Genomic DNA, 72,089 nt, shown 5'->3' with positions numbered 1-72,089 from the left:
ATCTGAAGTGTTTCCTGAAGTGGACTATATTTTCCTTGAGAGACCTGCTCTCAAAACATGTTACCAGCCTAAAACCTTCCAGCACATTTCCACTGAGTCTACATAACAAACACTCTGTGCATGCCACTGTAGACAACAGTCATTCAAACAGACAATCACCCCTAAAGGGAAACAGAAAGTGAGCCGTCGAGAAATCGAGGCTGTTTAGGGGGCTCGCGGTATGTTATTGCACCGCATTGACTCAACATCTCGATGGTATTTAAGAGAGGTGATTTTCCCTCAGTTCTGCAGGCTAACATTGCAAGTATCTGACAGCTGTAGAGGGTGTGCGGTTACACAACTGAGCGTGTACACACACACAATCTCTGAGTAAATACTCCACAGGCACAACAAATACCCTAAAGATTCTCCAGGGAAGCATTCAGCAAGCACTTAGCAAAACAACACCATAAGGGGGAAAAACGATAACCAACAGACAGAAACCAGCTACACAGAAAAGGCGAAAGTATTTCATTAGAGTATAATAGGTTTGAAATAATGCCATCATCGTGTAATTCATGCTAACAAGAATTGAACGGATGAAGTCAAGGCGTAGCTTCGCACACAGCTGAAGTGTTTAATGAATAAGTGCGGTCAGTAATGTAAAATGCAGAGTTCTCAGCTGCTGGCCCATAGTTCCACTGCCTCGACAGCCAATAACGTGTGGTTTTCACTGTTACTTGTAGGTCCATAACATGGCATACACACAGCAAGCATAAGTGTTGAATGACTTAATGATCACTGTACTGATATCAGTTTTAAATGAGCTATTTTTCATTTAAATTAACTTTCAGCATCAAAGGTGTGCTCCTTGTTGATAGGTAACATAATTATGTTACCAAGATGTTACCAAAGAGTAGAGCATGGTGTTAGCAATCAATCATGGATTTGATTCTCATGGATTGTTTCCTTCATATGCTTCAAATGCAAATATACCTCAAAGAACAAGAAAATATGGTAACACTTTAGCTTAGGGACCAGTTCTCACCATTAACTAGTTGCATGCCTATATTATCATATTGGCTGTTTATTAGTACTTATAAGCAAATATTTTGCATGATCACATTCTACATCCCTACTCCTACCCAATACATAAACTTAACAACTACCTTACTAACTATTAATAAGCAGCAAATTAGGAGTTTACTGAGGCAAAAGTTGCAGTTAATGGTTTGTTAATAGCGAGATTTGGACCTTAAAATAAAGTGTGATTGAAATGTCATATTGACATCAGTTTTGTACATATTTTCAGTTCCTATTTGAACATCTAATAGTTAGCTTAGCTACATGCTAGTGTCTGTCATCAATGAATTAACTACGTGCATTAGTTGAGTATCTCATGCAGGTCATGTCAGGACATCGGTATTTGCATAGTGCACATGCACAGCTGCTAATACAGTTGTTACCCATGAATAGCATCTAAAATATGAGGTTACATTTCAGTTAGGATGCCGTTTATGTAGACAGCTGACCATGTGGTGACATTTCAGTGTGCTTTATTTCCCTCTTTCATCCTCCTGTGGAATTCCAGCATATCCAGGATATCCTCAGCATAGTGTGCATCAAAAGTTCAGAGCACAAGGAAAGTGTTGTAGGAGCCCCACATCCTAATAGGCCTTAAGTGGTCAACAAGGAGCCTGCTCTTGTTTCTTCAGTTGGCTCTATACAACCAAACTCCCCCGTGGAGATGCAAAAAAGGATGATGCGGCTAACTTCCTCAGTTCTACATAATCTCCCCCTACACTTGTTCTTCTATGTTATTCTTTAATTACACCATGTTTGTTTTAATGAGTAACCGCCAACCTCAACAGATGTGTACTCCTCACATTTTGAGAGCAAATGACTGCCTCTGTGATGTCTAATCACACACCAACATCCCAATCTGCGCACTTCAATTCCTCTAGAAGAAATTAGGGCTCAGTCAAAGAAGAAAAAAAGATTGGCAGTCATTGTAAGCCAAGAAAAAAACATCTTGGGATAAATCCAGTCCAGAATCTATGCTGCTTCAACTCCTGACAATGCTTAACCCTTTTAAAGACATTGTTGAGTGTAATGCTAGCCATGTCGGAATTATTGCATTTACAAATTGAGTGTGCATGATGCAATATGAATTACTTTCAATGGAGGAAATTTTCTGTGAACAAAGTCTTTGACTAAATGATGGAAAAATCTACTGCATATATGGACTATTCATATAGATAATTAACAGTAAACACGTTGTAATTGCCAGGAAAAAAACTAAATATTTAGGTATTTAGGTATATAATATTTAGACTGAAAAATCCATATGAACTTAAATAGAACAACTAATGAACATTCTCTGTTCTCCCTTTTGTTGCAATAGTGCTAAATAATTTAATGTCTTCATTTGTATGTGAATATAAAAAAATAAGATAAAATCACATCAAGTTGTAGTTATGACTTCCAAACTCATAAGTATAAAAGGATTGATTTGTATGTCTACACAATTCCCCAGTAAAATTTTAGTACCGGTTCCTTAAAGACTTAAGTCACTGTTTTCAACTGAAAATGAAAAAAAAGCCTGAAAATGCAGGTTTTTGAAAACGGGTTTCAAAGTGCAAGTTTTTAAAAACGATACCATTATCATATCCATGTTAACTACTTTGTAAAAACAGTGATGTCATATATATATATGTGTGTGTGTGTGTGTGTGTGTGTGTGTGTGTGTGTGTGTGTGTGTGTGTGTGTGTGTGTAATATAGCGGTTTTAGTCATTTTTCCTCTCATTCAGATATCGTAGCATAAACATTATTTTATTTGGGAAGTCGTGGCCTAATGGTTAGAGAGTCGGACTCGTAATCGAAAGGTTGCGGGTTCGAGTCCCTGGCCGGCAGGGATTGTAGGTGGGGGGAGTGAATGTACAGCGCTCTCTCCACCCTCAATACCACGACTGAGGTGCCCTTGAGCAAGGCACCGAACCCCCAATTGCTCCCCGGGCGCCACAGCATGGCTGCCCACTGCTCCGGGTGTGTGTTCACGGTGTGTGTGTGTGTGTGTGTGTGTGTGTGTGTGTGTGTGTGTGTGTGTGCATTTGTTCACTACTCACTGCTGTGTGTGTGCACTTGGATGGGTTAAACGCAGAGCACCAATTTCGAGTATGGGTCACCATACTTGACAATACGTCACGACTTTACATTACACAATGTTTAATATATATATATATATATATATATATATATATATATGCTTTGACTGCATTCTTTGTAAGCACTAGTGTGAGTTTAGACCTTCAGGACAAATACTGGGATCAACCTAGTCAAACCAATTTGAAACTCATCCAGAAGATGAGGAGACTTGTCACATGCTCACTATGATGTGAAAGCATTTCTCCACCATTGGGCAGGTTCTGAGCACAGTAATGGTAGCATTTCCATTACAACATGGTTTGGTGAGGTATCATTATCATCCAATCCACACATGTATTTTTCAGCAAGATAAGGCTAGCCCACACTAAAAGATTTGTGAACACAGGAAATCTTGCCAAATCTTTTGCGGTCAAATGTGACTTCAGAGTAAAGAAATAGTGGACAAAAATAGTGTTTGGACTGCTTTTTACAGAAAGCTTGTGGAAATGAAAGAAAAAGGTTTGGATGAAGTCATGGAGACGTCGTGAACATGTATTTTACGTGTTACATGTCATTATGTTTACTGATTGGGAATCATTTTGTTCCATAATCTATAGAGTGGACCCCATGTTTGTCCTCAGGGTTCCCCCCACACAATAGGATTTATCATCGTAAATATTCAACAATTTGGATATTTTACAATTTGAGATCAGTATGGCCCTGATGTTCTTCTGGGCAATTCCCCACACCACAGGAAAATCTGATCAGATCATCTGTAGAACCATTAAAATAAAGTCTTTACCGAGGATTATCAGAAGGGGAGAATTCGACACAAAATTGTGCCCCGCTTTAGCTGTAAAAAAGGAGAACTTGCTGGTTTAGCTGAAATGAAGTTATGACTGATCTCTGACAGTAGACAGATTAATTTTATTAATTTATTTATTTTCTGTGACAATGGACGGTATCAGTGTAGACCTGGTCCTGGTCCTGCACCTGCAGAGTTTAGCTTCAACCTGCCTCCTGAAGCCCTTGATTAACTGGTTTAGGTGAGTTTAAATGGATTGGAGCTAAACCCTGCAATATAGTGGCCCCCCAGGAGCGGAATTGGACACTCCTGTTCTAAATATTAAATAACCCAGTGGTACTCAACCTTGTTCCTGGAGTCCACAACACTGCACATTCTGAATGTTTCCTTTGTCTGATACACCAATTTTATGTTTCTACTAATGAGTGAAACACACCTGAATCAGGTGTATTTGTTTAGGGCAGGGGACTTCAAACCCCGTCCTGGAGGGCCAGTGTCCTGCAGAGTTTTGCTTCAACCCTAATTAACTACACCTGAACCAGCTAATCAAGGTCTTACTAGGCATGATAGAAACTTCCAGGCAGGTGTGTGGAAACAAGTTGGAGTTCAACTCTACAGGCCCTCCCTCCAGGACAGAGTTTGGAGACCCATGGTTTAGTGAGACATAAACTGTGCACTGTTGAGGTGCCTCAAGAACAGGGTTGATAAATACTAGTAGGGCTATTTCAATGGAAGTGCCTCTGTAATTGACAGGTCATTTAATGACAAATTCAGTTAAAACTCAAGTATCTTTTATATCCAGTAGATAACCATTTGCATCTACTATGTGGTGAAGGGTGGGTTGAATGTCTCAATATTTTGAGTTGAGGTGACCAAATTAGAATATAGGTGATCTCCATCCATCCATCCATTTTCCAAACCTCTTGTCCTATATAGGGCCATGGGCGTAGGTGATCTCATCCCAGCATGTTGCAGTGAGATCAGTTCTGGCTGGCATTGCCAGGCCTAGTCCGAATTGGCCCAGGAATAAGGTGTAAGGAAGGAGTGCTGCCCTGTTCCAAACAATGACAACATGAAGTTGGCAGAATAGGTGAGCAAGCAAATACCATATTGAGGTCGTGAGCATACGGCAGAGGGTGTTCTCACATGCATGCCTGCATAAATGCCCATAAATACAAGCACACATGCATTCATCTACCCATACAAGCATAAACACAGTGCTTTTGGAGTGGAATAATTCTCAGAAGGGGCCACGAAGAGCACCCTACTAGGATCTTGGAAATTAATAGCTCTTCCTCGTTTGAACTCTATATCCACACTTAACGATCGAATGGCTTCCAAGACGTTCTCAAACCGTCAAAGTGACCTCCCGCCACTCTTTTGAGACAGCTTTGTTTTGAGCTCTGTACTCCGAGTGAATTTTTGCCCTCTGGACTCCTGAACAGAAGCAGGTCCAAACATCTGGAGCTCATCAGCGTTCTGAAAACAAATCGCTGCTACTAGTCCCGGAACTACTGCCACCGAACTCGCTACATTAAACAAATCGTCCTCTGTCTCAGAGTGTGTAAAGGGGAAGTACATACAGAAAGATGAGAAATGCTGTTCTGAATCCAAACATATCAAAGAGTTTTAAGGCTGAGGATGTGTGTTAAAAGCATATGAAGGGATTAATTGGCACGCAGTGAAACTGAACAAAATCAACTACTGCTAAAACATCAACTTATGCTCCAAATCCAGTCCAAATGTGACTTTCAAGCACTGTTATGCGCTTGGGGCAGAAAGCAGGTTAATGCCAGCACAGGGCACCACAAGCCATAACACAATGCGCCATTGTGCCCACTTCAGCTGCGACCCACCCAGAGCATTTGAGAGATGATAAAGAGGGTTGGTAGTGAGGAGAACAATTGTTTGTGACTGAATAGAATGTCCTTTGACAAACAATATGTAAAAACTTCCACATGCATTCTCTCTCACACACTCACACATCTCTGAACCCCTGCTTGGGAAGTGTCCTTGGCTCGTTGTTGTTTTTCACGGTGAATCCCGAAGTCCGCCCACACTGCCCATCATGCAGAGACCTTCTGTTCCACCACAAGCTGCCCACTGCAATACAACACGCACACATAGACACAATCTGTTTCGTGCATATATACCCTTTAACATTCCCATGCATGTGTTGACCATTTTTCAAAGTATGCACATTTGCCCTGTGAACTAAATTTAGCCACTCCAGGCAAAATCATTAAATGCCACATAATTTTTTTTAGGATGCAGCTAGTTTAGTCCAGAGCAACCAGTCCATATGACCAGTAGTTGATGCAATTGAAACAGTCATCTGATATAATTGATTGTGTAATTTCCTCACTTACAGATTACTCTTGAAAAATGAGAGTGTGTGTGTGTGGGGGGTGGGGATGTATTGTGAGGTTAACTGGTGGTCTTACTGGTTTAAACATTTTGAATATCTACAAATGGAATTGAACTGGAAATTGTTTGTTAAATGGATTGTTTTGGAACTTTGATTATTGCCCTTTGCCAAGCTCAAACAAGCAATATAATTTAGCTGGGTCTGTTTTTAAATTTACAGCAACTACCCTTTGACTCAATACAATCTGTTGCCGTCAAACCACTGATTCCCCAATCTCGTTATCCTCCCCCCTTCTCGATTTTCTTCCTCCGTCTGCACGCAGACGGCGGCTGATATCCTGTTCTGACCGCAGTCAACACCGCTCCATAACTCCACCCTGCAGACGGACACATACATGCAGCATGACTGGAAGTGAAAGAAGGAACTTCCTGCCTCTTCCTCTGTGCAGCGGGTTTGGTCGCTCATGTGAGTGATGGGTATGTGTGCATTCTGAATTTATAGGACAGTACGTTATGGTTTCCATGGAATAAAGTCATCTACTCAAGTCTAGTTACAACCAGCTCTGGTCTGCCTTATATTTATCATGTGCTTCTGATCAGTACAATACAAGTTCTGTCCCTGCACCGTGTGCATTTTTATTGTCTTGAAATGTCCACTGCCCTAATACAACCATGTTGGGAAAATCTGAATGGTTTGTCCCTGACAGCAATGAGATTTATTGGAGAACAATTTGAGAATTTTGCTTAAATGCCTGCTTAAGCATTATTCTCCTGAAAACAGACTCTAGTCATTTCACTTGCAAGTTACTAGGGGCATATTTAAAGGAGACAGGGGATAACTCTATTATTACAAAAACATAAGAAGAAAATAATATAATAATTCTGACAAACCTGTCATTGTACCTTGTTTTGTGCAGCATGTAAACACATTAATCCGACTACAGTTGCCTTGCCATTGTGATCTTGTGCTGATGTGTATCGAATGCTTCAAATATTGGATTACGCATAGTGTAATTTATAGACAGATGAAGACGGTTGCTTGAATATGCAAAATTCCACAGTTGCTTGATAATTACATAACTTTTTGTCATCCCAACGTATGGCATCCTTGTTGCATGACCAAAAAACATTTCAGAGAAGTGGGTTCAGTTGTATTTTCAGAATTCAGAATGGAGTGATATATAGTTAGTACTATAATAAAATCAAATATTTTACATCAAATTGTTTTAAGAGTGAGTTATTTGAGCTCCCATTTGCATTCTTTTTTTAAAGGTCTATACTCTTACTATACCCCAATAATTGTCTCAATTTAAGTCAAGTCAAGTCACCTTTATTTATATAGCGCCTTTATTTATTCTCCTCTGGCCAGACGAACCAGCAGTTTAATTCCAACTGCAGCAAAGTCAGATTGTTTATAATATGAATTTAGTCTCATTGGCTTAGTTTTCCAGAGAATTAAGAAAACAAACCAGAAAAACATCTGAGACAAAGTTTATGCAGTACTTGAGAACACTATTAAACAGTATCAATTTAAAATACATCTGATACATCAGATTTTGCTTTGACTGGCGATTATTTGATCTTTTTCTCTTAATTTAATCTCTCCAACAAGCTCTCCAAAAATCTGCTATTCCTTCACTGGTGCCCTCACATGCTCGGCAGCAAAGGCACTTTCCATGGGCATAACCTTACACTGTCTGCAGGGGTATGGATACCTGCCCATTTAGCTGTATTCCTACCAGACACCACACACACATTGTCTAGGACTTCTTAACTGCAAGAAAACTAATGTAAAACTCCAAATGTGCACAGATTGAGATTTACCAATATGACCCTCTATCTTGACAAATCAAATGTCTGTTCCTCTGTGTCATGCTTTGCGGTCACTGTCATGACCCTCTGCTCTAAACCCATTCTCCATGTGTCATTTCTGCATCATCACTCTTTTCATTGTTTGAGATGGTGAAACACTCAAACACTCTCACCCTGAGTCGTGACAAAACTTCAGTCTGTTAAAACACAAAACTGCCGAGTTCTTTTTCCACAGAAACTATGAACAAGTCTCAGGATTTCGTAACTTTTCGTAACCATTTCTTCCATGTACATGTGAGTCAGCTGAAAAAAGGGAAGCAGCTATAAACAGATGAGAAGAAAGTAAGGAGGGAACCAAGTGACAAAAAAGATGTGTGAGAGTGTGTAGATAGAGACATCTCCTAGAAATTCAAGTCACCTTTATTTATATAGTGCATTATACAATACAGATTGTGTCGAAGCAGCTTTACAGTGTTAAACAGGAAAATAATATTTAAATTTTGCAAACAAAATGCTTTAAAGCAGCTCTAAAAGAAGCCATTAGGAAACAGTCAATTTTCCAGTCAAAGGCAATTCATCGTTGATGTCATCTTCCCGCTCAATTCACTTTTCTTCCAATAGTGTTTGTGCAATCAAGTCGATAATACTGCCAAAAAATGAAGTGTTTATAATTAAGTTGAATATTGCTAAAAATGAAGATGCTTAGCAGACTCTCACATATGCATATTAGTCACAAGTGTTTGATACATTGTTTTTTTTTTTACATTAATATTAACAAAGTCAAATCTTTCTGGACATTTTGTGCATCTCTGTATGTAGATCTTCACTGTGTTACTACAAAAACCTCCTTTATTTTGATGATCCTTGAGACAAGAATATAAAACTTTGAGTAACTGCATTGAGTATACTAGCCATGAAGACAAATATAGTAGTCATGGACCCTTAAGACAGGATTGTGTTGGAGATGGAGCTGATGGTGTAAGAAATGATTGTGCAATGGAGATGGAGTACATGCATATTGCATACGTTGAAAATAGCTGCCTGGAGGTATTAGCAAGATGGCCTTTGCTTGACTTGGGAATAGTTCACTTTAAAATGAATATTCTGTCATCGTTCATACCTTTGTTGTTCCAAACCTGTATGACTTCACAAGGGTGAGTTAACAATGACATAATTTTATTTTTTGGGAGAACTAGGACTATAAAAGAACTTTTAAGACATCTATGAGCTTCTTTGAACCGATGACACTAAAATGTAACATCTAGCCCAGGGATAGCAGCATCGGTCCTGGACTGCCGTTGTCCTGTAGGGTTTAGCTCCAACCCTAATCAAACACACCTGAAGAAGCAAATCAAGATCTTCAGAATTACTAGGGCTACAGGCAGTTGAGTTTTTTTCAGGGTTGGAGCTAAACTCTGCAGGACATCGGCACTCCAGGACCGACGTTGCATATCCTTGGTCTAGCCTGAAACTCAAGAATCTGGCTCATCAGCACTTGTCCAGTGTTGTATGTAACACAAGGCATGAATGTAACATTATATAATGTTTGATTCTCTAGGCTTAACCTGCAGAAATGTTCAAGACTGGTTTAAGCTAGTTAGTACTGGTTCGATTGCGGAGGTAGACCAGCATTACCATGATGTTCATCAACAATTTTTTTTGTCTTTTTGGTGAAATTGGTTGATCTAAAATAAATAAATGGAGACCTTTTGTCTCCTGCATTTTAGATTTTTCAACATTTTTCAGCTAGATCTCAATACAAACACTATCAAATCTCAGCTGCTATTCAATTCATTTTACATGTCTATACTTTACTGTAGGCCTGGGTATGCTTTGTTTTCCGCATTTCAGAAAACAAAGTATTTCAGAGCATGCAAGTCTTTCAAAGTATACTGCTTTGGCTGCAAGTGCAGATGGATGTCTTCGGCTAATGGACACTACCAAGTGGACCCTTCTATTTGAGCATCCGATCAGTCGTACATTCGCAGCTGTCCTTGCGAATGTTAGCCACATCAAGCGCCCTGTCCGTGAGACTGAGTGGGATGCCGACAAGGGAAGTATACTTCAAGCTTTGCTGTATGTTAGAGTCCGTTATTAACTATTCATTTGTGCCTGCTTTCAATGTTGGTTTTCTCAGCAGAATAGTGCTCCAGTTTTTCATTTATTTATCAGTTGGTTAGAACACGACTGTCATGATGTAGATTAGTTAGTAGCTCTAATTAAACAACTTCATTGCTAAGATTAATAAGTTATGACAGAACTAAGCTAATGTGATGACTTTTCCATCATAGGTGGCTTTTTGTTTTTTGGCACGCGCACAGTGACTCAGCTGTTTCCCAGTAGAAACCTGCTGATGTAAATTATTAGCAACGGAAATAATGGAAATCGCAGTCATGTTACCACTGTCTGCTCAATTTCAGTTTGTTTTATGTGCTTTCGTGTTACATCACAGTTGAGAGGAAGTGTATGTGGGGAAAAGGTACAACATTTCTGTGAAGTTCCACATAGCTGCCAGTATTATGCCATGAGAATTTCCAGTACTTCAGCACAATTATTTCCATTCATTGAAATGTATTGGAATCTGTGCACACAAATATATATTTTTTGAACATTTTTGCTTAAATGACTCAGAATGGATTACAAACATCCCGCTTTTTGTTGGGTTATAAATGGACGCGTTTGTGGTTGGCGTACTGTATTAAAGCTTTAATCAGGATAAAACCGTATAATAAAAGCTAATAGAAGCAGTAGCTTTTACCAATAACAGTGTATCTAAAAGTATGAGACAACAACAAACAAACAAAGAAAAAAACAACACATACCATTAAGAGCCGTGCTTGCACAGGTTCTGCGTGATCCTCTTCACTAATATCCTCTTTAACTCAATCGGACTCAAATTGATAAGCAATACAGACGACGCCATTGTTTACCACTCGCTTCGAATGAGATCAGTCGATTGAATGGCCGTTATCAGTGGTTATCAGGTCACAGATATGGACCAGAAGGGATCTGCTGAGCCTACTGGTAAGCTGAGAAGGCTGTTATCATCGATCCACATCCTTAATCACCGCACACATGTATGAAGGTGAAGTTACCACTGGAGTACCAGCAGAGACGATCATTTCCCCAGCGCCAACAACTGCACACGGACCAAAGACCAGTGAAATAGCGCATTAAAAGATGGATTTAGATGACTTCAGGACACATATACAGGTACCGTCTCATAAAATACTCCATTGTTCCGTGTTTATGAATGAAGTTATTCATTTCAAATTTGCCTATGGTGGGAAAGTGATCGTGTAAAAACTCCACACATTTACCATATGTTTACCATAGTAACTGTCACTCGACCATGTCATGTGTAGTCAATGCACAGTAACCACAAAATATACCATGCTTCTACCACCGTAGCCATAGTGTTCAACAAAACCTGTGAAGGGTTGAACCTTTGACGGACTTGTTCAGCCTCCTTTCAGCTTCTTCAAGATCAGCATTGGGAGCTTCGAGTTCAAGTTCCCTGTTAATTCCTGCAGCTTTCTGAAAGAACTGGTCAAAATTTGATTATGAGTTTTAAAAATAGGCCATGATGAATCACAGAAAGAGAGACCGCAAAATATGTGTAAATGTATTACGGATTACAGTTTGGAAAAGTAGGAAAGGAAAAGCTGAGAGAGAGAGAGAGAGAGAGAGAGAACCTTTACAAGAGATGGCATCTTAAAACAGCTGCTGGAGTATGTGATCTGACTTAACTACATTTATTCATTTATTCATTTACAAGACAGAAAAAAAATATTGAATTACAATTACTTCACAAAAACATATTAAAGGCGTAGAAAGCATTGTAGTTACTGTGCTTTAAAAATAGTATACAGTAAAAACAGTTACCATGGTAAAAATATGGTAAGTATCGTTGTTCCTGTGCTTTAACTACAAATACCACAGTAAAAACTAAAACTACGGTTACTGAGGTAAACTTATAGTAAATATCGAGGTTATTGTGCTTTAAATACAAATACCACAGTAAAACTATGGTTACGGTGGGAGAAACATGGTATATTTTGTGGTTACTGTGCATTGACTACACATGACATGGTCCAGTGATGGTTACTATGGTAAAAATATGGTAAACGTGTGGACTTTTTACACGATCCCTTTCCCACCATAGGCAAATTTTAAATGAATAACTTCATTCATAAACACGGAAGAATGGAGTATTTTATGAGACGGTACCTGTATATGTGTCCTGAAGTCATCTAAATCCATCTTTTAATACACTATTTCACTGGTCTTTGGTCCGTGTGCAGTTGTTGGCGCTGGGGAAATGATCGTGTCTGCTGGTACTCCAGTGGTAACTCACCTTCATACATGTGTGCGGTGATTAAGGATGTGGATCGATGATAACAGCCTTCTCAGCTTACCAGTAGGCTCAGCAGATCCCTTCTGGTCCATATCTGTGACCTGATAACCACTGATAACTTTACAGAGATAAAAGTTATAGTTAACAGTTAGTTAATTGTGAGAATAGGTCCCCAAACACAAAAATGTGAATGTATGGGATAGTATAGACTATATTCGTTATATTGTTACAAAAATGGTTATATTTCTAATAATTTAATTCAGCATAAAACAGGACAGCAAGCACTAATGTAATATATAAACTTTTTTTTTTCTTTTTTTTTTTTAATAAGTATTGTTAGGAGAGAATGTGCTTAGTGATCTTAAAAATAATGTCACAATGCAAAATTAACTTAACTGTGCAAAAGCTTATTTTTGTATTTTCTTTTTTGATTTTGAGGTGAAATATGACCTGGACATGTTCTTAATAGGCTTTGTGAGATAATTCAGTTCTAATATATTACTTGGTAACTAAGGTCACTTTTGTACAATATTTCACAATCAGTGTTGCTAACAGTATGGAAGGTCATATTGGGTTAAACCTACTGAAATATATATGCTAACTATGACGTAAACAGAGAATAAGAGGTCATAGATTCAACAGTCTCTCCCCCACCTCATTCTCCTGGTGAAGATGGTGTAATCAAGAGTGAGCTGTAATTAGGCCATGCTTGTTATTTTAAGTTTAGAGAACACAGTAATTACCCACAAAGTATCACTCCCAGAGAGAGAGAGAGAGAGAGAGAGAGAGAGAGAGAGAGAGAGACTGAGGAAAGCAGTCGAGATGGAGGGACATCACTGGATACTTGATGATATAAAGAGTCGCAATTTGGAGAATCTTTACTGAAGAAGTAAACTTTCACCCCCCACACACACGTACTGAGATCTGTGCAACAAACTAGAAAAGATAAGAAAAATACAATTAATTGCACCAAGTTTGGAGAAACTGGACAGAAAAAAAACCTCTCATTGCACATGTCTGTTTTATTCTCATTTCTAATTTGTTTTGGATACAAGGGAGTCAAGTTTTTTTTTGTATTCTGAAGTAGTCAATTGAATTTTTAGTACAACTTGAACAAGATTATTCCAAACATGTTGCTAACAAAAATGTAGTTGACCTTACTTAAACAGTCATGTATATGTCCAAACCTTTACCAATTTAACCACAATTTCTAAAACTTTTATCTGAACAAGCAAGTTTTAAGTTAAACGTTTTGGAAGTTCCCAGCATGCAAAAAAAAAAAAAAAAAATGGTTGTACTGTAAATGTTAATCTCATTGCCACAAGAAGTGCCTTTTATATTGTTTTGTACTGTTCATTGAGATCTTGTTACCAAGATTTTTACATAAAAAACACCATCATTTAGAATTAATAGCTATTTTCTCTCCTGTTTTTGACCTCCCTCATCACTAGACTCGGAAGTATACGCCCACTGAGGGCCGCTGCTGGCCAAATGGGTGTCCTTAACAGGATTGTATTGTTGTGCCCCCTCCCTTAAATATTGTGGAAGTAATAAACTAAACAAAAGCAAAAAAACACCTACTATAGGGGTCAAAATAGAACTTTAATAAAATATTAAAGTAAATAAATTGCAATTAAATTGTATTATTTACAAACTACAATTGTAGCTCTAGACAGTTACCTATGGCTATTATTATATTAATACAGTTGTCTGATTGATTTTATATTATAAGGTAGTATGTACTCACTGGCCATACCAATTAGGTACATCTGTTTATGCTCATTAAGGCAAATGTGTAATTAGCCAATCACATGACAACAACTCAATGCACTTAAGGCATTTAGACATGGTCAAGAGGATCTGTGGAGGCTCAACCTTGAAACAGATGAGCTGCAGCAGCAGAAGACCACACCAAATGTCAAGTTACAGTGTGCACGAGGGCACCAAAATTTGGCAATAGAAGATTGGAAAAGGTCTAATGAGTCTCAATTTCTGCTGCAACAATATGCAAGATACTCACCTTTAGTAGCTCTTTTGAAAGCATCTTGAGTAAAACAGCTCTGTATATTTAACAAAACACAAACTAAAGACCTGAACCGAAAGCGATGCAGCCGATTTTACAGAATACAGAAGTTTGTTGCGCATAACCCGCAGTGGGAACCCCTGTAATAGAGCACCTTTGGGATGTTCTGGAGGGTAGGTAGTAGAAATGCCATGTCAGCAGCTGAGGCTAATTTCATGGCAAGAGCTGTGTTATACATCGTGTATACCAGTTACACGGGAGTTTGACTGATACTATAAAATAAAACCAAACTAAATAAAAAAGGAGAAATACAATTGATTAACATTATACAATTTGTTTTAAATTTACATATGATATAAAGAAGGGGAAGTCGTGGCCTAATGGTTAGAGAGTCGGACTCGTAATCCAAAGGTTGTGGGTTCGAGTCTCGGGCCGGCAGGAATTGCAGGTGGGGGGAGTGAATGTCCAGCGCTCTCTCCACCCTCAATACCACGACTGAGGTGCCCTTGAGCAAGGCACCGAACCCCCAACTGCTCCCCGGGCGCCGCAGCATAAATGGCTGCCCACTGCTCCGGGTGTGTGTTCACGGTGTGTGTGTGTTCACGGTGTGTGTGTGCACGTTGGATGGGTTAAATGCAGAGCACGAATTCCGAGTATGGGTCACCATACTTGGCTGAATGTCACTTCACAAGTCTAAAACACTCTCTGGAAGGATCTTATTGAAAATTTCTTAAGAGGCCTTACTAAATAAAATTATTGTCTACTTATATTAAAAGCAGAGCAGTCTAATACAATATGTTTGAGATGTGGTGGAACAGGAGATTTGCTTCTGGTTTTAATGGACTTCGCAAATTATTTGCATATAATCCAGACTTCAAAAATAATAGTAAAAAATAAATAAATTAAAGTGCTAAAGAATCAACATGCGTTAATATTGTTAGAAACAGCAATATGTGTTAATTAGTTCAGTAATTTTTTTTTTTTGAGTGTAATACTGTAAGTTGCATTGAGTCAGAGCATCAGCGAGGTCAGGCACTAACACTGGGTGACCGAGCTTGGCTCACTGTCCACAGAGTGTTTCAACATAGTTGAAAGCCTATAATTCTAGAGTTGTATACAGATGTATTTAAGGTACGGAACTAAAAACATCCTGTTTAATGTAAGGGTCAGAGACAGGATGGAAAATGGGCATGAAGCTCTAAATTACAAGAACATTATAAATGGATGTCAGGAGGAAAATGCTACATATATTTACAATTTGTGCCATTTATGGGTGTAAATGATATTGGCATTAATCAGAACATTTCACAGAGGAATCATGGGTCTCTGATGTTTGATCTCTGTGTATTTGACTTTAGAGAGATGAGTAAGAGCTGTTTACATAGGGCTGACTGTTTGCAGTGTGAAAGGTTCCTCTGTATAGACTGAAGGGCACAGTGAGAGTACAGTAAATATGAGGGGCATGTTGACTTAACAGATCAAGTGAACAATCATTCACTTGCAATATCTAAATTATTGTATATGCAGCCTGGCGTGCATAAAGTCCCTGTGTGTATACTTCCATGGAAGACAAAATAAATATTTTTCAGAAAACCCTGGACACTTGTACCAATAAGTGGTAAGGTGGACGAACAGACTGCTGAAATATGACACTTCAAAATTATGTAACTGTGAAGGAAGCGGCTCGACAATGCCCAGCTAATCGAACAAAGGAGAGCAATGTGTTCCCCAACAACAGAAATACACCACTAATTTTCTTTGCCTTACACTTTCTCTCAAACATACATATTCATGCGCAATGCAGCTGCTACGGTCAAATAAGTGAAGAATTCATTCAAACAGCTACAATTGTTTATGCAAAAAAAAAAGTTTGAATTTACCAAATTGAACATTATTAATTACTCATTATAAATACTGATTGGAAATCATGTTTGATCGCAATTATTGTATCCTTGTCAGAGAGTCACCACAGTTACCGCAGTCTCCACCAGCGGCACTCACCAGATCCCAATCCCCTGATTTCTGATCACCGCCACCTGTCAGCACTAATCAGCAGCACTATATCCCTGCACTCCTCCCGTTCACTCCCTGCCTGGTCTCAAACTTTCCATGTTGACTAACCTGACCCACTTACCTTTTGTCTACTTACCAGTTGCTCCAGTGTTCCTATCCCTGTTCTCCACTGTCTCCACGCTCCACTGTTACCTCCGGATCCCCTGGAAAAGGAAAAAGGACATTCACCCTCAGATAAGGCCCTAGAGATATTCCCATTCCCCGCCTGCGTACCTGGACATTCTGCTCATCTCATTCCCCTCTGCTACTACTCAATAAACCTGTTGATTGTATTGCACTTACCTCTGAGTCCTGACAATTCTATTGACAGCCATATAGTTTTGTTATTTTATCTATCTATATATCTAACTCTTTATTTTATGTTTATTTTACACACAGTATAAACAGATCTAATATTTCAGGAAGTGGGTCCTATCCAAAGCGTTCAAGAAAAACTTAAAATAAATAAATAAATTGCAATTTAAATAAATGTATGCAAACTCCCCATGCACCCCAGGCCAATGCTAGTTGCTCTCCGTACTGCATTTATGGGTATGCGTGTGAGGGAAGGGGAAAAATTGAGATATGGAAGGATTTAACATGTCATTCATCTGTAACTGAAGCCTTTCTGTAAATACAGAAACATTTACCTCACCACAGGGCCACTTTAGAATAATCTCCCCGCTTTTTGGTCATGTTTTTCCAAGTCACATTTGTGACGAAGTGGAAATCTAAGGTATCTGGAGATGAGGCCACAGTCATCATAATCGTTTTTAAAAAACTGAATCATCTTTTGATCAACTTTTCATCTTTGACTGCTCCGCCTCGTTCTCAAGCACGCTATAAACCGTACATTAGCTCTAGTTTTGTAGGCAATCAGCGTGAATTTTTGAAACCAGGGCACTACAGTAGCGTCATGTTTTCCACAGGGAGAAGCCCATCACGATCCCCTGAGAGCATGTGCGTGTGGTTATAATTATCCTGCGCCAGTAAAATGTAACAACAGCCTAACCTTGTCCAATGTCTCACCTTGTGCGGCCACACCCTCCAATAAAAGGCATTTGAATATAAAGAGTGTTAGCTGGAGAATGTGCTTAGCTGTGCCTCATAAGCAAAATCTCAGAATAACCGCTATCAGGACTCCTCTTACTGCCACAGCTAAGGGGCTAACCTTGCCTTAAATATCCCTTGCATTTAATTCATATCCCCCCACAACACACTGTGCACTATTGATCCTGACTTTGTCTTTTATTGGACCTCTGTGACCTCTAGAGGGGCCGGAGTCGCCAACATCAACCTGCAAACTTATAAGACTGGCCGGAGTTCAAGGAGAGCTCATGTTTGCGTTAGCCAGTGGGCCTTTCATCCCAAAGAAATGAGACGGGTGTACATTATCAATTCTGTTTCCACAACAGCAAAACAATGAAGAGCGACTTTTGCATTTTTATTTGGGGGGGGGGGGGGTGCTTTACAACTCTAAGGAGGTGCTAATGAAATTAAACATCCAAATATACTTCATATACTTTAAATAACACTACGAAAATACATACATAGAGTCATACAGGCCATAAATGTATTGCCATCTCTCACACTTTAAAGTCAACACAATTCCTGAACACAGTCAAATATAAATGGTCCCCACATATAAAGCAAACTATTTATTTTGCCATGTTTACCATCACTTCAACAATTTCCATTACTTTTCACTATTTTTGTATAAACAAATACTGTCATTATTTTACTCACCCTTACTGTATGTCGTCCTAAACCTGTACAACTTTCTTCTTCTGTTGTGAAGCACAAAATAATCACGCAGCTCATTCTCAAAAAAACAACCCATAAGGTGCCTAGGGCAGGGGCTGTTCATTTCCCCCCCAAAAAAGTCCTAATAGTAGCCCATAATTATACGGAAGTTCTAAGCGGCCATGCATTATTATAATTTTTCTGTCTTGTTTTCTCGTGATTGCTACATAACGAAAGTTGTTTTGTCGTTATCTCGACATAACGAAAGTTGTTTTGTCGTTATCTCGACATAACGAAAGTTGTTGATCTCAACGTAAAAACCGTTTTCTCACGACGTAATTGTAGCTATCGTGAGAAAATCAGGGTCGCTATATTGTCTTCGACGATAAAGTTGCAGACCCGACAGCCTCCCCTCTCAAGTGTCGAACACTTATGTGTAAGTCATTAATCACTGACAGACACAGAGCTATTTCAGTTTGAGTGAGTCCCTGATCAAAGTAAAAGCGAATACGATCATCCATGATGCTGCGATGATGCTGCTTCTATAGCATTTTCTCATGCCGAATACACAGACAAAATTAAGTCGTGATAACAACAAAACAACTTTCGCTATGTCGAAATCACGAGAAAATTAAATTGTGATAACGACAAAACAACTTTCGTTATGTCGAAATCACGAGAAAATTAAGTCGTGATAATGACAAAACAACTTTAGTTATGTCGAAATCACGAGAAAATTAAGTCCTGATAACGACAAAACAACTTTCGTTATGTCGAGATCACGAGAAAATTAAGTCGTGATAACGACAAAACAACTTTCGTTATGTCGAGATCACGAGAAAATTAAGTCGTGATAACGACAAAACAACTTTCGTTATGTCGAGATCACGAGAAAATTAAGTCGTGATAACGACAAAACAACTTTCGTTATGTCGAGATCATGAGAAAATTAAGTCGTGATAACGACAAAACAACTTTCGTTATGTCGAGATCACGAGAAAATTAAGTCGTGATAACGACAAAACAACTTTCGTTATGTCGAGATCACGAGAAAATTAAGTCGTGATAACGATAAAACAACTTTCGTTATGTCGAGATCACGAGAAAATTAAGTCGTGATAACGACAAAACAACTTTCGTTATGTCGAGATCACAAGAAAATTAAGTCGTGATAACGACAAAACAACTTTCGTTATGTCGAGATCACAAGAAATTTAAGTCGTGATCACGACAAAACAAGACAGAAAAATTATAATAATGCATGGCCGCTTAGAACTTCCGTATAATTATATATTCCAAGTGATATAATGTTTTGAGATGAGCCGTACTACATTTAACATTAAAACACATGGACAAAGATACAAATAAGAAAAATATGGAAATGAACCATGCTGGTGCATGCTGTCGCCGCACCAACTATAGTTTAACCATGGTTTTACTATACACTACTATGGTAATATACATTACTATGGTAGATTTACATTGTTTTCTTTGTTAATTTTCCTAAGGGAAGAAATATTGATCATTGGATTTGATTTATTCCTGGTCGCAGAAAAGCATTTTTGAACATTTTTTTTAACAAAAACTATTCATGAACCAAATCTAACATTTATGAGCATTTATATATTAGCCTTTCCACACTCCGACTCCGTTTATCACACTTCATAAGGAGAAGGATTGTGGAAAATAAATGTCTGTGAATGTTAGATTTGATTGGGTTTGTGGTAACTGGTGCAATGTAAAGCGGCAACCCTTACTAAAAAGTAGTATACTTCAAGTTTATTTTATGTATACTTAAGTATACTTAAAAAGTATATTTTTAAGTATACTCTGTGTGGTAAGTATACAAAAATCAGTGTACTAGTAGTATACTCTTAAGTGTACTATTTCAATACTCCTTGGGACTAAATTGGCACACTTTCTAGTATAGCTTCATGCATACTTTTTTAAACACTTGAATGTGGGTAAGTTTCATAAATAAAAAATAAAGAATTAAACAACATTTTGAACAAAAAGATGAAAAAAAACAATGAATTGGATTCGAGATGGAGTCGATCAGCACCCCAAAGATTGACGTCATTATTACCTCTTCATTGGTGACATTTTATTCCATAACGTTACATTTTATTCCATAAAACATATCAACTGTTTTATGTATGATTATCGTTTTAGATTACATGTGGAAGCATCTGTTGTATTGGTTTCTTCTTCACTTGTGTTTTTTTTTTTTGGGGGGGGGGTTCGTTACAGAATATGTGTACTAGCGCCCCCTACCATATAACAATGAAAACACGGATTCTAGGAGCACAAGTATAGCTCAAATATATTTAGACTTTTTCTAAGTATAAGTGAAGTATACTTAAAAGTAATTTTAAGTATATTTCTGAGAAGTACATAAAGCCCATTTCTGAGAAGTACATAAAAAGTAGACTAAAAGTATACGTTCATATTTTTTAGTTTAAAAGAAGTATACTAATAGCACACTTGAATAAACTTCTTTTTCGTAAGGAAAGCTAAATATAATCTGAGGCTGCATCTGGATTTGCATACTACGCTGCTATTTAGTAACTGAAAAACAGTGTGTGAAAAGAGCAGCATGCCAAAAATCACAGAATTCATAAAACATAAGGCACAAAATGGATGACCTCCTTATTCGGCGAAATTCAGTGGAAATTCACCTTACCATCTATTGAGGCCACAGGAGAGGATTTGTGAATAGACGTGTAGCAAGACGGTGGTAGGTCACGACACAATTCTAACATGACAAATCTGTATTTGTGTTTGTGTTTGTGTTCTTTTCCAGTAATAACATGTTTACCTATGCGCAAACTTATGTGTAAAAGAATCGTAAATTAACTTTCTTACCCCATTTGATTTTTTCCCATTATAAAAGTAAAAATCACTAACATTGTTTTAATATATTTATGGTAAAAGAAGAAAAAAAGGGGAAATAGTCTAAGAATCTGTGAAATGTCTTCATGTGTAATTTAATTTTCAAGTAAATATATCTAAATTGCTTTAGAGAAAGATATTTTTACAGGAAAAGTATAAAATGTATACATTTTTGTGTAGTGCTGGAGTTGCCAGAAATGTGTAGCCTGGTGAAGGCCTAGGTAGCAGTTGTCTGTTTGCTTCATTTTAATGTAAATCCATATGACATTGACATCTAAATTTAAAGCCAGTACAAGCACAACATCAGCGACAACATGCATTTTCAAATTACCATATGTGTTGCCAGGCTATCTGTGGTCCAGAGGAAAGAAATGCACAAAGAGCTGCTCTTTCCAGTACTCATCTAACACTTAATATGTGGTGTTGTGCTCATGGTTGCAGCTCTGGGCTGCGAGCCGAAAGGTTGTGGGTTTTGAAGCTTAGAAGTGGGAATGAGCCAAACATTGGACAGTTACTGAAGTCAAAATCAAGTTTCACCAATACTGTACACGAACAAATGGCATTTAACACAAGAGTGAGCATGATTTGGCCTACTGTGGTTCAAAGGCACTCTGTGACCTTTTCAGAGCTGAATTTGGGAGCAAAGTATGTCTGCAGCCTCAGATGGCCTGTCCGCAGACCGCATGATGCAAACTGTGTCCCGAAATGGATTGAACCGGTGATTTCCACCAGATCTCTTCTGATTGGCTCACCATTACGCAACATCTGAACATTCTGGAGGTCAAGTTTCTGTTGCACTTAGCGACCTACATTGAATATTTCCAAGTAAGAACTAGTGGAGACATTTTCCAGTGTTTATGAAGTGTTTATGAAGTTAAATACTGAATTTATGAAAGACATTGAAGAATTTTGTTTGAGGCATAATAGCTTTGATGCTCATCTGACTTCAGTGTCTCTTTGAACAGTTGGGTGACTCTTGGCCAGATTAAGCAAAAATATGCATTATGTTTAATAGTCAAAGGTGCACCAGAAAATATGCACCAGGTTTAAAAGTCAGGTCAGTAGTCAAAAGTCTGGCTCATACTTGACTGTTAATGTGGATGATGTACAGTAATATGTGCAGTCTTTATGTATCATACCAATAGCGGGAAATTTGACCACACATAATGGCTCATGCCACAAGAGTCATCATTACACTCTTACACACACAACTGGCAACCTCTTTCTTTTAGAAAGACATGTTTAAATCAGATTGGCTGTTGGAAATGTGTATTTTATAAGGCAAATATAATGCTGTTTAATGCAAATTCATTTAATCCCATTGTCATGATACGTGCAGTGAAATGAAGCGAGAACTCAAGTGCAGGGAAATGGTGGTTTAATTATAAAAGAAACAAAAACACAACATAAATTCCCCCGAGGGGAAAAACAGGCAGACTAAGCAATACAACGATCAGGATCTAGAAACACACAGGACTTACTGCACATCACATTAGACAACGTGGCCGAACAGGACTGCAAACACCAGGATCATTTAAAGGAGACAAACAAGGAGGAACCAGGTGTACACACTGAGACAATTAGGGAATAACAAGGAGGGCGGGGTCAAACAATCAACCGGGGAACACATGGAACAATCACAACACAACCCCATGTGCTCAGACAAGACAGTGACATCTGGTGGCCAACCAGGGCACACCCACAGGATACGTGACACTACCCCCCAACAAAGGAGCAGCTCCCAGATGCTCCATCTGCAACACTAAGACGACACAAAAACATGAAAAATGAAAATACAAAATGTCAAGAAGGGAGGTGGGCAAGAGACGGATCAGGGGGAGGGATGGTGGGCCAGGCCCGTGCAGAGGCAGGGGGCCCGCAGACCAAGGCAGAGCAGGAGACCAGAACAGATCCGGAGGGACGGACCAGGGGGTTTCCGGCCCAACAGGAACCCCAGCGCACGGCCAGGGTGGGGCCGGAGGGACAAGCCAGGCAGTGAGTTTACGAACGGCCTCTGTGGCCGTGACAGGGCAGACAGTCAGTTCAGAAACGGCCTCTGTGGCCGTGACAGGGCAGACAGTGAGCTCAGGAACGGCCTCTGGCAGGGTAGGGAGCTCGAGTGGAGCCTGCAGGGCGAGAAGTTCGGGTAGAGCCGGCAAGGCGAGGAGCTCGTGTGGCGCCGGCAGGGCAAGGCGCTCGGGTGGCGCCGGCAGGGCAAGGAGTCTGGGTGGCGCCGGCAGGGCAAGGCGCTTGGGTGGCGCCGGCAGGCCGAGGAGTCTGGGTGGCGCCGGCAGGGCGAGGAGCTTGGGTGGCGCCGGCAGGGCGAGGAGCTTGGGTGGCGCCGGCAGGGCGAGGAGCTTGGGTGGCGCCGGCAGGGCGAGGAGCTTGGGTGGCGCCGGCAGGGCGAGGAGCTTGGGTGGCTCTGGCACGACCTCCTGGCCAGCAGTGAGCTCCTGGGTAGCCTCCTGGCCTTGTGGGACGGAGAAGGCCTTCCTCCGCCTCTTCCTCCGTCTCCGGGAGCGGGGCGCCGCTGCGGCATCTTCGGCCACCACTAGGGGATTGAGAGCGGGCACCGCCGCCTCGGGAGCGCTGTGAGCGGGCACCGCCGCCTCGGGAGCGCTGTGAGCGGGCACCGCCGCCTCGGGAGCGCTGTGAGCGGGCACCGCCGCCTCGGGAGCGCTGTGAGCGGGCACGGCCGCCTCGGGAGCGCTGTGAGCGGGCACGGCCGCCTCGGGAGCGCTGTGAGCGGGCACGGCCGCCTCGGGAGCGCTGTGAGCGGGCACCGCCGCCTCGGGAGCGCTGTGAGCGGGCACCGCCGCCTCGGGAGCGCTGTGAGCGGGCACCGCCGCCTCGGGAGCGCTGTGAGCGGGCACCGCCGCCTCGGGAGCGCTGTGAGTGGGCACCGCCGCTTGGAGATGCGCCAAAAACTCCACAAACTCCCCAAAAGTCAAGCGGCCCAGCCCCCTCATCCACTCCTCATCGAGTGGCTCCTCCAGGGCCAGGTTAAAAAAGTCCTTGAGAGCCGCATCGTTGTAGCCCAAACCCTCTGCTGCCTCACAGAACGTCAGGGCAAATCTCCTCACGTCAGTGCCCCTCTGACGGAGGGATCGCAGCGTCCTGACCTGGAGGATCCGTGAGTAGCGAGGGTTCCTCACGTTAGCGGCTGGAGGATGGTGTGGATCCATTCCCCGCTGAGTTCTCAGTGTCGGCCACGTTCTGTCATGATACGTGCAGTGAAATGAAGCGAGAACTCAAGTGCAGGGAAATGGTGGTTTAATTATAAAAGAAACAAAAACACAACATAAATTCCCCCGAGGGGAAAAACAGGCAGACTAAGCAATACAACGATCAGGATCTAGAAACACACAGGACTTACTGCACATCACATTAGACAACGTGGCCGAACAGGACTGCAAACACCAGGATCATTTAAAGGAGACAAACAAGGAGGAACCAGGTGTACACACTGAGACAATTAGGGAATAACAAGGAGGGCGGGGTCAAACAATCAACCGGGGAACACATGGAACAATCACAACACAACCCCATGTGCTCAGACAAGACAGTGACATCTGGTGGCCAACCAGGGCACACCCACAGGATACGTGACACCCATATGTTATCAAGTAACACTGCTAATATGGAAAACTATATGTGTCAGTTTCAGAAATGGGAAGTCCTTCCACCATGATTACCAAGAACTGCAATGGCACTTCCTAAGAAAATGCGGCTTTGATTTAATGATGCAACCATTGATGTCTGTTCCTTGTTTTATGAGTAGACATCAATAAAATCATGCGAAAAAAAACAATAAAGCAATAAACATTCAAACTAAAGCCACTGGACGTTTTAGTATAGTGAAACAAGTTATGAAATATCAATGGCAAATTTCAAATTAGATAAGAACAAATAATTTTAGCAGGTTTGATATTTAAGCAATTGTTTCTTTATGGAAAGGTTTAGCAAAGAAAAAACCAAGTGTCCCCTCCCCTGCAGCACACGTGCCCCTGGTGATGGTCAGGGCAGGGAGTAAGGGAGTGAGAAACACACAGAGAGAAAGAGGGGGAGTGGAGGTGACCAGGAGGGGGGACTGGTGTCCGAGCCAGCCTGACGCCACACTAAAGCAGACACCTCCTCTCTCTGTTGACTCAGCACTTGGCCTCAGGCTCAGAGAGACAGCGAGGACTGCAGGGTCCTGATGTCTGACTCCCTGTCATACGTCGGGTACTAAAAAGGGAAGAGTAAAACAGCAAATGTATGACAATGACTTTCATAGCATCAGTCAGGAGTTAGAAACTGGAGAAAAGTGTTCTTGTCAGATCTCAGAACGGTCACCGGCCATTTGTATCCAGATGCAGATAAGGAAAACCTACTTCTCGGTCACATGAGGTTTGGTTGGATATTCCCAATATTTTTTGAGCAATAAAAAATAATCCTGGACTTTATAAAGCTTTTTTTTTTTTTTTCCTGGGACAGTTCCTCACTGACGGTCAAAGAGTTCTTCACACAATCTATATTTCTAGGACTTTTCTCCATGGGCTTATACAGTTGACAGTTCTTGACAGTTGAATCAAGCGATTAGTGGTGTCACTACTACCTGCCTTCAGGGAGTATCTCATCCCCTCTCCCCCTCGCCTGAGTAACAGACTAAACAAACAATTGGCAGTCAGCTTGACTGTGGGAACCAAGCAGAGTCCAGTAGACTGACAAGAATCTCTGTGCAGCTCATCGTAGATTGTCAGGCAAAATTTTCCTTAAAAGCATTTGACCTTCTTTGTCTTTTGCTGTGGATTGTATAGATCTCATCCAAGTTGCCACTTTGGTTGTCTGATGCTGGAAAATGGACATTTGGAGTCTGGATAAATACCATATTATATTTATACTGACGTGAACAAAAACAAGTCTGTGAGAGACAGAAGTGCAGCCAAAGAAACATTCCAGAGGACAAAGAAAGTAATAAAAAAAAACTTGGGTTATGGAAATTAGACATGACCTAAGACCTTAAAACAGACAATGTTTTGAACTGACAGTATTTCTATCCTTTACAGGCTTGATTGTTCAGTATCAGAAGCAAGGAAGCTATTCTACACTAGTCCTAGCTCATGTAAACTCACTATTTCTAAATCCCCAATGTGTAAATCCATATAATCTTCATTGCTTTTCATTTTATATTCTACATTGCTATGATTATTATATATTTGGCCTTTGCACCCTTTGGCTGCAGTACTATCCACTGAAGTATGTGAATAGGTATAGATGTTTTGTTGAGAACGTCCTGCAGGTTTTCCGACTAAGGTCTACACATATATGCATTGATCAGTTGCTTCTATCCAAAGTAACTTTAATTGCATTTAAGGTAAATATGTTATGAGTTCATGACTGTCCAGGGTATCAAAGAACTGACCTTGAAACCTTCAATTTGTGATAAACACATGCTTAAAATCTAGCATGTGTCATCTTAAATTGGGCAAGCAGTTCAAGATGAATTTTGGGTAACTAGCTCAATCATGTCACCACTTGCTAGTTAATCTACTAGCCCTAACAAGACTGACTAAGATTAACCAGACTCACTGGTTCTCTAGCTGATCAAGCACCAAAACCAGTTTTGACTAACTAGAATGTTAGTCAGATGTGCAGCTATTTTACAAGCTTCTATAAGCTGGTTTGATTATGTTAGTTTTTGTTGAACGACATGAAGGTCTTCTTTTCGTGTATCTTAAAGGGGTCATCGGATGCGACATGCACTTTTACAAGTTGTTTGAACTGAAATGTGTGTTGGCAGTGTGTGTACACAACCACCCTATAATGATAAAGATCCACCCATTTTTTTTTTTTTTTAAATCTCGTTAAATAATTTCCCCTTTCTCAAATAGAGCCGATCTCAGATGCCTGTCTGTGTGACGTCACACAGAAAGGCCTCTCCCACAATTGTTTGATTGACAGTAGCGTTTCAGTCTTACCTTAGTGAGTGTCTTACTTTAGTACCCAAGTGAACAAAAAGAAACATATATGTAAGCATGTTTGTCATTAATAAAGAATGAAAAGTAATCATTTGTTTTATGTTACATTCAATCGTGTGTTCATATTTACGGCCATGTTATTCAAAGAGAGTCCCACTTGGAGTCCCAGTTATATTGGGCATATGAACCTGATGGGAGTGAAGTAGTGGGGTGAGTGTAACAGAGGCCAGCTAGTAAGAGTGATGCAGGTAAACCTCACTCCCCTGGCCTCATGAGGCACAGTAGCAACTCTTGAGGATACATTCTTGTTAGTGCACCCACCTCCCATGCAGGTTGACATTGGTTTGAATCCCGCTTCTAGATGTGTAAGTAGGACAAATTACATCAGTGCCATGACCTGGATGTGAGGTTTAGTGTGATGAGTGTATAATGGAGTCTAGCTAATGAGAGCTACTCAGGTAAACTGCGCCAGCCTGTCCTCGAGAGAGGCACATTAGTGAGTGATGCTAGAGGCTGAGATCTTTATTTACCTTGTTGGTGCACCCGCTTCCCATGCTGGTTGAGGTGTTGGTTTGAAGCACACACAAGGCACGTGGCTCACTCATTGTGGAGACAAACAACAACCTTCCAGTTACCACACCACCCCCAAAATACAGGTTGCCACGTGGAGAATCCGGGCAGGAAGAACAAGCGTCAGATGTATTTGATTATGAGTGGTGTTTGCTGTTCTGATGAAACCCTACAATGTGAGAATAAGGAACGACAGACTGAATCTGGTTAAATTGGACAGCAGGAGGTCTGTGTGTGTCTAGTGGGGGCTGGCTTCTACTCTGCCTATTATTGAAAATGGTCGCCCTCATAAAACACATTTGTCTCAAAATTGCCAAACCATTTTAACATCATCAAAACAGGTTTAATCAATTACCTCAGTCCTCACTCTCTCTCATGTTAATTATGCTGTAGAGACAGCAGTCAGGTTCTGAAGGTTAATACTGTGTGTGAGATAACAATCTCTCCAGCTCCTTCACTGATTAATGGGTAGCAGCGCTCAGGAAGAGAGGGAACATGGCATGGAAGCAGCGGGAAGACGTGAGGGAGGGGTCCGTTAGCGGAGAACAATAGCCTTTAAATTAATGTCTGCGCTCATAAATCAGGGAAAAAGAGAGACCAAATTGGCCCAGCGATTGTTGAGATATGGAACGTGGAATCCAACTATGGCATGCTGGTTTATCAAAGTGCCCATGCAAATGCCTGAACAAAAAGACCTATTGCACAGGAAATGGACCATCTGACAACAGTGTGAAATGCTCTGACAGAAATAAAGATAACTTTGTTGTTCTGTCACAATAGACAGAATCAAAAACAATAATTGAATTGCATGTTACTTCATTGAGCATGTCTACTTTAGTTTTTTTTTTTTTTTTGTCATGAAATTAGCCCCATTTTTCTGGTCTCATTGTGCATGATTCATTAGTCAGTGTTATTCCACAAAAATGTTAATCCTTCGTAAAAATGTATAGTGGTATACACCTCTATTTTTTTACTTACTGTTTCTTTTTTTGTAAATGTTTACAATTCAGATCTCAGTTACAGTTGCATTTAAACTGTCTAGCTTTTTGGCAGTTTTATATGAGTGCACAGATTGTTTTAAATTGTATCTCTTCTCTCTACTTTGTCTCTCAAAGATAAAAAAAACAAACAATGGAGTGTAATAGCATGCCAAAAGAGCAAAAACATGTCATTAGAGATGTATAAAAACGACCTAACTGCCACTTTACAATTGCAGGTCACCAAAGAGAGAGACTTCCAACAACCATTTGACACAAGCCACTTGTTTGTCCTTTCAGAGTTCAACCCTCAGGAACATGTACATCATCATGATCATCTTCATCATAACTATGTCTCATTCTTTAGCAGAAATTAAGTGGTAGTGGTAAGTTTGCAGCGATTATACTGTAACTCAAAAGCTCTATTCCAAATTCAAGACATTGAGGCTTTTTTAAAAATGCACATCCTCTCCAGAAGCCTGCAGTCAATAAGTGACCGGCACCTCATGGTACCATCTCAGAAATGCATGAAATCACTTTCCCAGACATTCACATTCTCTGTTTCCTGCTTGTGGAATGGTCTTCCCAACCCCACCCGCACAGCTGAATCCCTTACAATGTTAAAGAAACAGCTAAAAGTCACCTTTGCCCTCGAGAGACTGATGTTTGAAGCCTTGTATTGTTAGCACTTCTCATATTATTGTTTGAAGTGAATCACTTTGTCGTATTCTTCATTTGTTAACTAAACTAAAATGTATATGTAAAGTGAACAAGCCACCTAAACAGCACCTTTAAGCATCATAGGCACCCTCTCAACACAATGGCTGGTTCAAAACCGCCATTTAATCAAAAATATACTGTTTTACCCAATATTGGTGTGTGCTTTTTTGTCTTTATTTGAGTATCAAGTTTGTTTGCTTAGAAACATGCTAATTTGAGATTGTAGTGTTGTGTCTGTCATCCACTTGGTGAGAATTAAGCATGTGAGTGATCGTTCACAAATGCTTTCAAACCAAAAATCAACTTAGTTTGAAAGTTTTTAACTCTTTTTAAAAGTATGTTAAAGGATGCCTTTTACACAAGGAAGCTCTCATTTCACAAGGAAGCCACTCATCTGCAATCTATGTGAGATGTCAAATTTACAGTAGTGTACAGTAAAGCACACTACACAATAACCTAATTTATAACTTAAACTTGTTGTATTTGACAAACTTTCCACATTTTCTGTTTCTCACTCTTTATGTCAAAACAGGGTTGCCACTTGGTAAACCACAAGTCAAAAGTCATTCCCTTAATTTAGACAGATAATTTCACCTAAGAAAGAAATGTTTCCTTTCAGATGACAGATGCTGTGTGCTCTTTCTCAAGGCATAATCATGCAATTTTGCGTAAATTATGAAAATGACAGGACAATGGCTTTTGTGTGTCTATGTGTGTGTAAATGTAAATAAAGCATGCACATATATAAAGATGCATTGCTAGTTTGTTTGTTTGTCTGCATGTATGCAATCGGAGAATGATATCACAATGATTTTTAGCCGTGTTAATTGAAAGTCTCTCATCTGCCTTGACTTCTGCTGACACAGACATACACTCAATGACAGCAGTCAAACCTCCAGCACATCATTAGACTGTCTGGAGTCTGTGTGTGTGTGTGTGTGTGTGTGTGTGTGTGAGCTGTCTGCAGGTATACCTAACACCACATATACTTACCTGCACCACGCTGCTTAGCGTTCACACTTTGCACATTTGTGTATGAGCCGCAAGGAGTGTGTGTGTGGCTCCAGGATTACCATAATGAGGTGTAATTCACTCCTAACAGGCTGTCATGGCCTACAGCAGGTTTTCATACATGAACACACACACACACACTAGATTTTATCCCTAATGCCTTGGATGTGATCCTAAGTGACAAACAAGCACAAAAACCCATGATCTTAGGGAATTACCTTATATTTATATTTGGAATGATACCACACACTTGTTTATATATAAATGAGGCCCAACATTCTCCTCACACACTAAAGGGATGGTCATGCTAGATTCTGTGTTCCATTCATACTCAAGTGATCTTAACTCTTAAAATCTAGCGTGACCGTGTCTTAAGACAGCACTTGAGCCTCCTTTAGTCTAGTTGTGTGACCTTCCAAAGCCTGTGATGTTTTTGCATTTTTTTTGTGGTACAGTTCATTGGTTGCTTAAATTATGTTGATTTGTATAATTACAATGTATCTGACATCCCTACCATTGTGTATGAGTACAGACGTGCACAAACACACAGACATTTAGAGACATCTTAAAAGTTTGAATCTTTTGCTGGAATGCTCTCTAAATGATGCCTTTATATAAACAACTGCACACACACACACCTTGGCAAAAATAAAGAGTGTAATCTGTGTCTTTCTGCATCATACTGCTCTGTTTACCTTTAATTACACACCCTTTAACACACCTCTTCAAACCTCCATAATCACTGCGTTTCACTCCAACACTTACATGCAATCTCTTTCTCTCTGTCTGTCTCTCTCATAATGTGTGTATTCATGTGATTACCTGATGTTGCAATCTCACAATTGCATATGTCTACTGATGAGACAGCAGAAGTAAGCCCTGAGGTCCCTGCCTGTCTCTCACACACAGACACTCTCAGAAGACTACTACACAGCATGTTCATGTGCAAGAATTTACAGAGATTAAGTAATAAAAACAGTGAGTAAATGGAGTAATATTTGTTTACATAGTGAAATGTCACTTGAATAGTTGGATGACACTTGATAACAGCATTGCAAAAATCCTCAACCATCCCCTGCCAATCACATCAGTGATAAAAATAAAGTCTTGTTCTGAAGTCAGAAACCTGAAATGTTAACACATGACTGCCCACCTGGACACGTCAACGACATTTACCCTAACGTGTCTACTGGGGCAGACCACAGCCGCTTAAAACTGCCTCAAACATCAGAGGTCAGAGGTGCTGCTAAAAGGACACGTCATGACAATTAGAGACGTACGTAAAGTTGAATGCTTTATTCTGAAAGGCGTGAATAATGACTTCAAAATGAATTCTACTGAATTATAGAAAAAATAAAAAACATGTTAATTGATTATTGAACCCAAATAAGGAGAATGCAATATTTGAACTACCTTATTTAAATTTACAGCACAATGGTGAGTCTGTGAAGCTAATTTGACTAAAGTGTGAGCATGGTGCATGAAAATGTGCACATTGTCTCCAAAAATGTCAAGGGTAGCGTTAAACGAAAATGCTACATATTATATCACACTATATCATACAGTACAGTATACTGTTTCATATCATACAGGGCTGCATGCATCCGTTGTGTTTTTATGTTTGTGAACGTTTCTGTGGAATAGAACAAATCTGACGGATAATGCAATAAATTAGGGGAAATCTAGAGATCTGATTTGTAGTCATTTCCAGAATGTTTACATGCCCTTTCTAGGATCTCTTAATATATCTGCACACATGCAAAGTTTAAAGGGCTAGTCCAAAAATGTACATTTGCTGACTCTCCCTAAGGCCATCCAAGATGTTTAGCTGAAATGGTGAGAGGGTGAATAATTTAACAGCAAATTAAAATTTTTAGGCAAACTAATCCTTTAATACTGGATTTCAGGTCGAAGTGCAAAACGCAGTAAAATGTAATTCTCATGTCCTAAAGTCTGTGTGAACACGAAGCTGTGACTGACTTTATTTCAGTATTGTGATGTATTTCGGAGTCACAATTCTGAAATATTGAAGAAGATGAAATAGAGATAGGGCCTTGATTTTAGTGTATGTTCTTGCCATTTGTAGCTTGCAGCAGACTGACTGTTGGAGGGGAGTGATTAAGGGTAAAAAAAATTAAAAATAAAAGGGTCAATTTAGATTTAATGCGGGCTTTTTAATAATAAGACTAATAATAATAAGTAAATCAATTTAAAAAAGATATATAAATATGGCCTACTGAGTGAAAGATGGCATATAAAACTAAATTATATTACACTGTACTGTAAGTGGACCTCTGAGAGATAAAATAATTTTAAATGTTGATGATAGTGGTGTAATAATGAGATTATAATCTGGGTGTCAATTCAAAGGTTGTAGGTTTGAACGCTGTGAAAACTGATTCAAGAGCTACCACCATTATGCTCTTGAGCATGACTCTTATCCCAATGTTACCACAGTGGGTTTGACCCTGTAATTTAAGAGTGAAACAGTAAACTCTCTCTGAATTTCTCAACACAGAAACTGCACTGAATTCCACCTCAAGGGTAGATCTTTCAATGTTTCCTGGAGGTAAAGGGGGTCTAAAACACATCAAATAACCACTGGGGTGCCTCAGGGTTCAGTGCTTGGCCTCCTCCTGTTCTCAATATACACAACCTCACTGGGCTCGATCATAAAGACACACGGCTTCTGCTATATGAATATATATTTTCCTCTAGCACTCAATACATAATATTAAACAGGCTGTTCTTTTTAATAAAATCAGCTTACTTTGATATATCTATCGGGACACATTGATATATACATTTAGTATCTGATCTCAGCCAAACATGTCAGCCTGTGTGTGTGTGTGTGTGTGGGGGGGGGGGGTGATCACGTTTCTGTGGCAAATGAGGACATACATTTGTATAATGACACAGGTATGACAGGTATTACAAGGTGAAGGTGACTTATGAGGACATTGCCCCATGTCCCCACTTTTCAAAATGCTTATAAATCATACATAGTGAGTTGTTTGGGGGGAAAGTAGAAATGCACAGTCTCCTGTGAGGGCTAAGTTTAGGTGTAGGGTAGGTGTAGGGCAATAGCACATACAGTATGTTCAGTATAAAAACCATTACGCCTATGGGATGCCCCCACTTTTCACAAAAACAAACATGTGTGTGTGTGTGTGTGTGTGTGTGTGTGCGTGAGTGCGTGCATGCGTGTGTGCGTGTGTGTGTGAGACTGTGATGTGGGAGTGACTGCACATATGTCAAGAGAAGACAGGAAACATGACGGACAGGACAATTCACAGACAGTGTGGCGTTATCAACACAGATACTACACAGACAAACCATAAGGGTGTCACCTCTTAGTCCTCATAGTTTTTGTATATTTGGTCTGAATGCATTAACTGCACACATGGTTTTGTGTGTGTTAGAATTTGTCTTGAGAAGTTAGCAAAATAGGATATTCCTAAAACAGGAAATATTTATTTAGGGCTGGGGTTTGGTTTGAGCTATAATTATAATTTGATCTATAGATATATATAAGAAAATGTGTGTACAGCAGTGTTAGATTTAAAAACAGAATTGAGTAAGTTTTTATCATTTTATTTATTTTCATTATTATTTTAATTATTTATTTTACAATTCACACACAATATTTACACACAATAAATTACAAATATAATTAATTAAGTGCATTAAGTATTTGAGGGATGAAGTGGTATTACTGGTATTATGACACCATTATGCTGACGCGTGTCATCGAGGAGACAGATGGACAAGATGGAGGGTGTCATTACTAAACAGACAGAGTCATTTTAATGTTGGAGGAGATTGTAGAAATTATATTGACCTAGAAAAAAAGTGTGTGTATGTGTGTGTGTGTGTTGTGTGTGTGGTCCTGGTAAACCCTACATTATGGGGACAAAATGTCCCCACAAAGATGGCAATATCCGAAATCCTTTTCCTTGTGGGAATATGTTTGGGTCCCTATGAGGAAACAAGCTTATAAATTATACAGATTTAAGTTTTTTGAAAATCTAAAAATGCAGAAAATGTCCTGTGAGGGGTGGGTTTAAGTGTAGGGTTGGTGTAGGGCGATAGACAATACAGTTTGTACAATATAAAACTATTACGCCTATGGAATTTCCCCATAAAACATAGAAACTTAATGTGTATGTGTGTGTTTGTGTGTGTGTGTGACAGCTAGTACATCATGGTATTTTGAGTGTATTATAAAGGACCACAAGAATATCATTGTTTATTTACAGTAGTTGATATACTTTGTATAATTTGTTAACATTTCTTCAGCATGTGAGGTCAGTATGGGCCATAGAGAAGGACTGAGAATATTCAGATCATTTTATTCCATTTTTATTACTTTATATACACTCATTCACAGATCAATATATAGTAAATATACATATTTGGCCTATTGTTTATTTGTCTTGCTTTGAAATTTCACGTAACAATTAAATAAATAAAAAAATACTAAAAAATCAGATTCAGTTTCTGAATGTGAATTGAAGTAGCAAACATGGCTGTACTTTGCTATGAATTCATAAACATGACATCATACAACAACTGGGCTTCAGCAAGAGATGAAATTGCACTTAAATGTATATTTAATGCATTAACTTAACAAAGAGCATTTAATATTATACTGTATATACTGTATATATATTTATATCAGTTTTATGGCTGTTAACTTACTTTAGAGACATATGTAATCAGTCTAGGAATTGTACATATCAGGAAATAATTAGGCATTATTATTCATAATGAAAGTGTATGACTGTGTTACATTTCTTTGATCTGATTTTGAGTAAATTCCTCTTCCTGTCATTTCAGTTCATCATCCTGTGGGGGCGTGGCCAATTCAACCGCAGCTGACAGGAAACCAAACGGTCAGTTTTAAATTCTGCCCAATTCTTAGTTTTAAAATGGATTTGCCTCTCTACATACACAAACTTTGGGCTGTAGACAAGTATTTATTTTCACTCATAATTTGAATGTCTTGCCTGTATCCCCATGAGAGAGAAAAAGACAGAAAAATCATTTGTTGAATTTATTCACATTTTTTTGTAGATTATTTTGCATAAGTCTTTTAGGTAATGACTGATTTGATCTGCATTTGAAATGTGTTAGAAATATTATAGACTTTATAATCATATATCACCATGGTTTCAGCTCTCAATATGATTTGATTTATTGACCTGTTGAATCTGTCAGAGATTTATCTGACGGAGTCAATCAACCAACACAAAACGTGTGTGTGTTGTGTGTGTGTGTGTGTGTGTGCGTGTGTGTGTGTGTGTGTGTGTGTGTGGGAGGAGGGGCCGGCCAGTCCGACGTGTTTTCATTGCCCATTGAACCAGAAAGAGAGTTTTTGTAAGGAGGGTAATGTGTGCACTCTCTCTCTCTCTCTCTCGCTCTCCGTTTCATTTTTCCTTCTCTTTTGAAGAGGAAGTGCTGGGAATGATCAAGCGGAAGAGCTGAGTGTGGAAACATCTGGCCAGAGATCCTCAGAGACCAGCTCTCTCCTGCTAGTGCTCCTCACTTCACTTTCCATTTCTCTCTTCATCAATAAAAACAGCCTGCAAAACATGATATTGTTCTAGATCTAAATATTTCCAGTAATATATGTCACTTTTAAAAGGCACTTAACAAAACCCAAAACAGAAAACTTTATTTTCTTCACCCTCTTGTCCTTTTAAAGCTGTTCTTTTTTCATTCATTAAACACAGCAGTGAAATGTTAACTCTTTGCATATAATGGGAATGAATGTGGATTTGGGATGTTGAGCATTCTGGAACTATGGAACAAGTCAACAATATATTCCAAAAACCCTGCAGAAAAATTCACATTTTTTATCATGTTTACGTCAGTATTTCAGAAAGAAGGGTCTGATTTTTAACCTCTTGTTAACTGATGATGTAACAAATAATTGTTCAATAGAAATGTCAGTTATAATTTTAATATAACTTGCTTTGATGAATTAAATCAGGACAGATTGAAACATATATATTTAAATTTATGAAAGTCATAGTTTAATTGATAAAGTGCACGAGATTTAACCTTTTTCCCCTCCCTCTCTTTAGCTCTTCCCCTCTTCCCCTCTCTCTCTCTCTGGCTATAAAAACAGGTGAGATGTTCTGTTGACAATGAAGCAGGAAGTCCCATAAAGTCCGGACAGGAAACAGGATGCTGTGAGGATGTGCATTCTCTCTTTCCCTTTTATTCTCCTGCTCTCTCTTTCTCTCATTGTTCATTTAGTGCATCTCTGTCCCATCACCACAACAAACCTGAAAAAACAGCCAGATCACTACACTTCCAGATCATGCACCACTGAAAACATAAAAAATTCAATAAAAATAAAAACAGGATGTTGTTGTTCCTTCAACTATAGCCACATTTAGAAAATAAACTTTCTTAAACACACTTTTTCACACTAGTGGAATTTGTCCATTAATAATAATATCCCATACATATTGATAATTCTCTAATCTCTAATTCTCTAATTATTCTGTATTGTTTTGTTTTGTTTGTTTTTTTTACCACATGCCAAATTATTATTTTTTTTTTTGTTGTTGTTTGTTAGTATTTAGCATTTTAGCAAAAAATTTAATATATAAAAATATATTTTAAAACAATTTATTTTCACAAAACATAATAATCGAAATAAAAGCAATTTGAAAAGTGTCAAAAATAAGATGCAAAAGTTCCCAAAACACCCATGAATGTTGTGATTATGAAGAAAAGTTGTTTCTCCAAGACGTTTGACAGAAACAGAATCAGGCTGGGCAGAGAGGAGAGTGTGGTGTATTGACAATAAGAAAAGAAGGACAATTTAGAGAATAACGGTGGAATAAGTGGAAGATGGGAACTTAACAAGGAAGATGGTCCAGCGAATGAAGTTAGAAGCGCTGAGAGCAGAGGAGAGAGAGAAGGACAGAGTGAACGAGAGAGAGAGACCATCCTGTAACTGGTTTTGTGCAGTGAGGTCAAAGTCAGGGCTGAGATCTGAAATTGAGATGAAGTGTGTTTCTGGCCACATGCCTGAGATCGAGAGCTGGGACGTCCTGTCAGCAGAGCGCATACCATGAAGCCTTGCGACTTCAGGCTAAACCTGGAGAATCAACTGCTGTAGAGCACACTGAACACAAACACCACTCTCCTGACCTGCATTTTCAGGAAACCAGTGATTTGATTTACTGCCCATATCATGACCTGCACTCACATGTAGATTCTCTAGAATGTGCAACACCACAGAAGTTTTTTTTTTTTTTATCTGAATATCAGACAATTTGCATGCTTCATTAATAATAATAATAATATAGTGTTTTATATAATTTTAATGTTTTGACTGTCTATACAAAAGTGTAATTGTAGTATTATTTATGCGCTATTAAATAGCATTAATATTTTTATTTAGCTTTTTATTTAGTAATGTTATTTGCTTTTGTCCATTCAAATTAAATGTTTAGTATTTATATATATATATATATATTTTTTTTTTTTATTATTATTTTTATTATTTTTTTTTTTATTATTATTTTTTATTATTATTATTATTATTTAAATTAGATTTATTTCAGTTTTACACTAATATTACCCTGGAAAATGCACTGATAATTATTCATTAATCTTATGAACATTTCCATTAACCCAAAGACAACACAAGTGCAAAATTCAAAACACAGATGAAACTCCTGTCATTTTATTTATTTATTTACAGTGTAGTTTTATTTCAGGAAGTCATTTTTAGTTTTAATACTTAAACTTATTTCAGCTATTTGCCAAGACAACATTCTTTTTTTTTCATATTTTTATTTCATTTCATTTGACTTTATGCTTCAGTTAACACTTTTAAGGATGTTTGAATAACTGTCTTTCAAGACAACTGTCACCCCCTAAAGGCAAAACAATTGTACTAATAACCAAATAAATACTAGTTAAAGAACTCAAATAGTGTTAATTAGTTAAGGAGCAGCTTGTGAAGATGGTCACGTGTAGAGACATGCGTGAAGAGCACATGCAGGTACATCATGTGTGTCTGTGGCAGGTTTCATCTGCATCCAAAGCGGATAATTCTATGCTAATCCCACAAGTGATGGGTCATGAATATGGAGTTTAGCAGCTGAAATCCCCAGGGAAGACGTGAGCTAATAATAGACAGCATATACAGACGGACAGAGAAAGAGAGAGATCGAAGGAATGAAACAAAGAAACAGCCAAATAAAAACAAATCAAAACTGACAGCAAGAGGTGATTCTGATACAAGATAACTGGAGCAATAAAGAAAATAAAGGGAAAATGAACACTTTTTTCATACCTCTCCATGGGTACATACATTCTCAAGTTTGTTTAACAAAACAGTGAATGAATCCTCCGAAACATCAAGGCTAGTAAAATAAAACGTTGAATTTTGTAGTGACCACAATAAATCTGTTCAAAACACACTCTGCTCATTTGTTCATCCATATCTTTTTAAAGACATTCATAGTTTTATTTGTCATGATTTTATATTGCTCAAAAGTAACAGTAAAAACATTTATAATATTACAAAAAAAAAAAAATAATAATAATAATTCTTTAGATTTTTCTATTAATCAGAGTATCCTGAAATGATTGTTTATGTTCCCACAAAGCAGCTTGACTGTTTTCAACAGAATAGTAAAGAAATCAGCATATTACATTGATTTCATCTTTGTATCACAGGAGTAATTTACATAAAATATATTACAAAAGAAAACAACTTTAGTTTTTTTGGATCAGATAAAGAAGCTTGATGAGCCCAACTTTGAAAAACTTGTGAATGGCAGTGTCGTAAATACATTGATTATATATCGAGTGAATATTGTAATGTATTTATGCAATATATTTCTCTTTCTATATATAATAAATGGCTTCAGGGTGCAAATAGCTAGCTTTAATGTCAAAAGTCATTTCCACAAACTGTGGATTAGCATAACACTTGTTATTTACACTTATTCTGAAGTGTCTATATTGCTAATAAGGTGCTCTATTTTGATATTGCTATTTTATTTGGTGCAAACAGTATCTATAGAACAGTATCTATATTTATTTTTTCCAATTTAATAAATGCATTTACATAACAAATCAATGGAAAACAAGAAAAATGCATGCAATAAATCAAATATTCACGAAAGGTGCATTTCTGAGATGTTAACGCCATGCACCCTTCAGAGTGAGCTTGCTCATTTAAGAACGGAATTCTGAAAGTTTCTGGCGTGCAAGTCGGTCTTTCTCCTATTTGCTCTTCCTGTCTGTAATTTGTAAAAATCTTCTATTGCGAAACCCTGGCTGAGGGTTCTTTGGCCTCAGAGTCACAGCAATGCATATTCTCTTTATCTCTCTTTATTTATTTATTGTCCGTTTTTTCTGGATCCTGTAGCCAGCCGTATGCATGATTGGTGTGAATGTGTGTGCAGCATGTGCATGCGTCAGACTGCGAACAGGTCAGACGGGTTATTGAGGAGAGATGCACCCGGAGGGGAAGTACAGAGAGATATGGGGGTAATGGAAAGGAAAAACGGAATGAGAAATAGAAGGATGGGAGAAGAATAAACATTCGAGAGAGGAAAAGAAGCGATGGGATGCAGGTGTTGAAGAGAGTAAAGATTTTTGCCCATAATCATGGACCAAAAGTTTGCTAACACCCTGCAGTCTGATCTCGCTTATACTGCAATGAACATGTTGTCATTACCGGGCCATTAAGATCAAGCTTTTACTGTCTTAATAGCGAAATAATGAGTGCTATTTAACACCCGACAGATGTTCAGACAGATGTTTTTATTTTCTTTAAAGAGGATATCACTAACACTTTAGTTAAATGACTTTTAACTGTGTATCTGAACTAGATATGTGGGAGTCTGAAGTTCAAGTTCCTTAAAGGGATAGTTGTTGGTGGGGGGGGGGGGACTTAAATTCTGTCATCATTTACTCAACCTTATGTTGTTCCACACCCATATGACTTTCTTTCATCCACAGTGTGTAAAAACAGAAAGGGCGCTTTGTTTCATGATGGTGCTTTTGAGCTAAAAAAAAAAAAAAAAAAATACCAAAAGCCTGAAACTCTCAATCTCATTCCACTCAAAAGACACACCACACCAGGTTTAACATCAACAATACAAAACATCAGTCATGCGGGTTTGGAATAGCATAAAAGTGAGTAAATGTAGAGTGAAGTTTGATTTCTGGGCGAACTATTCCTTTAAATAAAGTATTTTTGAAAGTAGGAGACACGAAGGCTAGTGTAAGAATATGAGTCACACTAAATAATTCCCTCTCTCTCTTTCTGACTACTTTTGTCATGCTCTATCTTGTTCACTTAACCCATAAAAACTTATATAACTCATGTGCATGCAGGCAAAGTGTCCCGCACACATGCACAAGCATTTGACATGCTATTAAAATCGGATATTTTAATTTCCCAGACACACTCGCTCTAATAGCTTCTTGTTCTTCCTGCATCGGTATCTTCAGTTACAGCAGAAACATGTCTCTCTGCCTTTTGAGGCCTGGGGCTCCAAGGAGAGAGAGAAAGAGAGAGAAGGAGGGCTAAACGTGTGTGCACTCCCTCCCTCCCGCCTCTGGCATGCGATCAGCACAAGCGTGCATGCACTTGCCCTTCCTAAAGTGTAGCACAGTGAAATAATCTGTGGGCCGCAGCAGGGATTCACAGTGCAGATGACACAAAGGCGTCCTTGTGTTTCCTGTAGATGCTCTGGAAAGGGGCGATTCAAGCACTAAAAATTCTCTTGGATATCAAAGGATCCAACTACGACACTCTCTCGAAAAGTTTGTGATGTCTGGACCTGCGTGTGTGCATGTAAACGTCGTGGCTGCAGAGGAATATGCATGTGCAGCCTGGTGCTTGCATGTATGCACAGACGTTTACATGTGTGTGTATGTGTGCACATGCATTCGTGGTGACATCAAAGACGTATGCAACTGTATCACCCAGTTAGTGGTTCTGCAGGCCTGCATCTGCATTTGTGCATGCACACTTTTGAGTTATATTTTTTGCAAGGTGACATGCATGTGCCAGAAAATGCGAGCATTTACATGCATGCTTTGTCACTGAGTAAGCACTGTAAAATGCTTAGAAAGAAGCATGCTTATGCAGCCATATGCTTGTTCAGGATGGTGCATTTATGTTGAAGCGCCTGCATGCATGTGTGTGCATACATTACTGGTGAAATTAAAGATATAATTTTTGCAGGCCTGCATCTGCATATGTGCATATATACTTTTGAGTCACTATTTTTGCAAGGTGACATGCATGTGTCAGAAAATGCAAGCATTTATATGCATGCACATTTCACTGCGTCACTGCGTTTGTGTAGTGAAATGTTTATAAAGGAGCATGCTTATGCAGCCATATGCTTGTTTTGGCTGGTGCATATACTGTATGCTGAAGCGTTTGCAATTAACGACATCTTCTATGACACTCGCTCTACAACTGTGCTACCCATGCAGAAGTGCAGTTAGGCCTTCATCTGCATTTGTGCATGTATGCATGTCTCACTGCTTAAAGTGACATACTAACAGAGAAGCATGTATATTTTAAAATATGGCTTGTGCATATATGTGCAATCAACTGCATGCACGTGTATGCATGGATTAGTGATGGCATTACAGATTACATTTATGACACTCTCTCTACAAGTGTATCACCCATGCAGGGGTGTTGTAGACTTATATCTGCATTTGTGCATGCAGTATATTTACATGGTGGCATGCTTCCATAACTGCATGCATATGTTGGAAAATGCAAACATTTATATATGCAAATGCATTTGTTTGTGCTACACTCCCTCTCCTACTGCGTTACCCAGTCATTCTGCATTTGTGCATACTAATAGAGAAGCATGCATACATGTCTGTTAACTTTTTTGTATGCACAAGCGACTGCAACCATGTGTGTGCAAATGACATCAATTATGATACTCTCTCTACAAATGTCTACCTCTCACCCATGCAAAAGTCTTATAGGCCTGCATCTGCATTTGAGCTTGCATGCATGTGTCACTGTGTTAAGTGACATAGTTAAATGATTAACAGAGAAGCATGCATATATTAAAATGCATGTTCAGGCTGGTATGTATGTTTATGTGCAAGCGACTTCATGCGTGTGTGTGTGTGCATGCATTGGTGGCAAAATCAAATATATATTAAATTTTTGCATGCACATTTATGCATCATTGCATTTTATTGGTTAAATGCTAATGTAGAGAATGCATATGCCATATGCCAATGCATATGCGCATGCCAGAAGATGTGTGTACAGGTGCATGTGTGTATGTGCATGCATTGTGTGCTGTGCATATTTTTCATGGTGAAATCAACACTTTATGTTTTTGTGCATGTACACTTGTGCATGAGTCACTGTATTTGCATGGTGATAAAAGATCATGCATATACTAGAAAATGCATGTACAGCCTGGTGTGTGTGTGTGTTCAAGTTTGTATGCATTTGGGGTACACTCTCGTGCACTCTCTCTACAACTGTGTCACCTAGTAAGTAGTTCTACAGGTCTACATTTGCATTTGTTATTGCACGTGTTACCGTGTTAGTATGGTAAAGTGCTTACAAAAGAACATGCATATGCAACAATATGTTTGTTCAGACTGGTCCATGTATGATGCATGTATTACTAACAGAGAACAACTATGACTCTCTCTGCAACTGAAACTGTTTGCATGGTGACATGCTGGCATGCATATACCAGAAAATGTGTGTACACGCTGAAGCATGATGTGAGTACATGCATTGCATGCGCATGTGCAGATATTCATAGTAAAATCATAGAAAATAACATAGGACACTCCCTCTTACAGTTTATTACAATCATTTTTGCACTAATATTGGAACCTTGATATCATTTTTCAAAACTCAAGACAAAAAACTCAAAACAGTCATTATTTGTATCACAGGCTATCCAATATTCAAAACTTTGCATATTGCGTTCATATCTTTAAAGAGGCCTTGCATTTGCAGAAGCATTGGTTCAAAATACTAATTTATTATGAATTATCATAGGAACATTACTTAAATCACCCACACACAAGATACCCATAGTTTCACTGTTTAGTTTTTAGTACAATCATTAAATATAGTTGTTCAAAACATATGATGCAGCTTTCATTATGGTTCTACACATTCATACATCATTGTAATAGACTAGAGAGAAAAGTACAGACACTGGAATCAAGAAAAAAAAAAAAAAAAACTACATTAGGTAAAATGTCAACTGGAGCGTCCCTCACTGCACTATGTTTTTTTTCAACCCTGTCTTGTGGATTTAGCCACAGGTTCTCATCCACATCATAATGGATGTTTTCATTAGTTACGTAAACATCTTGAAAAAAATCTATGATGGCAAATACAGGCCTGACATTGGTCTCCTGTGATGTCATTTCACACATCATCTATGGCCTGGAGAAGAGGGACTTGTTTGTGAGGAACCTATTGAAAACCTTCCAAACACCTTAGTCGGGTTACAGTAAGAAAAGTGGAGTATGGGGGTAAATACAAACTGTGGATGGGTCTGAAACCATGTTTGCACTAGGTGCTGTCGCTAGGAATTCTGGGCCCATTGCACTGATTTTGCTATGGGGTCCCTCACAATCACATTCAGTGGGGGGTGGTCAGGCCCCACAGAGAACATCGTTCTGGGCCCCCGCACATAAGCGCAGGACCGCAGGCTGGGTGACACAGTTTACAGTTTTTTACAATCATTTTTGCACTATTAACAGAACCTTAATGTATTTTTTTAAAACTCTAGACACATAATTCACAACTGATGATCAAAATGCACATTTTTCAAAATATTTAACACTTTTTTCAAATGCTTGGATACAATACACATAAACCAAAGATCTTTAGTTCATTGAGCTAAAATCACCGGTTCAAAATTACACAACTTGACATCAAAGTATTACTATTTCAAAATGCAATTCCCACATTACATCTGAATTGAGTGTCTATTCATTTCATTACAATGATCTAACGATCAATTGATACAACTGCTCAAAATGCTTTGAGAGATGTGCATGCACATCTAAATGTTACTTTGTTTGCATGGTGACATGCTTACTGTACAGAGGAATGTACAGGAATGCATATGCATGATGGTGCTTGTGTGTATCTGTGTGTGCATGTGCTTGTGGGTGTTGGTGTGTGTGTGTGTGTGTGGATAGGACCTTGAGCTGTGCTCTGGGTCAGCAGTTTGTTTAGCTTCAATTAGAGTCTCTGTCTTCGTCAAGGCATGCGTGAAGGAAGAATTAACATGCAACGGCAGATTCCCACCAGTGTGTCATTACACACACATCTCACCTGCAACAGCTTCGCTGTGAGTGTGGATGAAATAAGTGTGTGTTTGGGAGCATGTCCTTTGTCTAGAAAGTTTTCCCTGTCTTATCTTTATATATATATATATATATTAGACATCTGAACATGCTGAATACTAGTAACATGCCTTAAATAGAAAATCTGGAGACTGCCGTTTAAAAAAGAATATGGATACATATTCAAACACACCTTCATTATAAAACAGGGACGCTCTCTCGCTCTCTCCTCCCTCCAAACTCCTCTCCGTTTCGCTCCCTCTTTTTACCCTTTTTTTCCCCGACTCTGTCTCTCTGACCACAGTTCTGCCACAAATATTTCCCTTGTTTGTCCTCTGTGACGGGATAGAACACATTCGCCCAGAACAGAAAAAACAGCAGCACGGACACACACTCTCTGCCGGTTCATGTGTAGAGATACAGTACAGTATGTGTTTATCTAATAAACAGGTTCATGACCCTCATTGCTTGCTCAGAGAATGCAGTTTGAGTACATTTTGAAACCCTGAAGACCAGCTAAAATGACACATTTAACAATTTATGAACACGTTTGTGACATCAGTTGAGCAAATATTAATAAAGACACTTCTTATAGTCTTATATGCTACTGTTCATTGACACTAACTAAACATTTAAGACATAGACTTAAGATTAAGACTTAAAGGGATAGTTCAACCAAAACTGAAAATTCTGTCATCATTTACTCCCCCACAAGTTGTTCCAAAAGTGCATGAGTTTCTATCTTCTGTTTAACACACACACACAATATATATATATATATATATAGAATGTGGGTATAAGCATAAGAGTTGATGGCACCATTGATTTTCATAGTAATTAAATTTTTATTTTTGTCATACTACAGGAGTCAATCAGCAACTGAGTAAAATAATTTGTGATTTTATCTCTATAAATTGAGCATGTGTCACATGTTTCTGGGCCCACAAAGAATGAGGAAGTCCGTCTCAGCAGAGCATGAGGTTTGACACAAGAACAGAGGAGAGCATGACATCCTATTATTAAGGACTCTGACATGCTCCAGCTCTCCGTGGCATAACCGAAACGTTCACTTGAACACGTCTGTGCTCCAGGATCGGGGCTCACAGTGTAGCTGCGCTGTTCTCTGCAAACTCTGAGAGGGGAGCCCTTCCTGACTGTGTATAAATAGGTGGATATTTTTACCCCACGGTTTTTGCGCTAACCCAGTGCTGTTTGATTAGAGCTCTGCTGGCCTCTGGCAGACACACTTTTTCTTGAGTCTATTCCTTCCCTTTCCTCTTCCCAGGAGAGCTGGGAGAGACACTGGGTGACTACAGCGTCCCTCCTTTAACTCCTCCAGATGCATCTCTTTATCAGACCTCCTAACAGCAAGAACACAACCAATTCAGAAGCAGTTCAAGGATTCTGCCCTGCAACCAAATCATGTTTTTCATCAGTATTTTTTGTTTTGATTTCCAGTAAATGTATCTAAACACCACTAAAAATGAGATAAATGTACTTTAGAAGAACAGTCGTGTAATATAATAAGCCTGTTTGTCAGATAAAATATCTTATCACAGCTGGGTTCCCTAGATTGTCAGAAAGAAATGAACAAATAATAAATTATTTTAATACTTTTTGATCATTGCAAAGCCATTATTAACTATAACAAAAATATATATATATATTATAATATATACTACTGTTAAAATGTTTTAATATGTGTCTGTCCTCAAACACAGTTTATCAGCACATACCTAATGTTTAATCTGGAATTTTGTGTGATGTGGACTTCTCAATGGCTTGACCAACGCTAAGAAACAGAAGATTATTAGTTTGAAAGCAACTTCTCTGTGAGCTGTGCTTAACTCATCGCTACACTATTGACAAGACAACGGACGTTTTGTAGTCTTGAAATGTTGTCAAACTTTTGCCAAGATTTTGCTATCGAGACCACATATCACACTTATGGTAGGTTTGGACAAACGCTCAGTTTGAAGAAGCAGTGCTGTTGGTTTCTAGTCGGCGTTTCTTCTTAACTACACCGTCAAACAGCATCAGGAGGACCACTCAAAGTTAAACTCTGCTTACAGTGCAAAATTAGCTGTGAACGGTTGACGTTACTCGTGTCAGATCACACAGTTATGATACACAAGAGCTTTAATTTCAGAACATAACATTTTAGCCTGTTTGTTCACTTTATTTTCCCTTTCGCCCAATTCCAAATTCTCCTCTTGTTCCCTTCATGCAAGAGTATGATCCACAACTACTCGACACAACCCCAATACATCAACTAGAGACAGAACTGATTGACCAGTTGGTGCTGTTACTTCAGAACAGATAAAGAATTCCAAAGTGCATTGTGTTGCTCCCTACAGTGATATAAGAACATAGGTAAACTTTGTCATGAGTTTAAAACTCACCATGTCACAATTACTATGTGCTGATCTAGAAAGCCAGCTGTTAATCGATTCATTTAGTGCAGTGTTTTTGTCATGTGTTGGTTGCTTCTGACACCTGTTAGCTGTCTCCTCATCTGCACGCTCCAGACTAGTGCTGTGGGTGGGCCATATTAGTTTGGAAAAAAATCTACTTTTCATAATCCCCCAAAATAGCATAATCTCTTTAATCTTTCCCCCCTGCGTAATCACAGTCTGCCCAAACTTCATGCGCAATTCGGGTCAATCGTGCTTGCCCTGGCTACTGAACACATGAGGTAGCCAGCATATTGAGGGTGGAATATCTCAGATATATTTCAAGGGGTTTGGCTGACAAAAACGTTCAGGAATTCCCTCATAAAAAGATTTTTGAGTTCTCTCAACTTATTTTCGTAGGAGTTTCTCAACTTTTTGTTGTATAAACTTAAAACAGCAAGTTGAGAAAACTCAAAAATCTGCTGCAGCTGGTTGCCTTAAAATTTTAAATTGGCTCAACTTTTTTTTTTTTTTTTACAGTGTAGTGGTGGGGTTTTGTCAGTGATCTTTCTGCAGGTAATATTTTTATGCCTATAGGTGCACCTGTGTTAATTAATCATTGAATCATTTACTCAACTCATTTGTTCAAAATACATATCAATTCAAGAAAAAAAGCACCACCACTAGTTTGTGTTGTTCAGAGAATGGCATTTTTCACTTCATTTGGAACAATTTGTATTGATTGAACAAAAACAGATGAATCTCTGGAAATGGAATGTATTTACTGTAAATTACTCAATATTAACTTCTTCAGCTTATCTGATCAGACGGTATCATAAATGTAAAATGCATTACACAAATGTCATATAGAAGTAGATATTTAAGAGCAAATGGAACAATTTATAGTTGATAACTTGTTGAGGTTTGTTCCTGTAGATCACTGTGTTAGGAGAGCTCTTTCTTTTTCTTTAATTGGTCTTGAAGCTTTGCACCTCCAAAACACTCGCAGATGTTGATAGCAATGAGCGTGTTTCTCTGTAAAGAAAACCTCAAACACAAACACATGCAACAAACTAGTGTGAAAAGAGACAGAGAGGGTGCAACCTTCATCAGCACAAAGTGCATAAAGCAGATCATTACAATGAATGAATGATTGAATGAATGAATGAGCAACAGTGGATCAGATAATAAATCAGTCAAATCCAAACAATTACGCCACTGATTATCACTTCTATCATGTCTTTCATGAAATACTGGAACATGCACTCAAAAATTGAAATTTACATTAGTTCAAAATCTAAATGAATCCTTTTTTTTTCTTATTATTAAATTACATTTTCAGTTGTAGGGTGGCTAAAACTGAGAAGGTCTCATTAAACTTAATCTCTGGCTCCCGATATAAATTTGTTTGTTTGAATTGTCACAATTTGCATGGTTCAAAGACTTTTGCAAATTAAAAATAAAAACTGTAAGTGGCCTGGGCTCTTGTTTTAAAGTTAGTCAATAAATGAATCTAGCACAGCTGTATATTCACTCTGTTTTGAGTTACAGTATATCTCTGAAATAATAGGTACTTCTTACTTCTGGAAAATAAAGAGGAGAATTCTGACCAATGTCAACACTCAGTTTCCTCTCATTTCTTCAGAGTTGTCTGCAGAACAAATCACTGTGCTATAATTTAAATGACATACAGAATAACTGCAATATAAATTTTATGCCAATAATCAGAACTTTGACTAGTGAGATTACATCTGAAAGCCAGAATTAAAGCTCCAAATGATATTTCCTAGTTACAAAAAAAAATGGCGACCAAGTATGAAAGCCTAGTGTTAAAGACAAGGTGAAAAAAAAAGAAAAGAAAAAAACTGGACCTGGATGCCCAGGCTTGGCATCACTCATGCGTTTGCCAGAGAGGAACTTTCTCCCAGAATGGTTGAGTGAGGAAAATGTGTTATCCTGTGATGAATGTCTGGTCTTCCTGTAAAAGTAACTTCCCTGGAAAACTGCTGGAGTCATGGCTTTACATACTGGAAGTATGAATGTATGCACACGTCACTTTCTAAACTTTGATGGTCGTCTGTAGACTGATTGTGAAAACACAATGTTGCAACTGATCCGCTGTTTCAGCTGTCCAGATGTGCAATTAGCACTTAGCTTGAAACATGTCAATATTATCGGTTTATATATTGTATAAATGCCTTGTTTTAAATGCGCAGCAAAGTCTGCAAATCAGAGGAAGTGTACTGGATGCATGCTACCATGGTAAATAGTTAGGGCAGATGACGAATGAGGATATAAACAGAATTTAACAAGTGTTTACCAAGAAAATACAGTTGTTGTTCAAGTCGTTTTATCAATTAAGCGTATACAGCAGTTTGAATTCTGCTTCCTGAAATTCAGATTAGAATTACACTGAGCTGAAACCAGCTATTTTTGCACATGCATGTGATTATCCAAACTAAGACATTCTGAATAAAGCATTTCCACATGTAAACAGTATTTGATTGCCTTAGCCTGAAAATTTGGAAAAAGCACTTTTTTTTTTTTTTTTCAACACATCAAACTGTTTTATTATACAATGCATTGTCACTAATAAGTTAACAAGATTATAACATTGACATAGTCAACCATCAGCGGTTTTTAGAAATTAGGTCTATGATGTGTTCAAAACCCTAAAAACCCTCACTGTTTTTCTGAAAAAAAGTGTCCATAACTATTAAAGTATCAGTTCTAAATGTCAGCGTGTAACTTTGCAGTCTGACCCAATCTGTCAGGAGTTGATATGACTTTCTGAGCAACACATAATAGCCCTGTGAAGGGAAACTGATATATAAATATTTGAAATACAAGACAGAGCAAAAGTGGTGAGTGTTGATGCTTCGGTGTTAAGCTGGAGCTTCTCCTTGGCGAGAGGATGATTAGAGAATTCTCATAAACTGACAGTCTGAGGTGAGATTTGGCCTGCATGGATTTGTATGTTATGACAGATATTGTACGCTGTTATGAGTTAGGGTGGAAGAATGTATGTTTTTCTCTTCATCTGTGTAAATCTGCGTGCGTCCTTGTTGTCTCTATGTGATCTGATTGCATGATTGTTGATATTTTTATCAAATTTGGTGTGCGTTTCCGTCAGTCTTCGGTGACAGACGTTTGTGCATGTGTACAGCTATTCTACATAAGCACTAGAGAGTCATGCTAACACTCAGGTGCACTGGGGTCAATACGTCAATGCGTTTTATCATTCTTATACCCTTCTACTTACTTTTGCTGTTTTTCCTTCCTTCTTTTACTCTACAGTATCTTTGAGCAAAGAGACAGAGGAATATATAATTAAAATAAAAATCAAGAAACAGTCCACTCTACCGTGTACAGAAGATGCTAACGATTAGAATCAATAACAATTTGTGAGCTTATTGAACAAAAGCAACAGTGAGTGTAATTGATTTTTTCCTTTTGACACTAAAATTCCATAATAATTGAACATTTAATCCTAAAGAGAATGTAAAAGCTTGGTCTATGCGTGTTCCTTTTTTTTTACTGCACAATTATCTCTGTCGATATTTACAACGGTGAAATCTAATTGCAGCACATTTGAATTGATATTCCCATAACAGGGTTCACTGCTTACATCATTACAAGTATTAATGCATGAGCACAATGAAATAAAAGAATTATGAATTAAATACGTTGCACTGCATGTCTTCTATAATGCTATTATTATGATTATGAGTGGGTTATAATGTGGTCTTTAATATAGGTTGTTGTGGGAGCTGTGCTCTTGGCTCAGGCCTCGCTGCGTTTGCCCTGCCCTTGAGATTGTGCAGACACATGGCAGATAATGTTCTGACACCAGAAACTGAAAACCGTCAGGAAATCCTAACAACACTCTCCCTTGTCCTTCTCTCATGCTTTGGAGAAGAACGGCAAAGCTCTCAAAACAGGCTTCTCTTACTGTAAAGCCCATAGCTGTGCGATAGTCACACTCACAGCGAAACATTCATCCATTTCTGAACCCTCTTTAACATGGAATGATGTTAGGATGTCTACTTTCTGTAGTTTTTGTTTTATTGTTTTGAACCCCAATTCCAATGTCCATATGGTAATAATAACAATATAGATATGTGTGTTGTGTAATTAAGCTAAGCATTAGGGTTATACTGCATGTCACAAGTCCAATTTGAGACAAAAGTCCAATTACAAAAATCATTGCAGTGGTTTTGTAAACATCCGATTTAAAACTGTTTTAAATTAGTGCAATTTGTGTGAATACTGCCTCCAACCTAAAATTACAATATCATCATATTTTGTAATAACAGTTGTGCAACAAGCTAAAACAATAAAACTGACAAACAAGACAAGAGACCATACTGAACGCTATCTATATTTATAGGCAAAAAAGATGGACATTTTCAATAGCTTTTTAACAGTTAGGATTTATATGGCCAAACAGAAACTGATTAAAAATGAACTCTCAGTAATAAATATGCACTATAGAGTAGCCTATACTTATATAATTACCTACTTATTATTGAACTATTTACAATTTTCCGCGTTTTATCACACTGGCCTAAAACCGAATGCGCCTAATTGTATATATACATATTAGCATGCATCCAGACAAGTCATTAAATACGTTTGAAATATGAAAATGTTTGTTGTATGGGGTGTCGGAAGGGTTAATTGTCCTGTTCCCACAGTCTGGGCTTTGAGCGCAAGGTCAAAGATCTCATTTTACCGAGCACACGTGCGCGCCGGATTTCTGCAGGCGCTGCAAATCCTGCAGGTCGCAACACAACCGAAGGCCTAAACACACACCAAGAGAGAGCGAGACTTCGCACAGCTTCTGCTTTTAGCTTTATTTCTCTCTCGTTTTCTTTCAAATTACCTGAAATAGTCTAAAACGTCCTTTTATTGCATGTCCTGTTTAAGTAACGCGCTAAATGAAAAAAGTATTTCAACCTCTGAAAAAGAAGACGTGTCTTAGATTGTTTTTACCTTTTTTTTTTCTTACCAAGTAATGGTCAATATGTAATTCTATTTAAATAAAACGTCAGTTTAACCCTCGAGTACGAGCGCATTTCTGCATCTGGGTCGCTTGAGCTCAAAGTTCAGCGAGAGACCACCCGCTCAAACAACCCCACGGAAATATCGCTCCTCTGCCAAATTTTCAATAAAAGTTGGTTGATGACTAATTGATTACTGGATTGCAGTGATGCGTGATAATGCGGCATACAGTTAAACCGAAATGTTGCGTAACTTTGACAGACACAGGAATTGACGCATAAAATCAATGCCATTTCACTGACTTTAATAAGCAAAATAGGAAACCATTTCTTCCAAAAACAGCAAAAACGCAACAGAAACCAGCCTGAATGGAACAGTCCGAACTGAACTCTATTCTTTTTCCATTTATATAAACAGATTTGAAAATTGATCCCCTCATAATACATGAAATTAACAAACAAAACAACAACCTGCTGCTGCAGTTTACATTTGATTTCAACACAGTTGAATCAGTATTAAACCAAAAAGATTGTTAAATGCATGACTTTTTAACAATATTTCTTAGATGCAAGCACCATGCTTATTCAGTATGATCTGACTGTTTGTTAATTTAATCATTAAAATAAAAACTATGCATCTGGCCAGCAGAACCAGAATCTCGACATAATAATAAAACAAACAAAAAAAACAGAACAATAACATGAGACATATCATTTCATTTTGAGATTATGCAGAACCTGAATCCCTTATTTTTTACTGACCGGCAGAAAAAAAAAATAAAGGAAAACATTTAACATTGATCATTGAAACTCTCCATTGAAATACATGCGTAGTTTTCATGTTAGGCAATAATACACAAACCCCTGATTTAGGAAGCCTACACCCTCGAGCTGGATTATAATAACAACTACATTTTGAAATGTTGGTTTATAAAACTGGCAGCTCATATATCTCAAAAAAAAAAAAAAAAATGATGAAAGTGTGCCCGTTTGTTGAAATCCTACCCATCATAAAAGATACGACCTATAAGTATTGCTTATGTTATAGAATAGCAATAGATTATGCAACAGCCTGCACGAAGGAAAAAAAAAACCTACACACACACACACACACTCTCTTGTGTCTTGCTACAACTAGACGTGAGACTATGAGCACCAGTTAAAATGAAAGGCGTGCTTTAATTTCACCTATGACTACATGTGCGTGTGCGGGATGTCTTCCTCAAAGGCGGTTTCTGCTAAAACAAAGAAACAATCAAAAAAGTCGAAATAAAAACTGCCAATACCAAAATCATTCCCCCCAAAAGTGCGCTTCTTTTACGTTTGCTTGCTTGTTAAATGCAACTGCAAAATGCCCGTTACTGGAAATCCATTCCCAAAACATGAAGCAAATCAGAAAAGTTTGGAAAACAATCAGCTCTTCGATGTCGGTTTGTAGGTTTGCTGTTGCATATATTTACAAGTCCAAATAAACCATACAATGAGCGACCGGAGAGCCAGTCTCATATCCCCAAAAAAGAGCTAAAGATCAAAAACATGCTCTTTATGATACATAATGAACAGAAAGAAAGAAAGAAAGAAAGAAAGAAAGAAAGAAAGAAAGTGTATAAAATAGAAATTATTACCATACATGTCCAGCATGCAGGATTAATATCTTAATGCAGATTTATGTGTTTGTTTTTGTCGTTTTTTTCCTTTTATTTTTAATATATATCTATATATAACCAAGCAGGCAATAAACCAATGAGATGTTGCATAAAGTTCCCCCTGTCGCCTCACTCAGGCGCGTTATACAGGAGAAGTAAGGGAGGTTTGCATATTGTGGTGCTCTCAACTTTTCTGGCCAAGTGGGAAAAAAAGTCCAAAGTTTCTCTCCCCGCTTAGCACACACATTTTTTTTTTCCTTTTCTTTTTCCTGAACAACCGAGAACAAACCAGACGATGGAAAGAAGGTTTTATCTGAAGTTATCCTAAATACAAAAGCCAGTTCTTCGCTTTTCTTTTTGTTGTGAGATCTCTACGAAAGGGGTAAAAGTCCTACTACAAGCAACTAATCTACATTTCCCAGAAAACATTCTAACATGTTCTTCGCGTTTTAGTTGCCAAGATCGGTGGCGATGATTACATATGAGATTATTATTTATTGTGGATTATTCTTCTAATATGAGTACTGCTGTTATGTGAATGAGCGCAAAGTCTCTCAGGCATAGGAAACACACACTCACATGAAGAACTCTGGAGAGGACGGGTTGTCGCTGGTGGATCCTGCCTCGCGGAACCCGTTCGCTCCGCTCAGTTTCTCGCACTTGAGTTTGTAGGCGTCTCTCTCTCGGGCCAGCCGGTTGATTTCTTGCTTGAGCTGCTCTACCTGGTTGATGAGCTGCGTCTTCTCGTTCTCCAGCACGTGCTTCTGTTGCACGCGCTTGTAGCGGCACGACTGCGCGTAGCCCCGGTTCTTCAGGGTCCGGCGTTTCTGCTTCAGGCGGATCACGTCGTCCTTGGTGAAGCCCCGCAGGTGTCGGTTCAGCTCGCGCACGGACATGGACACCAGCTGATCGTCGGAGAAGCGGTCCTCCACGTTCAGGCCGCCCCCGGCGCCGTGGTGACCCTGCTGGCCGAGGTGGTGGTGGTGGTGACGGTGGTGGAGCTGCTGGTGGGACCCAGGCGAGGTAGGAGAGGGGCTGTCGGGGTCCTGACTGTGGTGGTGGTGGTGGTGATGGTGGTGACCTGGCATGTCATCGGGGTGATGGGGGATCGCGCCGTATTGTTGATGTTGGTGTTGGTGTTGGTGGTGGTGGTGCTGCTGCTGCTGCTGTTGCGCATGGCTGTGGTGGTGATGCGCTCCCCTGTATCCCTCGAAGCCTCCTGCTTGCAACTGCTGCTGCACATGAGGGGGCGGAGGATGGCCGTGCGCCGTGGCTCCGATGAGAGCCTCCACCGCGTCTTCAGGCGTCAGGCTTAGCGTCTGCGGATCGATCTGCTGCGGATACGCGCTGCTCGGCATCCAGTACAGCTCCTCCAGATGGTTCTTCTGCTCCGTGGGGCTGAAGCTCGGGGAGGACGGCACCGAGCTGCACGGTGTGCTGATCGGAGTGGAGGACACGGAGCCCTGCGGCTGGAGGCGATTGCACTGCCGTATATTGGAGCGGTCGAGCCCCGCCATGGCCTCTTTCTTCACCTCGAATTTCATCAAATCAAAGTCATTGACATATTCCAACGCCAGCGGGCTGGTGGGCAGCTCGGGCCCCATGGCGAGATCGGCGCTCATCGTGTCCCTGTTCTTCAGCAAAGTGTTCACCAGCGTCGCGAAACCCGACTTTTGCCTTTCTTCCCCCTCTTTGTGCATGCAATTTTCTGGATGGGTTTCCGAACGCGACGCGCTGGAGCGCTGGAGCATGCAGAGTCGCTCGAAATGTTCAAACGGGAGGAAGCAAAATAATAATAATAATAATAAAAATAAAAATAAAAACTTTCTGGACTAATGCACTGCGAAAGACATTTGCCTCATATGGACGCGCAGAGTGGTCTTTGGACGTCGACAGCTGCAGTCTTTGGACAGGACTGGAAAAAGTCTCTCAAGCGCGCGTCCCGTCTTGAACTCAAAACATAAATAATAGACGAAAATGAGTACTGGACAAGGGCTCCCGTCCCGACTCCGGATACTCCAAAATATGTCCTTAAGACAGTGAAGCAGCGTTGAGGTGGATGGGTGCTGTGTTTGTCCAGCTCTGCACCGCAGAGAGTTCAGCTCGCATTCACTCCTGAGTATTCAGACTGTAGCAGAACGCCAGAGCCCTCTGCGCTGTTATAGTCTACGCGCGCGTGACGTCAGAGGAGGCTGTATGTTGTCAGCTGACGGGATGAAGAAAGGGAGAGTGCTATTTCGTGTATTGACTGATTGGATATGCGCGCGCCAAACGAGAAGCAGTTTGTTCTGTCCTACATGCAAAGTCAAGAATACTGTAACTGGACATATTTTAAAAACTCCACGTTCTTAAAAAAAAAAAAAAGTTTTACTCCATTTAATGCTTTCAGAATTTTTCTCTTTATTTTGAATTAAAATCAACATATAGGCTCTAAATTAGTTTCATTGCGCGTTTAAAATAAAAACAAACCTTGAGATGCTTTGTGAAAAGTGTTTTATTCAAAGTATAGACCATACAAGTTTAAAATAGCTATAGTCTGTGATGCAGCAGCAGGTTGTTGCATCAACCAAGGTTTGCGCAATAGCCTACTTCAATACAATTGTCGATAAATCCTGATAATAGAAGCCTTTATCCGCTGTCAAAATTACTCAACTGAACAAGCATGCAACATTTATGTCATTTACAAGAACAAAAAGGGTTTATTACTTAGTATAGACTATTTATTAAAATGTATAGCCTATTGCAAAACATCATGGAGATATTCAAAGTCGTCGTTGTCGTTGTTCTGTTAATGAGGATGGTGCTTTGCGTGAATGAGGACGCCCGGGACCCATCAGGTGTATGTGTTATTGCGATATGTATTGACTCGTGGATTTTCAACACGGCAAGCTGATGTGAAAGGCTGGCACTGCGCTGCGGGTGAAGCTAGATTCAGGAAAACCCACCCAACGCTGCCCTCATGCGGCGCTCTGCTGCCGCGCCTCCTCTCGTGCGCTACTGCTAGTCAAGACTGTAAGATAAGTGAGTTCATCTGAAAATAAATTGTAAGGAATAATGAGAATAAATAAATATATTGCGTAACCGTGAACGGAAAAGTTGAGCCCTAAAACTGTTGTCTTGGAGTAAAAGACGCATTGTGCATCAACGAGTGTTTTGATCATAAATCATGCTTGTGTTTAAGACTATTGATTATTTTTTGTTAGGCACATATGCACAAACGCATTAAGTATTTATTAAAACTGCTTAAATATTGGCTATTTGTGTAAGTGTAATGCCAGTGTAATTAGTAAAGAACTATTGTTTCGATTCCTGTTTCAAACGTTTATTCCATATTTACTTTTCTTTCTTCAGTTAATGACATTTTCTCCTTCCCTTCTTTTGGGCTATTTTTATTTGAAAATTAATTTTACGATTCGCTGTTTAATATTATGTTTTGTCGTCTTTGATCAGGATTAACTTTAAGAAACAGCGGCAGAAATGAACCTGCTAAACGGACACAGTTTATTCAGCAATGTTCACTAATAAAATATGCACAAAATATATGTTTATATTAAGTGTCACTTACCAATACCCACGAATGCTTCAAATTTAATACATTTTGTATATATAATTGCGTTTTACTTATTTATCCATCATGTAAAAAAAAAAAAGTCATTGGTTATTGCGAATTTTACTCACCCATGTCACACACACACACACACACACAAAATGTGACTGCACAGCATCTCCACGTCAACTACAGTGCCAACTGTTAATTCTGTTATCCATGTTTACTAATACAAACCTAAAAAGCCAGATATCACACCGCAAAAGATCATAGATCAGTCGAGGAGACCTATTGAGTCTGCCGGCACCGGGCCCGTACAGTCACGCGCTCTGATTCTCTCAGACTCTCCGCTGCTGCTGCTTTCTCTCTCTCTCTAATGGAGACGAGATGCTGAAAAACTCTCATGTCAGCACCATATTGGTGGTTAATGATCTATTAAGTGATCCTCTTGCTTATGGACAGCGGAAAAAGTGTTGATGCACGCTTATTTGGGCTAATGAGATTCCCATCCTACGATTTTTAGGAATGAATAAGAGAAATAAAATCAGCTCAGAGATGTTTCATAGAGCAGTTGTCAAAGGGAGACGGTGTGGACCGCATGCCGGTAAATATCCCAGGCCTCAGAAATGTACTGGGCTTGGAAAGGATGCTGTTTTTGACCACCTCTTTTTTTTTTTTTTTTTTTTTTTTACCGCTCATAAGGACATAGGACGTTCAGCAGTGGACATTAAGATAAGTATGAAATATTCATGATTTTTATTGTAACTCATGACTGCGTTTTTGCAAGTGTGAAGACAAGCCTAGTCGAGTGCGGGTTTTTTTTTTTTTTTTTTTTTTTTTTGTTCATAACATTGCAGAAGACTTTTGGGGGGAATGCACATTTAATATTGAATGATTTGATCAGATCAGTGCGTGTGTGTGGGGACGAGGGTGAGAGACAGACAGAGAAAGTATTCTCTCTTCTCTAGTTTCCTCTGCATCCTCCTCTTGGGACACACACAGGTAATGGGCGCTTGAGAAAAGGCTTGTGCTCTGCTCTCTAGAAGAGTATAGTGGAAAACAGAATACATCATCTGTTAGGAGAGGTGCTTATCAATATCTACCAGACACGAATAGGCTATACAAACTCGAACGACTAATATCAAGACGTGACAAAACAACTTATCTGGAAGAATATTATTACGGCCAGGCAAAGTTATGTCATCAAATTTCATATTTAAAAGGAAAAGGAAAATGTACGCATTTTATTCACGTCTTAAACCAATGGAAAAGTGTTATCGTGTGATGTATAATGGATTATCAATGGAAATACGTTTAATACAAATAACCTACTCGTGAAATTCAAAGCATGTTTACCTTATAAAAACGTTATAAATGCGTGTTAAATGTCTTTAAAAGTATCCTTAGAAGTCTCTTAAGATAGAAACAGAAATGCATAAACATAGCCTAAACGAAAATTAGGACAGAAGTTTATGTTATAACGATATAGGTATGAAGACATATTTAGACTTGCATTGGCCTGATGCATGCTACCGAACAGAGGAATCCGACTGCAGTTGATTTGATATAAAACGTGGATGAAATCAGAAAGCGATGCACTTCACAAAGTCAGTAACTTCTCAGCCTGAAGCCGAAAGATTTGCAAGAGTATGACGCCCCTAGTGAACAACCCCTGAGCAGAGAGCAAATCAAGCCTGGCACCTGTTTTATTTTGGTTTTTAATACAAACGAGCAAAGAACAAACAAACAATCTGATTGATTAACTGACTGATTGCTTTAGTTTTAGAAAGACAGACAGATAGATAAATAAATAAATGTATATTTCAGGTTCCGTGAAAAAAAAAAAATAATAAAAAGTCACATTTCTCCTCGAAAAGTGACATTTAACATTACACTTCCACAGTTTGACCCACAGATCAATGGGCTATCTGTGATTGCAATTTAAGAGAAACAGGATTTTATTTGAAAACTGTATGTATCCATTTATTTTTGACATCGTATTACATGAATTATCGGACACTGTTCTGATACTGTGCCACATAAAAGAGATAAATACCTGTACATTGCACGGTAGAATAAAAATGCACGACTATTAACACAATCACAGACTTATTCGGTTGAAAACAGTTTAGTGCTTGCCTTTATGAAATACGGATCTGTCACTCTAAGAGGCTTTGAATTATGCTATCCTAGTGACTGATGAAGGGAAAAGTTAAGGATACAGCTATTAGACATGGAATTATGGTTTATTTCTGCTTTGAGGATTCTGTCTGACCTACATGATAATCACCACCCTATTATCATCAATCATCGTTAGGCTATATACTGTCTTTATTATTAATATCCATAATTTACTATATGAATACACGCAAAAGAGACATAAATACAGGGGATTTAGAAAATACAAATGATTGGAAAAACATTATTTCAGATTGCGGCTTTTTCCAGCTTGACTTTGTGCTATATGGACTTTATTATTCAGACGCACTTTATTTGCTCTCAGTGTGATTATACGAATAAGCCATGCGTTTATTTCGCAGTGAATCTCAAAGCGGTGACATATAAAGTGTGTATTCTTTATATTATCAATTCAAGATATTTGTATTATTCGTGTCATTTAGCAAAAATAGCCCCAATTTACGCCTGTTTTGACTAAAACTGATTAAACAAAAGTTTTATGTGGTGTCTCCGTTGTCGCAACAGTAGGCTAATATGCTTAAAAATCGTACAGCACAAGTTAAATGTAATGCAAAATTATATTTTATGAATTATGTACTTTATATTTGCGCCTTATGCAAAATTCAGTGAAATGTGGATACATTATAGTATTGCTTTAAAATAATATTGTCTGCGTAATAATAATAATAAAAAAAAAACATTTTATTTTAAATATGGGAAATAAATCAGTATTAGATAGAAAAGCGAGGCTCGGGGGCAGATTTGAAGCATTAAAGCGCACTTATCTCACTATATATTGTGTGAATTAGGGTAGTATTTCTACACTTTACTGTGTCTCTCCACACAGCGATTTTTTAAAATATGCTAATGTAACAGATTTGCTACGATTAGTCTAAAGTACTGCTGGAGTTTGATGAAGGCTGCGAGGAAAAGCGATGGGAAATGCGAGGAAAGCGCAAACTCTCCGATAAGATGAATAATTCTGAGCTGGGAGACAGAGAGCGCGGTGACGGAGGCGGATGAGCAGAAGAGGAGGAGAGGTGGTGGAAATAAAAAAGAAATGCTCGCTAAAAATCATTAATCTTGGCGGGATCTGTCACGGCACGCCGGCGACACAAAGAGGGTCCAGAGAGTCGGAGCAGTGAAGTCAGTGACCCGCTGCCAATTGCTTGTGAAAAGCCCACCAGCCTTTAATAGACTTTTGCTGATCCGACACTTGTTTGCGGGCCGGCACAAAGGGCCGATGTGAGCACCTGACAGCAGCCCGCAGGCCCCGGGCTCCACTCCTGCCCCGTGATGAATGACCCTGAGCCCGAGAGGAAGAGGAGGGTGGGCACAGACGGGCTGGGGGTGTAAACAGAGCTAGGAAGCATGGACGGGGATTTTGGGAGTGTAATGTTTAAAAAGAAGAGTGGACAGCTAGGGGCAAGGATGAATTTAGATTTTATTGAATTATTAGGCAATATAGTGTATTACGGATACGTTATTTATTTGTTTATGTTGAGTTGTTCAAGATTCAAGATTCAAGAATCTTGAATCTTGAATCTTGAATCTTTTATCTTGTTAATTTGTATGCATATTTTTGTTTGCTCAGTCATTCAGGTTTTGTTTTGTTCGTTTCTTATTTATTTATTTATGTATTTATTTTTCCAGTATATTTGTTTGTTTGTTTATGCTAACTTGCAAAAGACATGGTAACTTCATGTTTTTAAAAAAATTATTAGACTTTGATAAGTTATCTCAAGTACACTCTTTTAATAAATAAATACATAAATAAATAAATAAATAAATAAATAGGCTAAAGGTGCACAGCAATGCCATAAAAGAATCATTTTGGTTTCCCAAAGAATCTTTCAGTGATCATTTTTCACCTTATATGAAGAACATTTAAAAAATCTAAAGAACCCTTTTCCAGTACAAAGAACCTTTCATGGAATGAAAAGTTTCTATGGATGTTAATAGTTCTTCATGGAATCACAGATGCCAATAAAGAACCTTTATATTTAAGAGTGTATTAGATTCAGAGAAAATTAATACCAAATGAATCTAAAGAAAGAAAGAAAGAATATATATACAGTGTGACTATTACGAATCCGGTTCATGGTCTTCCGTCCGACTGCCACAAGAGGTCGCCTCTCCATCATATTGACTCTCACACCACACATCACACTGGACTGCATTTCCCATCATCCATTGCACTTATGACACACACACAGCTGATTGCACAGACACAGCTGAATGCATTGATCAAACAGTTGTTTCACGATCAAACGCTCACACCTGAGAATTATCACACAATCACACACCCTACTTAAACCACGGACTTCCTTTCACAGATCGCCGAGTATTGTCTAGCGTTTAGCACTCTCCTAGTGTTAGCTACGTACCAAGCCTTTCCGTGTTTGTTTTGTTTTCAGTCTCCTGTATTGCTCTGCGTTTATCACTCTCTGCTTTAGTGTTAGCTGCTTTACGGAGCCATTCCTAGTTTCCGTTACTTATTTTAGTTTAAGTCGTCTTTTCGTGTTGCCTTGTTGTCTGATTCCTGATCTTCTGCCTTGTCTCTTGGATTAACCCTTTGCCTTCCATTTGGACTCTGTTTGCCCCTGCCTGGACCATTGCTCGTGTACCTGGATTACCTCTCTTGTCAAGCCCTCTGGATATTGTTCACCGATCGAAGACCACGCCCGTTTACTTGAGTACTCATCCGTCTTGCCCTCAATATACCTGTTTGCCATTTATTCGACCCTGCCTGTGTTTTTGACCATGTCTATTAATAAAAGCTTGCACATGGATCCGCACGCCTCACGTCTCGTTCGCCATGTTACAGAATACTGGGCCACATAAGGATCCAGGTATGGATCCATTCGACCAGCTGCTCGACCTGAGACAAGGGAGTTCATCTATTGAGGAGTACGTCACTCAGTTCTTTGAGATAACTTACAGGGTACCCTTTGATGAGATCGTATTAGCCCATTAAGTCATGTTTACCTGAAGGGAAGTTTAATTGTAGTTTAAAGGACTTTATGGACTATGCTTTGCTGTGTGCTGACTCTTTATTTACTGTGGGTGTCGCGGAAGAGGAACGCGACACTGTGTCTGTGACTGAAATGGCGGACGCACCAGAGTACGCTCACAAAATGGCGGTGACAGCGGAGTCCGTTCACAAAATGGCAGCCACAACAACACCCCGTCATGTCATTGCTGCCAGTCATGAGTCAATTCAAGTCACAATTGATGTTAAAGAGCCAAGTCAAGTCACAGTTGATGTTAAAGAGCCAAGTCAAGTCACAGTTGATCTTTGTGAATCCAGTCAGATCATAGTTGATCGTCGTGAGTCTAGTCAAGTCACCGTTGATCGTCACGAGTCAAGTCACGTCTCAGTTGATCTACCAGAATCTCTTCTCATCTCAGCTGGTCATCCAGAGTCACACCATGTCACAGCAGGTCATCCAGAGTCACCCCACGTCACAACTAATAATCCAGAGTCAGGCCCAGTCACAGTTAATCTTCACGAGTCAAGTCATGTCTCAACTGATCGTCACGAGGCAAGTCACATCTCCACCGACCTTCCAGAGTCTCTTCACATCTCCGCCGACCTTCCAGAGTCTCTTCACGTCGCCGCGGACCATTCAGAGTCTCATCACTTCACCGCGGACCATCCAGGGTCTCTTCATGTCACCGCTGACCATCCAGAACCACGTCATGTCACAGCTAATCATCCAGAGTCCTGTGGCGTAATGTCCTTCACACCCAGATATTCAAGGTCAGTGCTTTGATTTCCCAGTCTGGTTTCCAGTATGAGGGATTCACCGTTGGTGCCTGCACGCGCAGCTGGTATCCCCAAACCAACTCACTTTAACCTTCCGGTTCCTGCACTAATTCCCCTGCCTGAAGAGCTTCCCATGATGGGGATCGCTTTGTGTTGCGTTTGGGCTGCATACACCACCACAGAACTGCCAGAGGTGGAGACGTCCACTGTGATGTCTCCAGAGGTGGCTGCTGATGCTGCAGAACCTCTTGGGGTATTGACATTCGCTGCTGTGCTCTCCGAAGCGATGGCACTAACTGCAGCTTCTTCAGAGGTGGTGGCACATGCTGCAGAACCTCCTGAAGCGGCGGTGCTCACTTCAGCTCCTTGTGTGGTGCTGGCGCCCAGCAATGTACTCTCAGCCTGTCATGTCGCGGTCAAAGAGACGGTTACCACTGTAGAACCTCCAGAGGTGGCTGCAACCGCTGCAGAACCTTCGGAGGTGTCAGTGGTATCCACTCACCAACTCTTTGTCTGTCCTGTCGCAGCCAAAAGGGCTGTCCCTGAACTCCTGTCCTGCCCTGTCACGGCTATGGAGGCCGTCTGTGAATCCTCATCCTGTCCTGTCGCGGCTATGGAGGCCGTCTGTGAACTCTTTGCCTGTCCTGTCGCAGCCAAAAGGGCTGTCCCTGAACTCCAGTCCTGTCCTGTCACGGCTATGGAGGCTGTCTATGAATCCTCGTCCTGTCCTGTCACGGCTATGGAGGCCATCTACGAATCCTTGTCCTGGCCTGTCACAGCTATGGAGGCTGTTTGCGAATCCTCGTCCTGTCCTGTCTCGGCTATGGAGGCCGTCTGTGAACTCTTTGCCTGTCCTGTCGCAGCCAAAAGGGCTGTCCCTGAATTCTCGACCTGTCCTATCGTGGCTACAGAGGCCACTTATGAACTTTTGTCCTGTTCTGAGGGGGGCTCTGTCACGAATCCGGTTCATGGTCTTCCGTCCGACTGCCACAAGAGGTCGCCTCTCCATCATATTGACTCTCACACCACACATCACACTGGACTGCATTTCCCATCATCCATTGCACTGATGACACACACAGCTGATTGCACTGATTGCACAGACACAGCTGAATGCATTAATCACACAGCCATTTCACGATCACATGCTCACATCTGAGAATTATCACACCCTACTTAAACCATGGACTTCCTTTCACAGATCGCCGAGTATTGTCTAGCGTTTAGCACTCTCCTAGTGGTAGCTACGTACCAAGCCTTTCCGTGTTTGTTTTGTGTTCAGTCTCCTGTATTGTTCTGCGTTTATCACTCTCCGAGTGTTAGCTGCTTTACGGAGCCATTCCTAGTTTCCGTTACTTATTTTAGTTTAAGTCTAGTCTTTTCGTGTTCCCTTGTTGTCTGGTTCCTGATCTTCTGCCTTGTATCTTGGATTAACCATTTGCCTTCCATTTGGACTCTGTTTGCCCCTGCCTGGACCATTGCTCGTGTACCTGGATTACCTCTCTTGTCAAGCCCTCTGGATATTGTTCACCGATCGAAGACCACGCCCGTTTACTTGAGTACTCATCCGTCTTGCCCTCAATATACCTGTTTGCCATTTATTCGACCCTGCCTGTGTTTTTGACCATGTCTATTAATAAAAGCTTGCACATGGATCCGCACGCCTCACGTCACTTTCGCCATGTTACAGAGACAGTGTTACAATATAAGAAACAAACAAACATTTTTGCTTAGCCCCGAGTGTTGGCATAGTTACTTTTTTCACGGTATTGTGATTAAAAAAAAATGTATAATGATTTTATTTGTTAGTTTAAACCTGCTTGCTGTGATAATCTTGTGATTTAGTGGGAAACCCTTTGAATTACAAGATTATCTCCTCTCAGATAACTGCAGAGAGAGAGAGAGGAAGAGAGAAAGAGATTTTCTCACCCCTTACTCAAAGACAAGGCCGCTTAGCTTTGATATATTGGAGTCTGAATGCATTCCATTCTCCCCCACAAATTCAAATGGTTTGCTCTATTCCTCTCCAAAAGATATGAATATGGACTGTTCCATCACGCCAATATATTTCACTCTTCCTCCACTACAGAAAAGTTAGAAGGTGGAGTTAAAAAGTTATGATTTCCTCAGCATGAATGGATAATCTGCTCCTCATATTTTAAAAGCAAGAGGATAAATCTTCTCTCATATACTTTTATGAGTTTTTTTTTTCTTTGCTTAATACTGTGCATCTGTTGGACTCCGCATAGTACATCTGTGCCAAAGTGATAGAAGATGTTGTTGTTTTGGGAAGGGGGATGGGGAGAGTGAGGACATGCAAACACACACACATACTGAAGGATGTGTGCAAGACCTCATCCTCCATCATGTCTGATTAATGTTGGTATGATGTTAGTAAGAGACGGGCAGGCAGTGGTCTATAGCGCTGGCTATTGTTTAACTTTTCTGTATAATGCAAAATCATTAGTTATAGATACACATGTGCTTTTCCCACACGCATACACGTTTTTTTTTTTTTTTTTGTATAAAACATAAAAGAATGCTTAATTTACTGTGACAACAGTTTTTAGAAATATCATACATTCTCACTTTTCAAAAGATACTAAAATGGACCATTTAAATATTAATATGTTTCTTTAATGTATATGTGTATGTGTGTATATATATATATATATATATATATATATATATATATATATATATATATATATATATATATATATATATATATATATATATATATATATATATATAAACAACATCACCTCAGCCAAGCCATATTCTAATCCTTTCCAATTTCTGCAGGATCATAAACCTCACTTCCCAACCTGAAAATTATACTAACCAACAACTCCATTATAACAATTTTAAAAGTTATTAGACATATCACTTAGTGTGAGAATACAACAATAGCAAGCTCTCAAAATAAACAAATGAAATAATGAGAATAGTGAAAAAGGGTACAACATTTGTCACTGGGGCAGTACCTTTACTAATATGCACCATTTAGATACTAATACGTACCTGTATATGTATATAAAAAAGACATCAACTCAGTTTAACGTTAAGCTCAATTATATTCTAATCATTTCCAATTTCTGTAACTTTCTGCAGGATCATAAACCCTTATGAAAATTATGCTAACCGACAACTCCATTGTACCATCCATTATATATCTTCCACACAATAAACAACTTAATTCAAGCTAAATAATTTTGAAAGTTATTTAGTGAAAAGAATTTAAAAATAGCAAGCTATATAAATAATCAAATGAAATAATGAAAATCGTGAAAATGGTATAAAATATTTCGCCGAGGCAGTACCTATATGAATATGTACCATTTAGGTACTAATACGTCCCTTTAATGTATTAACATGCACTCATTAGGTGTTAAAAAAGCACAAAAGTGTACCTTTAGAAAAGATGCCACCCCAGTTTGTATCCTTTTTACTTTTTTCACCTAAATGACCATTCTGCATGTTCAGGACACCTAAGTCACATTAAGTGATCTCATTTACTAACCACAAACGACAGAATTATACCAAACGTATTCATATCAATTCACCACCACACACAAACAGAAATTTTCCTGTAGAACAGGTACAAATGTGGAGAAAGTACTAAAGAAACCTGCGTCCGATTGAGAGAGAGATGATGACAAAAAAAGAAACAGCAAACAAGGGGGGGGTTGAATAAAGCTTGTAAATAAATCTGTTTGGGAATTGGGGGTGTACAGATGAAATATGGAGCCCGGGATGTAGAGCAATGTGAAAAACTAGGGAACGCCAGGGAATAACAAATCTTCCCACGTAGCTCCCCGGAAAAATAAATACGCGGCTCTGTAAGAGCCATCCATCTGGGATACGAATCACAACAAAGACGTTCCCTGAGCGCCCCTCCTCTTTCCCCATGCAGCTCCCCAACCTCCTCGTCCCACACCTCCTCATCTACTCCTCTTACTTCTGTGTATTTATTCACTCATTTTTTATTCCTATTTATTTATTTGTTTGTTAGTCAAATCAAATGGAAACTGCCGGTGGTGAAGTCAGGGGCTTGTTTATTGGTTTTATGAATGAAAAGTGATTTCTCTCGCTCTTAAATGGTTTCGGTGGTGATGGGTGTTTGTGTGTGTGTGTGTGTGTGTGTAGCTCTAAGTAATGACTGCACACAAGGGATTTTATAAACAAATACCACCGGTGACCATTTAAAAGTCTTGCTGGTATATTGGATTGAACTAGTCCAAATGAAAAAGATGCTTTATAAATCCAGAGCCTGCACACATTCATTTTGTCCGTCGCAGAGTGCATTAGGACTCTGCATCATTGACATGCCGTAAATTTGAGGGATATTAAAGATCTGATAGGAAAAGCACAGCCTTTGATGCCTATTCAGAAAAAAAAAGGTAGATTTTTTCCTAGTTTGTAGCATTGCCTGTCAAAGACATTGCCTGATAAATTTTACAGCAATCTTCAAACAGAACAAACAGGGTTCTCGATTAGAAGAGTAAGAAATTAGAATATGAATGAGCTTAACTGGTGATGTCTTTTTTATTTCAGGTTAGAATCCCAATTCTGCTCAGCAGGCATTATGTGATCTGTATCTGTTTCTCTTTTTCTTTCTTATAATTGCTCTTTGATTGCTTTCTAATCAAGCAGAACTAGGCACCTGGACCTGCGTCCTGAGAAGGAAAAGTGAATGTCCCATACTGGTTTACTGCTTTGGTTCAACCATCCACTGGAAATATGTGAGTCTGAAATGTTGAATATTGACACTGTGTAAATGAGTGTTAATAACACATTGCATCGTGTTTAAGGGTGGAACTTCAGAGTGGAAATCTTTAAATTACCTAATTGCAATAATTGATTTTTTTAAAATCTTGTTTTCTTTTAGTTTCTGTGTGTAGTTTAAGTAATCAGTTAAAAATCTTTCACAAACTCTTCCAGATTTCTTTTCAGTAGTCATTATTTGGTCTATGTTTAGTCACTGTATCATATGGAATGGATGTTTATTAGTCATTTTTGTTTGTAAACAGGTGATATATTGCACCCGTATCTGCTATGGTGAATGTTTCCAAGAAATTTCCTCTCTTTTATCAATCGCTGAACCAAACCATGTATCACTGCCATCGCAGCCCACGTGCCACATAAATTAAATGAGTTTCCCTTTGTGCTCTCAACAGCATGACTTTGCTATTTCCAAGCCTCAGGAAGATCATCACTACCACATGCTTTAAGGAACTCTTGTATTATACGACTGTAACACTTCAACCATTCCTGTCTCTCTGATTTCAGAGTTTGTTCTATGAAATATGCACCTATTTTTTCTTTTCATCTGCAGCATTCATCCCCTCATTTCTCTTCTCTGTAAATGGTGAATTTTTTCCAGGTCATATTTTACCTAATAATAATAATAATAATAGTAATAATATATTTCCTTAAGGACTATTAGTTATTTTGTGCATTATAACATTCAATTGTAATGTTATATTATGTCTTGAGTAAAATTGCACTTTGTTAATGATGATTGATTGACTATATACTGTATATTGATTGTATATTGGCTGTATAGTGTTCCAGTCAGACCCATTGCCACAGGTGTATCAAATCAAGGGGAAGTGTTGTTCTGAATTCAAGTGTGGTACTGTGATAGGATGCCACCTTTGCAGTAAGTGAATTTGTGAAGTTTCATCCTTGCTAGATATTCGACGGTCAGCTATTGGAAAGTGGAAGCATTTAGATAAAGCAGCAACTCAGCCATGAAAAGAAGACCATGTAAAGTCACAGAGTGGGTCACTGAGTGCTGAGGTACATGGTTCGTAAAAGTTGCATAGCTGAAGAGTCCCAAACTTCCACAGGCATTAATATCAGCACAAAAACTGTGTGGCCGGAGCATCATGGATTGGGTTTCCATGGCCTAGCAGTTGCATGCAAGCATCACATCACCAAGTACAAGGCCAAGCGGCAGATGGATTGTGTAAAGCACGTCACCACTAGACCATTCTGTGGAGTCAAGTCACCTTGAAAAAACACTCAATTGTCAGGTAAAGGCAGTTCATCATTGAATTAAGTGATGCCATCATCCAACTCAGTTCAGTTCAAATAGTATTTGTGCAATCAAGTCGACGATATCGCTGGAAATTACGTGTCCCCAACTAAGCAAGTCAGAGGCGACAACGGCAAGGAACCAAAACTCCATCGGTGACAGAATGGAGGAAAAAAACCTTGGGAGAAACCAGGCTCTGGCCAGGCAAACCAGCAGGTTGTTCCATGCTGCAGCAAAGTCAGATTGTGCAGAGGACTCATCTGGTTCCCGTGGTCTTGTCCTGATGGCCGTCTAGGAGACAAGGTCACAGGGGATCTGTTTCTGTTGTCCTGTTGTCTCATCTAGTTGTCCTGATCTCCGCTGGCACTCAGGGCTGTAGAGGTCATCTCTAGTGAAGTGCAGAGACAAATCGTGCTTTTCTGTTTGGCAGTCTGATTGGAGAGTCTGGATTTGGCGGATGCCTGGAGAACATTACCTGCCTGACCTGCACTAGCCAACTGTAAATGGCACAGGTCTATTTTTCAGTGTTCCACTCCATCTCAGGCCCAGCTGTGTCCGCAAATATAATCGAGTATACTCAACTGCAGATGAGCATGGATGATGTCTTCACCACATGTGCAGTACCACCTAATATACTCGTCCTGTCTCAACATTCACCTTGTGTCTGTGTTGTTGTACACACACTGTCTGCATGGACAGAAAAATTGCACACTGATGGTATGTGCATGACTGTGCCCCAGTGCACAAAGCAAAGTCCATAAAGACATGGTTTGATGAGTTTGATGTGGAAGAACTTGAAAGAGCCCTGACGTCAACCCACCTAAACACATTTGGGATGAACTGGAACAGAGATCGCAAACCAGGCCTCCTCGTCTAACACCAGTGCCCGACTAAGCAAATGCTCTACTGGATGAATAGCCAAAAATTCCCACGGAAACACTCCATTATCTTGTGGAAAGACTTCCCAGAAGAGTGGAAGCTGTTATAACTGCATAATTCCATATTAATGTCTATGTATTTAGAATGCAATGTCAGGCGTGATTAGGTCGTGTTTTTATGATATTCTCTCTGGCTATCTTTATCACACTTTAACAGAAAGACCTTTTAAGTGATTTTCCTGTATATGCTTTCAGCACTCTATCACTACAGAAAGCATATGGAGGAATAAAGTGAGAGAGAAAGAGAGACAGATGTTGAGAAAGATAGAGGGAGTTAATGTGGGCCTTATCTCTTGGTGTGGTAATTATAGGGGAGAGTTTCCTGCTCTGGTTTCCTGTGCAAATTTTGCCCAAGACTTAATATAAGTAAAAAAAAAAAAACATACACATGCAGTGTTTTGGCTGTGAGCTTGCCTGTCTGAAACACTGAACCAAATCTGTCATGCATCTCAACAAGTAAAAAAGAGTGCAATAGAAATAGAGAGGGAGGGCAGAAGCTTTTAGAGCCAATCACTCCACCCACCCTCTGGAAGTAACTTCCTGTGGTAATGGACTCCTGATGGAAGTATAATATGTGAAATATTGTGAAACCCACACATCACCTGTTGCTTACTTAACTTAACAGTTCTACACGCACACAGAAAACATTTTCACCATTGCACTTTATAATATTTGTACTGTACACAAATTATTTATATTTTTAACATTAATGCCCAAAATACCAGAAGTGGAAATTGATTTGTTGGATGAAATTAACTGAATTTGGCCAGCAGGCCTGGTAGTTTGAGACCCCCGCTGTAAAACATGATGTCCTGAAGCTTTAACTCTCAATTACAACATTAAGTCTATTCCCAATGAACAAATTTGTCCTGCTCTACATGGCTAGAGTGTTGTACAGAAGATGGACTGAGTCTGTTTGGGTCATATTTACGTCTCACACAATTGTATGTGAGAGTGCATGAACAATCGGAGGTAAATACGGGGCTGACAGCCCATTTGTTTTTTACCTGATGGTGATGCATGGTTGTGCAGCATGTAGCACATTTGTACAACAGAAGGCCAGGAAAGGGAGGTGAGTAATGAAGCAGTGCTTCCTGTCCACTCTCAATGCTATTTTTATTAGTGTCTCTCTTATGCTTTCCATTTTTCATACAGCGTGGGCTGGATGACAGGATGGACATCGCAGACTCTTAAGAGCACAGGGGACACCGGCAGAGGTGATCGTGCCTCAGCATGTCTGGGTTTATTTCCTAATGTCATCATTGGTCTAGTGTCTCCTCCTGACTGGTGGTAACCGCCCAGAATGCACATGTACATTGCTGAGACATCTGTGAAAGAGCAGATGAAAGGTGTAGTAATTTTCTTTTCTTTTTTTTATGTTTTGCCGTGGAGGTCTTTGATATGTGGCGAAAGCTATTCGTTAGCATACATCCCAAACATATCAATGGCAGTTGCTTGGCTGACACATACCACCCTGGAAATATATTACCACACTGCCATCTTTGCTCATCGGCATTCAATTCCAGGAACGTTTTGCTGCCTGTCACATCATAGCTTATAATAATCACTAGTTAAGGATCTGTGCACATCCATGTAGTGCTATTGGCCAAGCAGTGTTGTCATGGTGTTATTTTCCTGTGGTTAAAGAGTAATAGTCACATGGCATTTACCGCTTCTTTGATTGACTCAAAAACCCATGTGGGTCCAATGAATAAAATATTTTTACAGTAGAAAAAAAAATTAATCCATGATTGTTCGGGCTTGTTTCTAAAAAGCATCTGCGAAAACTGAATCA

General features: G+C 39.3%; 1 protein-coding gene across 1 annotated transcript; it reads right to left on the bottom strand.

Annotated features, from left to right (window-relative positions):
* Positions 1 to 49,727: 49,727 nt before the first annotated feature.
* On the bottom strand, positions 49,728 to 55,948 carry LOC306860770 (transcription factor MafB-like). Its single transcript, XM_079402665.1, has one exon. It carries the CDS (start codon positions 55,568 to 55,570, stop codon positions 54,395 to 54,397), a length of 1,176 nt encoding a protein of 391 aa, XP_079258791.1. The 5' UTR covers positions 55,571 to 55,948; the 3' UTR covers positions 49,728 to 54,394.
* Between the last annotated feature and the right edge of the window lie 16,141 nt (positions 55,949 to 72,089).

The sequence above is a fragment of the Barbus barbus genome, assembly GCF_936440315.1.
Source record: "Barbus barbus genome assembly, chromosome: 41".
Lineage (NCBI taxonomy): Eukaryota > Metazoa > Chordata > Actinopteri > Cypriniformes > Cyprinidae > Barbus > Barbus barbus.
This window is presented reverse-complemented; position numbering and strand designations above follow the sequence as displayed.

Excerpts from the sequence above, each read along its gene's own strand:
- LOC306860770 (XM_079402665.1), bottom strand. The coding sequence starts at position 55,570 with ATGCTCCAGCGCTCCAGCGCGTCGCGTTCGGAAACCCATCCAGAAAAT.